Source organism: Anastrepha obliqua, chromosome 6 (genome assembly GCF_027943255.1).
Source record: "Anastrepha obliqua isolate idAnaObli1 chromosome 6, idAnaObli1_1.0, whole genome shotgun sequence".
Classification (NCBI taxonomy): domain Eukaryota; kingdom Metazoa; phylum Arthropoda; class Insecta; order Diptera; family Tephritidae; genus Anastrepha; species Anastrepha obliqua.
This window is the reverse complement of record NC_072897.1, coordinates 14,959,729-15,031,817: the sequence shown is the minus strand read 5'-3', so window position 1 is coordinate 15,031,817 and position 72,089 is coordinate 14,959,729.

Below are 72,089 nucleotides of genomic sequence, written 5' to 3'. Positions count from 1 at the left end.
TCCTTTTCTTTGTAAAAAACGAAACAAAGAACTGAGTCTAAAGCGGAAACTCGGCCTTTCCGCCTAGACAAGCAGAGCGGAAACTAGGCCTTTCCGCCTAAACAAGCAGAGCGGAAACTAGGCCTTTCCGCCTAAACAAGCAGAGCGGAAACTAGGCCTTTCCGCCTGAACAAGCAGAGCGGAAACAAGGTCTCTCCGCCTCAATGAAGATAGGGGATTGGAGACGAGGCCTCTTCAACCCCAGCTGTAGCATGAACAGTGGCGTGCGCGTGGATCGGAAACCAGGCCTTTTCGACCACGTGCGCAACCATCGATAATGCGCTAAAATAAAAGGACGGGCGACAATACACTGGCGACTAGGCCTCGCCAGGTATCACGGCCCTAAATGATTTGAACATAACGAATCAATAAATTTTAATATAATAAATTTTACTTTTTGTGTGCAATAATCCACGTACAGAAAATTACATATCTTTGCAGCATTTCAGACGGCACCAGCAGCCTCCGATGTCTCACCAATACCGAACGTTGGCTGACACCTCCGTCCTAAAATAATCATTGCTTATCGCAAGGGGGCCGGCATGTTTAGGCCGCACCCTAATATTAAATATAAATTTTTAGCCACCCTAATGGTAACTGCGCCTACCGTTCCGACTGTTGCTAACCACCGTTTCCAGTCGCTGCAACGTGAAGGCCGTTAACCCTGGCATTTCCCCGCCGAACAGTTAAAACGTTTACCGTGTTAAACGTTGTTCGGCGAGGTTACTTTTACTTTAACTTTACCTATAACTTTCACTTGGATTGTACAATCAGGAGCCACCAGACGTGTCAGCCAACAAAGTAAGTAATATGTTGCAAATTATAAATTACACTAATAATCATATCTAACACGACAATACATATATGTACAATAATACGTATCGCATATATGTATATTTCTATGCGCATCTATGCATATATCTATGTATATATATATTACTGAAATAAACTAAAAGAATATACACTGACACGCTGTGTTTTCTATTTTTTATATAAAATATTTCATCGGAGCGACCGTGGAGGCCCACATCTAAAACCGCCCATTGCGTCGCATCCGAGCGAATATACAGATATCGTAATACTTCTTTCCGTGTTCTAAAGTGCAACAGAATGGATTGAAATATTAGTTGGTTGTCAAATCTAATGTCAAATATTATGGTGAAACATTTGATGTCTTAAAGATTGTCACTTGTTTGACAAATATTTTTGGGTGCGTTGAAAAATGTGTCCGTTTCATAGCTGTAATATGAGGTCCGATGAACACAGTGATTATAATTCAAATTGACTCCAAATTTTATTTTGAAAAAGTTTATGTGGGATGAAGAAAAGTGCTGTTTTTAAGGTTTTCCCGGCAATTATTCGAATTTTTCTCACCTTTTAAACCTTCCCTAGATCTCTACGGACATTTCAAGACCAAGATAAGATAAATCCGTTCAGCCGTTCTCGAGTTTTAGCGAGACTAACAAACAGCAATTGATTTTTATATATATAGATAGATAGATATATAAGTTCACCCAGGGGCACTGGGCACGGTGCGAAGTAAGTGGAAGTAGCGCTTCATCTTTCCTTCTTAAGCGCATTTATTTTCATATTCCTCAAAAAGTCCTATAGAGTAATGACATTTTCTTTCTAAAACGAGATATACTGCTTTGGTTCGAATGCTCCAATATTGAGGGTTTTAAAATAAGCTGCAGTGGCTCACAGCTATTTCATGCAGTTTCAGTTTATGAATTTAAATGATTGCAGAATGAAAACTTGTCGCAATTAAAAAAAAATGTTAATGTAAATATTTAGTTAAATGATTTGCTAACATAATGAGTAGGGCAGAATTCGTGAAAATATAGTCCCACTCACACTACGGGATGAAATGCAACCACAATGCGATATCTTTGCTCACAGCTTATGTATTTCATGCAAGCACTTGTCTATGTCGTGGCGGCGGCTAGTCACTTGGTTAACGGTATTTTGAATTTCTAGTTCATGTAACTAGCGCATAGTTATTCTTCTATCCAATTTTTAGTATGTTTGTGGTCGCCAAGTGGGCAATATAAAAATATATAAAAAAAATGGGCCGACGTACTACGATTGAACAGCGAGAACTTGTCATCAAGCATTTTCTGACCAAAATACAGCATTCGAAGTTTCAGTAGTTCGCCTGCATGAAATAAGCTGTGAGCCACTGTATGTAAGACATGCTGTGTATTTCTATATTATTATTAGGAAAATATAAACCTTCCATACATGTTTGAGTAAAATAACAAATAAAAATTATGAAATTTAGTCGCTGTATTAGGTCCGCGATTTTGAGTTTCAAAAATCTGGCGTCAGATTCGATTTGATATCATCGACCCCCAAACTTCAAGTTTCAAACTATTTTGATTACTTCTCGACTTTTGACTAGCATACACTAGTCGCCAGTCTGTAGTCCATCATGCGCCTATCCTGAAAACCGCAATATATCTTCACCGAAACATCTAATTCTGCATACACATAGTCTTAGGTTTAAGTGCGTTCCTTTATGTATCATACAAAACACATGGGTTGAAAAGTTCCGAGGCTAATAAAGAAAACAATTTTTTTTTGTTCAAAACTAGCTTTATTCATCAACCTAATTTCAATCAAGAATAATGCAACAATTCTAGCGCCGCTTTAACATTTCAATACCAAAATAGCTCTCAGTTTCTGCGATGACCTCTTCATTCGAGTGAAATTTTTACCGACGACCATTTGTTTAGGTCAACGAACAGCTAATAGACGCATCATCGGTGTCTCTACGACCACGTTTGATGTTGTTTCTTGCTTCGCTTGAACTGTATTTTTCCCCATGAAGAAGCAGTGTAAAATTAAAACACCAAATTATTTTTGAAAATAACAAAAGTAGCGTTACTCCTAGCTCAATAACTGTCGAACTAATGAATAGAATATCATAAAATTTTAACAACTGCCTCTTTAAGGTTAGTACTAACTGAAAAAGTGATGTATGTAATAAAACTAGTGCCATATATGTATTAGGCCTGGTACTTTTCAGCTCATGTGTTATATACGTATTAAACTCAGGTGGTTTGTGTTTACGTTTTGCTGAAACCTGATGGGAAAAGAAACCTGTGTTAGTGATTGAGGAATATTTTTATAACAATTATTTCATTAAAACTGGTTTTAATGGCAAGAAAACGTCAACCCAATCGGATACAGATTACTTCTGGGCTGATCGATAACGGGAGACTGCGTTATTTCTCCAATTTTCTTGTTTAAAGCTGAATTTTTTATTTCAACAGTGGGATGCCGAATCACTATATTTTTGGACTTCTAAATAACGACGCATCGCACCCCTAATAACTATAATAAGAAGTGATAGGAATACCAAAGGAATTTATGTTCCAAGTTAGGTTGCTTGTTAGGTTTTTAGGTACAAGTATATATGTATATATTTCTCTCCCTGTGTTTTAAAGTTTATCTCTTCGCCGGTTATTTCTTATGACTTCTGTATGTAGGTTCCACAGGTTTTGAGTATTCACTTTCTGCTTCACACAGAATTACAGTCTGTATATTACAGCAGCTTTTTCTAAAATTATAAGCCTCATTTCTCATCCGATGGTGACACACAATGTTACATGGTGCATATACCAAAGTTTTTGTTAATATATAATAATAATCGTCGCATAGTGCTAATACTGTTGATTGACCGTAATATTAATTTGTATAGTAATCAATAGTACTGTTGCGTCCGTTTCTAAACCGACGAAGTGGCATTTCGTGCGCTGTTGATAGTTAGACTTGAAGCACGTAAACTAAGCGATGCCAATGATAGATTGCTGTGATATATTGATTTTGGCGAAGAACTCGCTGTAAGTAGTAATGCGGTACTGTCAACACTTGGAACAACACTGCGCAACCCATTACAGATGATTGTTTTTTCTTTGGAATTTCCGATATTACTGTTAGCTGAACATATTGATGGCAGAATATCAACCGTATCGAGAGACAATAAACGATCAGCGTTAATTACATCGGCATTATAAGTAATGGTTGCATTGCAGCCAGGACCTCTGCCACCAGTTGGACTAGCCCTTTCTCTCCCATACAGATGAAGACGTGAGCTTATTAGTTTATTGCACGCTGGACAGGTTCTAGAGACGCCTTTTTCTCGTCGTCGCAACAGTTCATGAGCACAGCTACAAAAAAATTAAGAAATTTGTGAAAGGTTGAAAAAAAAATGGTTGATGAATACATTCATAATATTAAATCATTGAATACATATTTTTAAATTTAAAATTTTTTAGCAAGGATATCATACAATGAGCATTATAATAGATTTTATCCTATTCTACCTGATCGCTCCACGCAATTGTTACACCCCCCGACATTAACGTAGAACAATATGGCCAAGGAAAAAAAGAGTGTAATATTTAGTTAATAAACATTCCCTTCGAATTTCAATATATTTTTAATTATAAGATCTGATAAAGTTCTTTTGAGAACCCTTTTTTTTAAATTAAAGTATCGGATAACCTTGGGTCCAAACTAAAATAGTTCTATTGCCCGTAAACTACGTTGTACACATTTTCTGAGTTCAAAGTTTACATTTTGTAATTATTTTTCATATTTTTTGTATTTTTACAGATAAAAAGAGTAACATTTTTTACTTATTTCTAAGTACTTAGAGAAAAACAACATTTTTGGTTTTGTCATTAAAAGGCAATAATAACATTTGATGTTTGGCACTTCTAGTTTTTGATAGACCAACACATACAGTCGGCCGCCGTAGCCGAATGGGTTGGTGCGTGGTTACCATTCGGAATTCACAGAGAGGTCGTTGGTTCGAATCTCGGTGAAAGCAAAATTAATAAAAACATTTTTCTAATAGCGGTCGCCCTTCGGCAGGCAATGGCAAACCTCCGAGTGTATTTCTGCCATGAAAAAGCTCCTCATAAAAATATCTGCCGTTCGGAGTCGGCTTGAAACTGTAGGTCCCTCCATTTGTGGAACAACATCAAGACGCACACCACAAATAGGAGGAGGAGCGCGGCCAAACACCTAACAGAAGTGTACACGCCAATTATTTATTTATTTTAACACATACAGTGAGTGCCACTCAAAATGGCCCACATGTAAAAAGTTTACAAAACGTGGTATAATTCCAAAAACTTACATTTTCTTTTTCAACTTTTTTATTTTTCTTAAATTATAGATAATAGCCAACAAAAAAACGTAATCATATTTCATTAATAAAATAAAGTTTTCAAAATTTACGAGAAATGAACAAAACACATGAAAAATGACGCGTCACTCAAAATGACCCACTCATTTAGATTAACTCATATAACGGTATTTCACGAAAATATCGATAGGATCGACTTATTAGTTGCGCGTGCGAAATTAAGAGGGTGAGATATTGCGAATTTTCCTAAAATGACTCCTCAAACCACTATAGAAATACGATGATACAGCATTATAAAAGTGGTAAAAGCCATAAGGTTACGCAGTACTATAAAAAATATAATAAAACGTTATAATGAAGAAAAACGAATCGCAAACAAGCCAAAACCTCCTGGTAAAAAAGTGCTGACTGAACGTGAAGAGCATTGGATTCTACAAAAAGTCAAAGTAATCCACGATTAAGTGCTCCAATTCTTCGAGATATGTTAGGAGGAGCATTTAATGTAAAATGCAGTGCAACAACCGTCAGAAGGGTTCTTCATAGAGCTGGTTTACATGGAAGAATTGCCCGGAAAAAACCATTTGTGAAAAAATAGGAAAAATCGCTTGGAATACGCTCACACCTATTACATGAAATATTTCGAGTTCTGGAAGAACGTAATTTTTGTTGATGAATCTAAATTCAACTTATTCGGATCAGACAGGAGAGTAAACGTATGGCGAAAACCGAATGAAGAGCTGGATCCAAAACATCTTCGACCTACAGTAAAGCATGGTGGTGGGCACGTGATGGTGTGGGCTGCTTGTTCGGTTTCAGGTGTTGGAAATTTGTGCTTCGTGCAGAGGAATATGGAGAAATTTCAATATTTGCAAATTTTGCGAGAAAATCTAAAACAAAGTGCACAAAAGCTGGGAATGGAGAATATATTTCACTTGCATCAAGATAACGACCCAAAGCATTCTGCCCACATCGTCAAAGAATGGTTATTGTATAATTGCCCTAAAGTCTTGAAAGCACTTCCACCAGAGAATGTTAATGCAATGAGAAGGAGCAAATGTTAAATGAGCTTTTTTCGAGTTCTAATTTATAGATTCATAATAAGGTCATTTCAAATTCAACTTTCCTGAAGAGGTCGGAATTGTAGATATTTACCACGCGAGTGGAGGGTTTCTATATTTACTTACCACGCTTGGACAGTAATTCAGATATTTTCTGCGTTTACCATACTACTGAGGACGTTCATAAGATTTTTCGGCACACTACTAAGGAAATCGAAGCGAATAAATTTGCGATTAAGAAGGCCGCGCGGCAGTTAGTTTGTGGTGCAGAAGCTAAAGTCGGCGGAATTATTCGTTTTGTTTTTTGGCACGTATTTAATTCAGGTTCAAGTCCTGAAGTCATATTTTTTTCTTGCACATTTTTTTTTTTACAATTCAAACCAGGAAAGTTTGGTAAAATTTTTGAGTTTATTTTAATTAAAATTTCTTTAAAATACTGTTTTTTTTTGTATTTTATAAATGGAAATTTCTTTTCGGTATAAAATAGTTCATACTGGATATGACCTGACTTTTATATAAATCAATCAAAACAGAAAATATGTACATATATCTATAATCTATTTCATCAAATCCAAATTATATTGATGAGAAAATATCATTCTAATATCCGTCCAGAAAGCCAAACGCGCATACACACATGCATATTCATATAATTACGCATACAAACTTTCAACTAACGCAGAATATGTGCATATAAAACTGCGAATCGAATAAATGAGTGATTTAGAAAAGAGTATTAATAATTGTAGATTAGCGCAATCGTGAAAGACGTGTTGTATATGCAGTACATCGTCTCATATATGACTCAGGTTCAAATCCTGTGCACAGTTTTTTGTTCGATATTTTTATTTCATTTTTTATATTTGGTTTAATTGAAATTGATTTAAAATAGTGTATAAAGGTTTTTCTAATACCTGTTATTTAGAAATTTATTTTCTATATAACATTATTCATACTTCTTTTGAATTAATTTATATGTAAAACAGCCATAAACGCAATCATATGAATATGCATTCCTATATTTAATCTCTTCAGTCAAATCTGAACTACTTACATACACATATTGATGAGAAAATATTCTAATATCCATGGATGCATCCAGAAAGCCAAACGCGCATACACGCATATGTATATAAATATATGCAAACCTTCAACGAACGCAAAATGTATGCATACAAAAAACAACAACTGCGACCGTCTTCTTGTCCGTCAGTGAAAAGATGGGATATATATACCCTATGAGCAAAAAGAACCGGGAAGGTGATGTTTAGTGTTTTCTTCGATTGCCAAGGCATAGTCCATGAGTACCTTCCATCGGGCCAGACAGTCAATAGAGAATATTATTTATCCGTTTTGAAACCTTAGAGAGATGCTGTGTGTTGCAAACCGCCGGAAATGTGAGCAAACAATTCTCAGATTTTGCATGGTGATAACGCGCCATCGCACTGATCAAAGAGAATACAAATCGGCCTGCCGGGAGTGTTTGGAGGACTGGGTTAAGCGTTGGCACGAGTGTGTTCCTTCAGACGGGTCATATTTTGAAGGAGATAATATAAATTTTCCTTAAATTTAACTCTGTTTTGTTTTATTTAAACATTCCCGGTACTTTCTGATCATAAGGTACATATATGCGGCTTTGCGGACAGCAATGTGTGATTCGCTGGAAGTCGCATTAACTCGCGACTGTCGCACAGTTAGAAGACATATTTACATACATATAAGGGTGCATACATACATACGGAGCCGCGGCCACTCGACATGACAAAAATTTAAGATTTATCAAATATTGGCAAATAATTCCACGCGAAATATTCCAATATTGACTATTTTCGAATGGTCGCGAAAATTGGCATATGGGCGGCTCGTTTTATGAATGAAATTGAAATATGAGCTCTAACTTATGAATGAAGTTTTTGTTTTGTTCTAAATTGTTCAGCGCCGTCGCTGATAGAATCATGGCCGCTGCGACTGCGTCTACGAATGTATTTTGTTTTTGTAGTCGCTAGGCTTAGATTTTAGCTTTGGGCGACATGCGCATGTGAGGTATGTGTTTTTGTTGTGTTCTAGAACATTTTAGAATGTGCGGTGGCAAAGCGGCCATGGCGTTGCGCTTGCTGTTGCTTTTGCGTCTATCAAAGTACATATCGTGTTTTTGTAAGAACAATATTAGGAATATCGACTGGTGAAAGACAAAAGTACACGGAAGCAAGAAGGGAGCGCTGTGCTCGCGCATATACATATGCATGAATGTATGAACGTGCATGGATGTAGAACATATGAATACAATTATTTTGTAGGAAGTTTAGAAGGCAAGTAGGTATATATGTATGTATGTATATATGCTAGGACATAAAGTCGGTATATATACATACATAGAGCAGAATTGTTTTTGCACTTGTTAGGAAGAAACTCGCTAGTGCGTATGTGTATTTGTCTTGTAAGAATGTGATGTGCTGTGACTTGTGTACATACATAAGTCAAGGTTATTTGGGCATATGTACATATGTATGAAAGGAAGATGATGTTCTTGCGCTTGTGCATTATTGTTTTTCATATACAAATGTGCATACCTACATATGTATGTATGTAAATGCTGTCGAATACATAAACTATAAATTGGCATACAATATAAAATAAGTGTTGATTTATCTTAAACCGTTTTTTTTTCTTAATGCAAATACCTCCTATTGACATGTACATACATATTATGTATGTACATATGTATATTGTCATATACCATCATTTATGTACATATAGAGCAGGGATGGCCAACTTGATTAGACCCAAGATCTACTGTTCACTGACGACACCCTGTGGGATCTACCAATTACATACTTCTTTTAAACCTTAATAAAACACCATAGTTCAGTACACAATTATGTAGTCTTTTTATTTTATTAAGAAGAAAAACATAAAAATTACTCTAAAAAACTACTTATTTAGTTGAGCATTCGTGTGAGCATTGGGTCTGAGCATCTTCTACTAGATTAGCAAAATCAGGTTTGTAGTTGGAAATTGCCAACCTTAAAGAGTCTAATGTATGAGCGTCTGTCAAGCGAGAACGATGTTTATTTTTTGTTTGTTTTAAGTACGAAAATGTTGACTCACATAAATATGTTGAACCAAAACACGAATGCAGTTGTTCAACACATTTCTTCAAATTTGGATATTTTTCGTTGGAAACCACTGCCCAGAAATCTAGACCTGAGCATGATCTTGCTTTTAGAAATATGTCGCAGCGCAGAGTTATAATTTCGTTTTGAAGTATCATGTGGTCCACTTGAAATGTATCTGCAAATTTTGTAGCTATTTTATAGATATCACTATGATCAATGGAATTATTAAACGGATAACTGATGAATTCGACCAACTTCTCAATTTTTTTGAAATCACTAAAGCGAATTTCGAAGTCTGATACCACTGCCTTAATTTTTGCCGTGTACTTGTCAGGAATGAAATTGTAAGTAGTATGTTTCTCAACATAATCCTTGATGTTTACAAATTGTTGAAATTTTTGAAGTGAAAACTTCTTTAGAATCGTTGGCAGTGATTTGAGAAAAAGTAAAACGAAAAAAGCGACACTCTTGGCTACGAATATTACATATAAACGTAGCGACGAACTAAATAACTTTTAGGCCAGCGCCGACAGCATGGCGCGATAGCCGAGCGGCTAGCAATGTGAGCTTCCGATCCAAAATTCTTGGTTCGAATCACAAAAAAAAAAGTGTTTTATACAGTTATTTTATTTTATTTTATAATATGTTTATGAGGAGCTTTTTTTCATGGCAGAAATACACTCGGTGTTTTGCCATTGCCTGCTGAGGGGTGAGCGCTATTAGAAAAATAGTTTTCCTTAATTTTGGTGTTTTCACCGAGATTCGAACTGACGTTCTCTCTGTGAATTCTGAATAGTAGTCACGCACCAACCCATTCGGCTACGGCGTTTGTTTAATTTTACTGATGCAAAAATGAGGAAAAATATATGAATAAGTTTGCTTACTGTTTACACATTTTCCAAAGGTGACGGAGAACCAAAGAAAAAGTCGATTTTCAAACAAATACGAGTGCATATGTGTAATTGTGTTAGAGTTTCGGTCACGCCCCAGCAAAACCTGCGTGCATATGTGTTTGTAACATTCAAAAAAATGTAATTGTGTTAGAGTTTCGGTCACGCAGGTTTTGCTGGGGGGGACCGCGTGTGTATTTTTATATTCGTAAATATTTTCATTTTTAAATATTTACCGCAATTATGCCGAAAAATAATACAGAAAAGTGTCGTGAGTATCGACAGAAAAAAAATCAATAAATAGCATCACGGAATTCATTCACGAAAATTTAATAAAGTATACACCAGAAGTATCGCGGATACTTAGAAAAGATTACAATAAAGTTCCAATGATTTTAAGTGGCGATTTTAACGTAAATTTTGCATTGGACACAGCGGTTCATTTAATTGACGTTCTCAATACAACATTCAATTTAAAAATGTGTAACAATCGCACTGAATCGACAACACGATCAAAAACAACCATTGACGCGGTATTTCAAAGATATGTTGACAACATCGAAACCAAAGCATTTGTATCATATTTTATCTATCATAAGCCACTCGTATCATTTGTTGAAATTGAAAACATTGAGGATGAATAATAATAAAATGAAGAAAATAAAATATGAACTTTATAGCAATATTATAATGAACCTATAATTATCCCGCTCCTAATGCTGCTTTCGTCTTATTCTCTCTCAGTTTGTTTTACGGAAGGTTTCATTTCTATCGCGTCTAACCGTTAGACTGGTATTTTTTTTCTTTTGGCACTAGCGAACACTATCAGTAGTGCAGAACTATCAATAGTAGGTCGACTCGATAGTGCTCAACCATCGATAGTGTCGATAGTTTACCACCTTTAATGCGTGCAGCAGTGTTGCGCAGTCTGTTCCACGTATGTATATTGTATTTATATTTTTTTGACTTGCCACGATCGACTGGTCTAATAGTCGCGATCGACCGGTCGATCGCGATCGACCGTTTGGCCACCTCTGATATAGAGTATACGTTCATTTATGAATGTATGTAATGAAAAACTTCATGAATTACTTTCAGAACTTTATTAAAATTAATTCGCGTCGCGCGCATGCACAAAACCTTGGTTCACAACGCAGGCGCAGAAATAAACGCACTGCGTATTTATCCTCCCCATGTGACTCGGCATCAATTCTCGGCGCCAATTTTTTTTTTTTTTTTAAATGTGTTTTTTTTTAATGTAATCGTAAAAAAATGTTTAATAAATTTTATGTATCCGCTTATCATTTCAAAAGTAACAAAATGGTCAAAAAATAAGCAGTCGAAGAAATAAACGCACCGCCTATTTTTCCTCGCCACATGTTAGACTCGAGTTCAATTCCCGGTGCAAACTTTTTTTTATAAATTTTATTTTTTAAAATCGTTTTTTTTTTTAATGTAATTGAAAAAAAAAAAATTATGTAATAAATTTTACGTATTCGCTTATTATTTCAAAAATACGAAAATAGTACAAATTTAATTGGTTTAATGTCGAGGTGAGAAATGTGTTGTGTGTTGAGGTGAAAGATGTGTGGTGTTTCTAATTTTTGTGTGGGCAAAAGTCAGTGAGGTGTCTATAAACTCGGTGTGCTAAATGACCTTATTACAAATCTTTCAGATCTCAATTGTACTAAAAAAAGCTTACAGTAACATTTGCACCTTCTCATTGCATTAACATTCTCTGCTTCCACAGTCTCCCAATTTAAATATAATAGAGAATTTATGGCAAAAATTGGAAATTGAAATTCGGAAGTGAGCAATATCAAATATAAACGACCTCACGACTGCCCCAATGGAGGAGTGGGAGAAAATATCTCCAGACTTTACAAAAACATTGGTGGAATCCATCCCTAATAGGTTGAAATCGGTAATATGGTAAATCAAAGAGGTTATCCGACCAAATACTAGTTTTAAATAACTGGGTCATTTAGAGTGGCGCGCCATTTTTCATGTGTTTTGTTCATTTCTCGTAAATTTTGAAAACTTTATTTTATTAATAAAATATGTTTACGTTTTTTTGTTGGCTATTATCTATAATTTAAGGAAAATAAAAAAGGTGAAAAAGAAGATATAAGTTCTTGGATTATACCACGTTTTGTAAACTTTTTTCATGTGGGCCATTTTGAGTGGCACTCACTGTATGTAACTATCCATGGGAAAAGCATTCTGAACGCAAGTAATAGTAATACCAAATGAAACTTTCCCTGGAAACTAAAGATGTTTGCATTAATATGTGTCATCCGTTAGAATCATAGGTATGCATGGAGTATACGATGTTTCTCTAACCTGTGACATCGCAAAGTGCACGTGTTCGAAGATTGGTGGGTTAGTTGAAGTGGTGATTCATCCAGAGTCTAACTAGCGTTTCCGCAACATTCTGTTGCCACATTTTCGCAGAGGATATGCGAAATCTTTTCTAATGGACATGTAAGTCGTCTTAATTGGAAGATCCTCCTCTGACCTGTCAGCTGTTATGATCAAACTAATAAGAATCCCATGCAAATGAAAAATTACTTCCCGTCCGTATCATGGTATCGTAGAGTATATCGTAGGATTTTAGAAAATTCCGTAGAACCGTGTCAACTGATTTCTCTCTCATCACACAGTGTTGCCAAACAGTACATTTCGAAATCATTTACAAAATAAACTTGGAAAAATTATAATTTTTATTAACCGCGTATCTAGAAATTACGATAGCTGTATGTATATAAACCGAGGTAAGGCGCGTAAGGTTGAACTTGTAAGCGAATAAACGAAAAGTAGTAGAGTAATTCAGTCGAAAGGTGAACGCAGAGAACGTTAATGTATAAGAAGCCACAATGACAGGAAAATATGGAATTTTGACGGTTACTCGTCCCACGAAGACTAATCACCACAGACATATTTTTCACCAAAAGTTACCAGCAATAGACTGGATTAGGAAAATTTAGCAGCGATCGATTAGAATTTGTTGGTGATTAGAAACAAAGAATGTTATCGCTGTAGGCTAGCTATGACATACGTATTAAATTTTCTTCTAAAACAAGTATGCTAAATTCAAAGCGCAAATCATCCAAAATTATATTACATACCTATATCTAAGGTCTATCTAAGATGCTCTGTAAAACTTTGTTGAATTCGCCTTAACCGAATCAAAATCCTCTATAAAAAACGCTTTATTACCAGGCACACATGAAGAAGGCATATGCAAATATAAATATGTGAATTTATATACATATGCGCATATATGTATGCTGTGTGTATGTATGTGCACTTGCCACAGCAAAAAAATAATAATATAAAACTTCTCAAGAAATCCAGCGCACATTCATAGGCGCTGCACAGCTCACAGATGCTTCAATATTCAATATATTTGGCACCTTGGGACTCAACCGAAGGTTGAATATACATATGTATAGTAACCTCCAAATAAGCCGCATTCCAATTTCAGATTAAGTTTCTAACTTTGCATATATATGCATATGTTTTTGTGTACTTTTTATCAATTGGAGAACTACATAACATACGTAAGGTATTATACTAATTAACTATTAATCTACTATCTACTAAAATAATTGTTTCGAAATTTTCTCCTAGTATCGAAATGTCCGGGGCAGAACTTTTTTATAAGCTGTTTGTTACTGTCTTCAGCATCTTACTGTACGCTCATGCGCGCATTTGACGCACAGCAGCTGCAGCTGTCGAGCATTTAGAAGACATATTTACATACATACATATATGGGTGCAAACATATATGTATATGGAGCCGCGACCATTCGACATGACAAAAAATCACGATTTACCAAATATTGGCAAATATTTCTGTAAGACATATTCCAATATGGGCGACTCGTTTTATGAATGAAAGTACTTTGTTCATAGATATATGACCTCGAACTTATCAATGAATCTGTTTTTGTTGTGCTGCTGATGAGAATCATGGCCGCTACAGCTGCGCATATTAATGCATTTTGTTCGTATAGTCGCTAGGTATGGAATTTTATTTTTGGATGACATACGCATTAAGAGGAATAAAGTGAGTGGCCTGTTCTTTTTACGAGAAGGAAGCATCGAAAGCCTAGCCCCGTCAGTGTGGGACTTTAATCCGAACTAAACTTCCTACCGTCAAAGAACCGATCCCTCCGGTACAACCGTTAAGTATTCGTCGGGAGGTGGCTTCAGCACTAAACTCAGCGTCCGTTATTGTCCTGATGGAATACGTCGAAAGTAGCATCTGCTTGTTACACTATTTAGGTCGTTTGATGAGAGAGCCACCCCTGTCATAACAGTACTCACCCACCCACCATGTCTCTGTCCATACCATAGAAAAACAAGTTTCTATGTCAAGTATCGTCAGTTTACCTGCATCCAAATAAATTTATCTATTATAGAAAATGGTCCTACGGCACAACCATTAAGCTACTACATCTACTACTGCAGGAAAACTATGGACGATTATTAATTTCATCTATTCAGTGCTATGGTTTCGCTTTTTCGCCTCTCCATTTGTCTCAAATCACTGAGTAGGAACGCTGCCAATTTTTTACTACAATCCCGTACTTCTTTAGATTGTAGCATGTGTGGAACAACATTCTCCGGTGTTATTAATTCTGCAAAAACTCTCGTTCTTTACTATATCGCTGGCAGTGAAAGATCTCAACGTGAGTGCCCTGTATGTGCGGTTTTATGTACATGCATATGTGTAAGTTAACACAAGTAAACACCCATCCACTTAAATTACAAATTAACGCTGGCCAAAATACCTTTCCCACCGATTTCGCTGACAACGCGTCTATAGCTTTGCGCGAGGAGACAGGTAAAAACTTCAATCATGCCAATAATGCTGACTAAATATTTTCAGTCTTGCTCGTGACAACAACAAAACGAGCACAGCATAATAAGCGGAATATTGCAGCAGAAGTCACGCGGCTAACAACGTGCAGTAGCTAGTGTTAGTGGTAGAAGTGTAGGCATTTAGACGCTAACGTCGCCTTTTGTAAATTCAGTTGTAATAACTCTTCCGCTGAGACCGGCTGCCCTTGCATTAGCAAGGGAAATAAATAAAAAGTAATCAGAACCAATTGATTGCAAACTGGCGCCCAACGTGGGGCCAAACAAATAATATCCTTGTATAAAAGGACGCGAGTTTGGCCGTGGGTTCGGACCCACCTCCTATTAAAAAAAAAAAAGGCAAAAATTAAAGAACGCTAACAGGTGCCACCATAAGCAGTGCCAATAAAGTGCCACAATAATAAAAAAAAAGCAAAAATTAAAGAACGCTAACAAGTGCCACCATAAGCAGTGCCAATAAAGTGCCACAATAATTAAAAAAAAAGCAACCATTAAAGAACGCTAACAGTGCCACCATAAGCAGTGCCACAATCAAGTGAAACATTTAAGGCTTTGCACGCCACGCAGAGGCGTTGCCAGCGAGGGACAATCCAACAACCAGCGAGAGGCAATCCAACGACCAGCGAGGGACAATCCAGCAAGCATCCACCTAAAGCATCTTAATATGGACCTATTTTTATATTTGTAAGTGGAAACTTAGTAGCCGCATTTTAATACATAACAATATAATTCTAAATTGTAAACTATAAATAAATACCCAAAGGCTCAGATCTAATAGAGATATAGAGATTTCCAATTAGAAATTTTAGTCAGTATAGGAACCCTGAAATCAGGGTAGATTTACTTTAAAAACAATGGACGCGCAAACTCTCCAAACTCTTCTGAACACGACGAACGGACAAGTGGAAATTATGAGACGCTTAAAATCCGACAACAATAATCTGACTTTCGAGGAACTACTTTTTAAATCTGTTAAAGAATCCAACTCGACAATTCATTCAACCACAATAAAAACAAGAAAAAAACGAAAGATTACTCCGTAGCTGAAGAGATATTTGTCAAAATAAAGAAATAGTTGCAGAAAATAATAGGACTACAGTCAAAACTCAATCTATTCACAAAGTAATATCAGAAGATAACCTTACCACCCAAAGCGTACTTGGTTCACCAGGCCTCATAACAAGAAGAAAAAATCACCAAAAAGAAAAAAAGGAAAAAGAAAAAATATATTTTAATTATAGAAAATTAAAGCTTGAACTGAATTTTTTCATATTAATTTAAATTCGCATCCATCGAACTAAATTAATTTCAAGAAATTAAACCAAACTTAGTTCTATTGAATTAAATTAATTTTGATACTATCAAAATCAAAAGAATTTTAATATGATTAAATTTAATTTGAAAATAATTAATGTAATCTTTAGCGAATAAGAAAAATCGAGTAAAATGCCATAGGCGTTCGATCCTTAGATAATAGGAAAAATCGTTAAAAAAGCCATACGCTTTCGATCTTTAGATAATAGGAAAAATCGTTAAAAATGCCATAGGCTTTCGATCTTTAGATAATAGAAAAAATCGTTAAAAATGCCATAGGCTTTCGATCTTTAGATAATAGAAAAAATCGTTAAAAATGCCATAGGCTTTCGATCCTTAGATAATAGGAAAAATCGTTAAAAATGCCATAGGCTTTCGATCTTTAGATAATAGAAAAAATCGTTAAAAATGCCATAGGCTTTCGATCTTTAGATAATAGAAAAAATCGTTAAAAATGCCATAGGCTTTCGATCTTTAGATAATAGAAAAAATCGTTAAAAATGCCATAGGCTTTCGATCCTTAGATAATAGGAAAAATCGTTAAAAATGCCATAGGCTTTCGATCTTTAGATAATAGAAAAAATCGTTAAAAATGGCATAGGCGTTCAATCTTTAGATAGTAAGAAAAATCGTTAAAATTGCCATGGGCGTTCGATCTTTAGATAATAGAAAAAAGCGTAATAAATGCCATAGGCCAACGATATAGATTTAAAAATTAGATGAATAACTATAGGTCTATAATTACAACCTTTTTACAGTACCCTTGCCGCCATGGCTTACACAGCTTTTCCAACGGTAAAATTCCGTCACATCACAAAGCAGGCTATCGACGTTTTTAATAAGGAAGATCAGCGGGAAATCCTCCAAACCGAACACAACCGCGCACATAGATCCCTACGCGAAAACGAACAACAAGTTCTCGAAAATTACTACTTTCCTGACTTACGGAAAATCTTAAAAGAAATAGTCTCAAATTGCAAAGTATGCCATGAAGCAAAATATCAGCGACATCCCCCCAAGCCCGAAATTGGATCAACTCCCATACCTTCTTACCCAGGAGAAATGCTTCACGTTGATATTTATTCAACGGACAAGACACATTTTCTCACAACAATAGATAAATTCTCCAAATTCGCAATAGTTTTTCCAATCAAATCTAGGGCCATAGTAGATATTAAAGAACAAATTTACGAACTTCTAAATTTTTACAAAAATACTAAAGTGCTTGTCTGCGACAACGAAAGGTCACTAAATTCAGAAACTATCAGATCAATTCTAAAACACCACTTCGGAGTCACAATCTACACCACACCACCCGCACACAGTGCAACTAACGGCCAGGTAGAGAGGTTCCACAGTACGCTTACTGAAATTGCACGCTGTCAAAAGCTTGAGACTTGCATCTCTGACACGTCGGAACTAATTCTGCTAGCAACGGCTAAGTACAACCGCACCATCCATTCTGTAACAAACAGGAAGCCTATAGATATCATTCATGCAACACCGAACGAACTCGTAAATGAAATAAAAAACAGACTCATACGCACCCAAAAAACAGACTTACAGAGAAACAATATAAAAAGACAAACAATGCAATACAAACCAGGGGAAAAAGTTTTTGTAAAGACTAATAAGAGAATAGGTAACAAATTCACTAAGCTTTACACCGAAAAAATAATCCAAAGAGATATGGGTACCTTTGTATTGATCGACGGACGCAAAGTTCACAAAACCAACTTGAAGAACTGAAAATTCTTCTTTCTTTCTTAGGGTGACTTTACTCTTGACAAAGGACCATTGGACTAACGCAAAAATATTAAACTACACCAGCTCCCACTACATTCCGATAACGACAGGAAAGGTAATCATCCATGAACAGTATGAGTTTCTACTCCACAACACAAACTTGTCGGAATTCGAAACGATAGCCAAAGAAACGGACACGATATTAGAACAATTTCCACATTCGCACGCCAGGCAACTCCTCCGAAATGACGCTAATGAGATATTAAAACTACTAGACGCAGTCAAAATATATCACCGACATGCGCGAAGTATTAATATCTTAGGGACGGCATTAAAATACATAACCGGTACCCCGGACTTTGACGACTTTCAATCAATCGAGACCAGAGCCGAAGCTCTAATAGAAGCGAACGAACAACAGACAGCAGTTAATTTGGTTACACAGAGACAAATTAATGAACTGACAACGACGGTTAACAAGATCCTAACTCAGGCAAAACAGACACAAATTGACACTGGAAATCTCTTTTCTTTACTGAGTACTAGAAATAGAGCGGTGATAATGGAATTAGAAACCATTATAATATCAGTAGCTCTAGGAAGGGTAAATGTAATCAATCCAGCTCTACTTAATGGCATCGAAATAAATGATATGCTGGCTGCTGAGCACTCTACAAACACTAGTATAAGCGATTTACTTTCTGTTTCTAAAGTTAAGATATATCAAAATACACAGTTTATTTATTTCATTATAAAATTCCCAAAAATAGCTAGAATTTGTAATAGTGTAAAGTTACTGCCTGTTGTTCATGGGGGAAGGATTATCTCTTTGGAGACACACCTTGTGGCCGAATGCCAGAAAGAATATATTCCACTCTGGAAATGCAAAGAGGCTGTAATAGCAAACTTCTGCCAACCTTTGAAAGAAAGTCCTTGTGTGAAACAACTACTTAACGAACACCACACAAAATGCAAGTCCAAATCCGCTGATCATGTGTCCGCTATTGAAGAAATCGATGATGGCATAATCTTAATCAACGACCACCCGGCGATAATACAGAGTGATAACGTGACAATATTGACCAAAGGAACCTTTTTAATAACCTTCAAGGGTGATATTATGATAAATACCACCACTTACAGTAACTGGAACGAAGTAATACATTCACATCCCGAAGCTGTACCTGCGCAACATGTTAACTTCACCGAGCACATCGATTTATTATCACTCCTATACCTACAGAGAATAAACATAAAGACCTACGTGACCTTATTGATACCCGCTCCATACAGTCAGGAAGCGCCCTACTCTTAATCCTACTGGCTACACTTACGAGCATAGCAATTTTTTTGGGGAAACGACGAAAAAATAAGGTAACACTGAATACGGTCATAAAGGAAGCCGAGGACGCCTTCGCTTCAAGAGGGGGAGTAGTTAACACAAGTAAACACCCATCCACTTAAATTACAAATTAACGCTGGCCAAAATACCTTTCCCACCGATTTCGCTAACAACGCGTCTATAGCTTTGCGCGTGGAGACAGGTAAAAACTTCAATCATGCCAATAATGCTGACTAAATATTTTCAGTCTTGCTCGTGACAACAACAAAACGAGCACAGCATAATAAGCGGAATATTGCAGCAGAAGTCACGCGGCTAACAACGTGCAGTAGCTAGTGTTAGTGGTAGAAGTGTAGGCATTTAGACGCTAACGTCGCCTTTTGTAAATTCAGTTGTAATAACTCTTCCGCTGAGACCGGCTGCCCTTGCATTAGCAAGGGAAATAAATAAAAAGTAATCAGAACCAATTGATTGCAAACTTGTATACTAATAAGCATTATTTTGCTGGAAGTTCAGAATACAAATATGTACGTACATATTAGGGCATCAAGTGTGCATACGCACATACAAATATATATATGCATATGCAACAGAGAATTGTTTTGGCCTTTGTCAAGCATGAATTCGATCATTCGTGTATTTACTCCCTAATTATTGCATGAAATATGGTATCGCGATGCTCGTGAGGTAGATCATAATTTCTTCAGTGCACACATATGCGTGCAACACTATATTTATTAAAGATGCAATTGAACTTAGTTGCTCCATATATGCAAATACGTTTCTTTGAATTCTTCTTTTATTTATTTTAAACTTCAAAGTTTTATACTATCTAGAAAATGCATACATATATTATTCCCTGTAATAAAATATAAATTGAACAAAATTTCGTTTGCCAAAGGAACAAATAAATGCATATTCAAATTACGTCGGCAATTTGATTTCATACAGAAGCCAAAAACTGAACAGAGCCAATGTACTTATACAGAATTCACTGCAATCAGTTCTGTTAAGAACTACCCCGCTGTCGAGTTGAACGAGGTGAAAAAGTCTTCGCGGTTTCACTTCATTTTTAACAATTCACACTATTCGTAGCCCGAGAGACTTCTCTATTCATTAACGTTCTCTGGTGAATGTGTATGTGTAATGGGAAGCAGTTAATAGTGCTGACCGACGTATCGTAGTGCCTTACCGCAGCCCCTAGAGAACACAAATTGAGCAAAACTTATCCCGTAGAGAACCACGGCGTTCTTTTACTTACATATTTGCACAATACATCGGTTTCTGTGTGCTTGTGTTTGGTTGTGTCTACACAATGTTGCCATTGATATTTTTGCATACACACTTTCTCACACATCAGTTACAATTTTTCATTGTTTAATAAACCAAAGCTAAAAACCAACAAATGCAAACAGTCCATTATTCAACATTGTTTTTAAGTTATATTAATTAAAATTATAATTTTTCTATGTGCAGCTTTTACTCCTTCGCTGAACAACGGTTACTTATGCCCTTGGAGGTGCGCTTTGGCGACCTCTCCTCCTGTGTGCTCAACCGATCTTTGTCTGGACACCACCCCCTTTGTCCATTCAGCAGACCTGGCCTGTTTCTTTGTTAATTGATCCGCTGGCAGAGATTTTCTTCATAACAGGTCTGTTTGGAGAGGCGGACGTGCTTAGCAAGTCCCTCTTTGCTTATATTTGGAGCCTGTTTTAAGCTGCCTGGTCTCCCAACGGTCACCAGCCGGGTAAACCTTAAATCGCCCTCTCACTAATGTTTTATTTATTTACTTATTTATTTATTTATTTATTGTCTTTGAATGGATACATTCTTGCAGACTATATTAAGCTAATGTACAATAGTTTAGTAGTTACTAAGAAAAGAACGATCTAAGATGATTGACTATGATGCCATACGGCCATGTAAAATCAGCACCAGAAGAATTGAAAAACCTAGTTAAATCTGCACATGGCCTAGGAATAGGAGCATTCACCCCATATTAGACAAATTAGTAACAGTGGAGCGACTTGCAACGAAACCATGCTGGTTGGTAGATATTAGGCCTTTGACAGCAAAATACAGGGTGGCTGATGAAAGCCGCTACCAAAAAAAAATTAAATAACTTTTTTTCTTTTTAAGTTATCTGTTCCATTTTTGTTTAAATTTGCAGATTGATCTTTAAAATTTATTAAAATGGATAACTGGGACACGCAAACAAGAATTTGGATAGTCCGCCGCTATCACGCACTGGAGTCCGTAGTTTTGGTACAGAGAGAGTACAGGCGGATGTTTGGCTGCGATCCCCCGAGCAGATGGACCATAATGAGACTGGTGAATAATTTTGCTGAGCAAGGAACAGTCGCAAGAAGGCCTTATCATCGAAACCCACCAGTTCGGACGGAGGAAACGATAGCTGCTGTAGCTGCAGCTATACAAAGCAATACAAGGGTTTCAACAAGAAGCTTATCTGCTCAACTTGGTGTCAGCCGACAGTCTTTGCAAACAATAATGCACAAAGATTTAGACTTATTTCCCTACAAAATTCAAATGGTTAACAAACTGAATGCAACAGACTTGCCGATTCGCTTGGAATTTTGCCAGAAGATCCTGCAAATGGTGGAAGAAGACCAAAACATGTTAAACTGCCTTTTCATGTCTGATGAGGCCCATTTCGATTTAAACGGCAATGTGAACAAACAAAATTGTCGAATATGGAGTACTTCTAACCCACAGATACTCCACGAGACGGAATTGCATCCTCTTCGCGTGACAGTGTGGTGTGCGGTTTCTTCACGCTGTATTGTTGGGCCTTATTTTTTTGAAGCAAATGGTCACACCGTTACGGTTACTGGAGACCGTTATTTGAAAATGCTGAAAGAATTTTTCTATCCAGAACTACGCCGAAAGAGAATTCCTTTCAACTCTGTGTGGTTTCAACAAGATGGGGCAACGTCTCACATAGCCCAGACTGTTATGACAGAGTTGCGACGAAAATTTCCCAATAAACTGATTTCAAGAAACTCCGAATTTCGTTGGCCCCCCAGGTCGCCTGACCTTACTGCACCTGACTTTTTCTTGTGGGGTTTATGTAAACAAAAAGTTTATAAAACAAAGCCAACAAATTTGGATGAACTAAAACAATCCATTCGGGCAACAATTGCGGCTTTTCCTGTTGCAACTCTCAAAGCAGCAATGAACAACTTTTTACTAAGATGCCGCACTTGTGTCAACGAGCATGGGGGCATTTAAATTCAATTATTTTTAAAACTAGTTAAGCTACATTTAATAAAATTTAATGACCTTCAACTTGAAAAAAAATAAATGAATTCCATACACTAAAAAAAAAAATTATTTGAGTTTCTTAATGTAGCAAAATTCATCGGCCACCCTGTATAACTTATCATTCACTGTTTTCTCAAAAAGTTTTTTGAGACAGACGAAACTTTCCAAATCGGTCTGTAATTGCTAACATCGTTTTTATTTCCACTCTTAAATATAGGCGTAACGGAAGTAAATTTCCAGTCGTCAACAAAGATACCGGAGGGCAAGGATTTATTAAATATAATTGTAAGAGGCTCAGCGAGACACTGCAGTTCTTCGTTGTAGGCTTGAGCTTCATAATACCCTTGACGATATCAGTAACAGATAGGCACAATGTCCCAAAATTAAGAGGTGACAAACTATTAGAGGGCAAACTACAATCGAAGTCTTAGTCGGACTCAAAATTAGAGCAAAAAAAGTCGGCAAATAAATTGGCAGATTCTATGGCAGAATTTGCATATTTACCATTATAAAAAACATTGTTTGGCACCGTTGAGCAAGACTTTTTTGATTTGATGAATTGCCAAAAGGCCTTCGAATCCGAAATAATATTGTTTTCGAAATTCAAGATGTAATTTCTATATAAGAACTTGTTCAAAGAGTTAAATTCTTTTAAATGGCATTGAAATTTTGAGTAGTGCATTGGGTCTCCAGACCTTTTATACAGTTTAGAAAATTTGTTTTTTAGATTCTCTAGATGCCTAAGCCGTTTGGTATGCCAAGGTGCCTTATATACTTTCTTATGATAAATGGGAATGTGCTTCAAGCACTTTCTGACCTTAGTCTTAAAAAAATGAAAACAAGAGGTAACATCATTGTCGTGGAAGGCATTATCCAAGTCAATACTTAATAAAATTTCGTTAAAAATTGAGAAGTCGCATGAGATGTAGTTAAATTTGATGTTAGGCTCATCGGATACCTCAGAAAATTCATAAAATTCCAACTCAAGAGAAAGAGGAACATGATGTTTATCAGTTAAAGATATGGGAGCAATGCCTTCCGACAATGTGTAGTTGATGTTACTTGAAATAAACAGTAGATCTAGGATTCTATTAAGGCCATTATAAAAACCATTAATTTGTGATAAATCAATGCTTAAAAAGCTATCAATGACATGAATTTCGGCTGAAGAATTTACGTTAGAAGCCATAAAAGCAGCCGAGTTTCTAAGTGGGGACCAACTCAGGCGACATAAATTAAAATCACCGAGGACACAAAGATGACTGTCACCAGCTATGATTGATGCTAATGACACAACATTGTCAACATGTGCAAAGTATAAATAATCCGGACTATTCGGCGGAATGTAGGATGCACACACATAAACTGTTCCAGACGAGCCATAAACACGTACTTTCTGATGGATGAGTGTGTCAAAATTGGTAAGTGCTAGCAATGATGCCCGAAATTTTCTCTGAACAGCAATGAGAACATTACCTCCTCTGGAACATCCAGATTTGACAGGGTCACGGTCTTTACGGGAAACATCGTACAAATTGAGGTCAAAAATTTCATAATCGAAAAAATTTTCATTCAGCCAAGATTCAACGAATACAAAAATTTCAAAGTCTAAGAAAGAACATTTCATATACACCGTGGAACATTTAGTCCGAAGTCCAGATATATTTTGAAAGTACAATTTTAGTAATTTATTACTAGCGATGGAGTTAGCAGCACCAGTTACGGATACGCCTAGCTTAAAGTTGATTTTGCTGAAATCCTCTACGAGGGTATTCTTTTTGATAAGCATATAGCAGGAAAGAAATTTGCGGTCAATTTCTGCACGTTTCGCAACATAGTCCACAATATCGACAGCTGTCACAGAGTTTGAGAATGACGATATGTGCAGCCACTTCATGTTAGGAAGTACACTTAATTCATTATTTTGGTGTGAACCGATAACTACAGGTTGTTTAACGTTTTTTCTATTAGCTCTACTTACGGTCTTCCATTCACGTGTACGATTTGATGTAGGTGCAAGAGAAGTCGGCATTACCGACGCTTTTTTGCAAGTTGATGTTGATGGGAGAACGGACGTAGTAGCAGCAGCAACAGAAATTGGTCTTCACTTTAGCTGTATTAGCAGAGAATGTTAATGCAATGAGAAGGAGCAAATGTTAAATGAGCTTTTTTCGAGTTCTAATTTATAGATTCATAATAAGGCCATTTCAAATTCAACTATCTTCACGAGTGGGGAATTGCAGATATTTACCACGCGAGTGACGCGAGTGGAGGGTTTCTATATTTACTTACCACGCTAGGACAAGAATTCAGATATTTTCTGCGTTTACCAAACTACTGAGGAAGTTCATAAGATTTTTCGGCACACTACTAAGGAAATCGAAGCGAATAAATTTGCGATTAAGAAGACCGCGCGGCAGTTAGTTTGTGGTGCAGAAGTTAAAGTCGGCGGAATTATTCGTTTTGTTTTTTGGCACTATATAATTCAGGTTCAAATCCTGAAGTCATATTTTTTTTCTTGCACATTTTTTTTTTTTACAATTCAAACCAGGAAAGTTTGGTAAAATTTTTGAGTTTATTTTAATTAAAATTTCTTTAAAATACTGTTTTTTTTTGTATTTTATAAATGGAAATTTCTTTTCGGTATAAAATAGTTCATACTGGATATGACCTGACTTTTATATAAATCAATCAAAACAGAAAATATGTACATATATCTATAATCTATTTCATCAAATCCAAATTATATTGATGAGAAAATATCATTCTAATATCCGTCCAGAAAGCCAAACGCGCATACACACATGCATATTCATATAATTACGCATACAAACTTTCAACTAACGCAGAATATGTGCATATAAAACTGCGAATCGAATAAATGAGTGATTTAGAAAAGATCATTAATAATTGTAGATTAGCGCAATCGTGAAAGACGTGTTGTGTATGCAGTACATCGTCTCATATTTGACTCAGGTTCAAATCCTGTACACAGTTTTTTGTTCGATATTTTTATTTCATTTTTTATATTTGGTTTAATTGAAATTGATTTAAAATAGTGTATTCAGGTTTTTCGAATACCTGTTTTTTATAAATTTATTTTCTATATAACATTATTAATACTTCATTTGAATTAATTTATATGTAAAACAGCCATAATGGCAATCATATGAATATGCATTCCTATATTTAATCTCTTCAGTCAAATCTGAACTACTTACATACACATATTGATGAGAAAATATTCTGATATCCATGGATGCATCCAGAAAGCCAAACGCGCATACACGCATATGTATACAAATATATGCAAACCTTCAACGGACGCAAAATGTATGCATATAAAAAACAACAACTGCGACCGTCTTCTTGTCCGTCAGTGAAAAGATGGGATATGTATACCCTATGAGCAAAAAGAACCGGGAAGGTGATGTTGACTGTTTCCTTCGATTGCCAAGGCATAGTCCACCATGAGTACCTTCCATCGGGCCAGACAGACAATAGAGAATATTATTTATTCGTTTTGAAACCTTAGAGAGATGCTGTGTGTTGCAAACCGCCGGAAATGTGAGCAAACAATTCTCAGATTTTGCATGGTGATAACGCGCCATCGCACTGATCAAAGAGAATACAAATCGGCCTGCCGGGAGTGTTTGGAGGACTGGGTTAAACGTTGGCACATGTGTGTTCCTTCAGACGGGTCATATTTTGAAGGAGATAATATAAATTTTCCTTAAATTTAACTCTGTTTTGTTTAATTTAAACATTCCCGGTACTTTCTGATCATAAGGTACATATGTATATGCGGCTTTGCGGACAGCAATGTGTGATTCGCTGGAAGTCGCATTAACTCGCGACTGTCGCACAGTTAGAAGACATATTTACATACATATAAGGGTGCATACATACATACGGAGCCGCGGCCACTCGACATGACAAAAATTTAAGATTTATCAAATATTGGCAAATAATTCCACGCGAAATATTCCAATATTGACTATTTTCGAATGGTCGCGAAAATTGGCATATGGGCGGCTCGTTTTATGAATGAAATTGAAATATGAGCTCGAACTTATGAATGAACTTTTTGTTTTTGTTCTAAATTGTCAGCGCCGTCGCTGATAGAATCATGGCCGCTGCGACTGCGTCTACGAATGTATTTTATTTTTGTAGTCGCTAGGCTTAGATTTTAGCTTTGGGCGACATGCGCATGTGAGGTATGTGTTTTTGTTGTGTTCTAGAACATTTTAGAATGTGTGGTGGCAAAGCGGCCATGGCGTTGCGCTTGCTGTTGCTTTTGCGTCTATCAAAGTACATATCGAGTTTTTGTAAGTACAATATTAGGAATATCGACTGGTGAAAGACAAAAGTACACGGAAGCAAGAAGGGAGCGCTGTGCTCGCGCATATACATATGCATGAAAGTTAACACAGTCAATATTCGACAATCAATATTCGCTGCTCAAAAAAATGCAAGAACAGCAAATTCACATTTTGTGCGTACGGAAGTGATCGCAACAAAATGTGAAGAGCCCTACTTGCCTGTTCCATTTGCAATTAACCAATACTTACTTACTTCCAACAACAACAACAATAGTAATATTGAACTACACAAATAAGCAACTTTGTAAATTGTAGAATAAATAAATAAGCAACTTTATTGTAATTTGACTTACCTCCAACAACAACAACAATAGTAATATTGAACCACACAATAAGCAACTTTGTAAATCAATAAGCAACTTTGTAAATTGTAAATAAGCAATTTATTGACCTACTTCGAGTAGGAATTTAGTAAGTAAGCAAAATTGTATTAGCGAGTAAACAATATAGTAATATCGAATGACACAATTAAGAATTTAGTAAGTAAGCAAAATTGTATAGTAATATCGAATTACACAATAGTAAATAAACAATTTATTGTAAATTGTAGCAGAGTAAGAATTTAGCGAGTAAGCAATTTTTTACTATTTAAGACATCAGTGAATAAAGAAATCAGGTTCAGTTGAAATCAAAAGTTCATTTTCAATGGTCGTGGCCCGCAGTCGATAACTGGCGCCCAACGTAAAAAACACAAAAAATTCAGTGTGGCAATGAAAAAGTGTTTAAAAATAATATAGTTTTACCAAAATTTGCAACCAATTTGCATAATTTATTGCGAGAAAAATACGCAGAGAGGAAACATAAAGTGTGTACTTACTAATGATAACTTGCACATAGTATACGTACATGTGGACATGCAAACACATTGTGCGGATTAATAAAACCTCAATTAAGGCAGTAAAACTCGCTCAAAACTAAACAAAAATTCATCAGGATCAAAATATCCAAGAGACTGTTTTGAAGATTGTACAACCGCCTGCAGCCGCCTACTACAGTGACACAACCTGTACCTGAGTACGAAGATAATCCCTTCAAAAACGGAAGAACCAGGACGTCCAAATGACCAGGATGGAAATGACGCTGTTCCTCGTTTTGTTGTAAGTCTTTAAGAAATTATCTTTACTCTTTTCTTAAAAATTATAAATTTTGAAAATAGCTTCTAGAAAACATAAACAGTTTTAAAATTGATTTTAAACTTTGAAAAATAAAAACTGAAATCCGTGTATGTTAAAATTTTAAAATTTAAATTAAAAAAGTTTTAGAAATAGTTTTGAAAAAAATCTTTCAAAATTGGTCTTAAACTCTCCAAGATAAAAACTGGAAAACGTTTGTGTTATAATTTCTAAGTGTTGAAAAAAGTGAAAATTTTTGGAATTAGATATAAACGCTCACAATTATAACTCTTTAAGAAAAAATTTTTTAAACTTTCAAAAATTACAACTTTTTTATATACAAAAAACCACAACTAAATATTTGAGCCGTAAGCCCTAGCAGCTAGTGCTCCTTTTATTGTAAAATAATAATTTATTGTTATTTTCCATATATTAAATAAATAAATTATTATTGTATTAAATATATAATTATATATAAATTAATAATTAAAAAATGGAAAGTATTGAGAATGCGATAACGCAATTAACAGGCGCGCTCAATTTGCAAATCGAGCAGATGAGGGTAATGAGCAGTAGGATAGGTGAATTGGAGAATAGGATTAGCCCTCCTTCGGCAAATAACTCCGTACCTATTGCGCCAGCAACAGAGGCAGAACTCAATGAAATGAGGAGGTTGCCAGACTGCGTGAAAGATCTACAAATCTTTGACGGAAGTCCGATCCAATATATTTCATGGATCTCTAGCGTAGAATCTATCTTAAAAGATTACGAGGTAGTTAAAACCAGACCCATCTTTCGTGCTATAATGCAGCACATTAGGAATAAAATAAGAGGACCGGCGGATACAGCCCTAATCTCTTATAACATATTCAATGATGACTGGGAAAAAATTAAGGCCTGCCTTTCCTTACACTACGCAGACAAGCGAGATCTCAGAACTCTGGAATATGAACTTACAACATTAAGCCAGAGAAATTCTAGTGTAGACCACTTTTATGCCAGGATCAACTACCAACTCTCACTCATAATAAACAAGATCAAGGCTCAGGTACATTCAGAGGAAGCTATAAGCGCTCTGATAGATAGCTATAGGACTAGGGCACTCGATGTTTTCATTAGAGGAGTGCAAGGAGAGCTTTCGAGGATATTAATAATCCAAAAGCCGGAAACATTACCTGAAGCCTATGCTTCCTGCTTAGAAATCCAAAACATGAACTTAAGAAATCATGCGATTTACCCAAAAAGTTCCGGCAATGCGAACTATAAAAAAAACAATTATTCCGCAATACCAAATGCATCAAACGAATTGAACGTTCGGGAAAGGAATAAAATATATAATTTTAAAAATAACGCTAGGCAAACTCAACTACAAGGACCACCTCCACGGCCTACACAGCCAAAACCACCTGTCCCAATGGAGGTTGATCCATCATTACATTCTCAAAGGGTTAATTATATAAACAGACCAAACAATGCACACGCTATGAGGTCACAGAATACCTCAAATATACCAAGAAAACAACCAAAATTGTATAATATTGAGTCAGAAGACGTAGAAGTGGATGAACGAGAGAATGCCGAGGAAATAAATTTTATGATAGAGGCCGATCAAGCCTTCCCTATATAAATTACCACATAAAAAACAATGGAATTTTAAAATTCCTAATTGATACTGGAGCTAACAAAAATTTCATTTCTGATAAAATTTCTGTAGGTTCCAAAAAGTTAGATAAACCATTTACCGTGCAATCTGCAGCCGGACAGGTACTGATAACCCACAAAGTAAGTGGTCAATTTTTTAAAAATTTGGGCATTATGACTAAACTCGACTTTTACGTACTGCCGAATTTAAAATCCTTCGATGGCATAATAGGGGACGACACCTTAAAAAATTTAGGAGCTATAATCGATAGGAAAAATAATACGCTACGATTAAATGATACCGAAATTAAATTACAAGAAAAAACGGGTAGGCAAGTAAATACCTTAACCACTGCTACTAATGATATAGAAATTATTAAACGAAAGTACGCAGAAATTTTTGGTCCTGTTTCGGACAGCGGCACTATTGACACGAGTGTCCGCGCAGAAATTAAAACAGCAACGGAGGAACCCGTTTACACAAAATCATACCCCTACCCAGCGAATCTTAGAGAAGAGGTGGATAAACAGATAAAAGAGTTGCTAAAGGACGGCATAATTAGGCCTTCAAAAAGTCCTTATAACTCTCCCTTATGGGTAGTGCCGAAGAAGCCAGGCCCATCTGGGGAAAAAAGGTACAGGGTGGTTATAGATTTCAAACGCTTAAATGCAGTAACCATTCCTGACACATATCCCATACCGGATATAAATAACACATTAGCAAGTTTAGGCAAATCCAAGTACTTCACCACACTAGATTTAACATCTGGATTTCACCAGATCAAAATGAAGGAAAAGGATATAAAGAAAACAGCGTTTTCAACGGCCAATGGTAAATACGAGTTTACCAGGCTACCGTTTGGACTTAGAAACGCGCCATCAATTTTTCAAAGGATGATTAATGATGTTCTGAAACCCTTAATCGGCAAAAGCTGTTACGTCTACATTGATGATATTATCATCGTAGGGAAAGATATGGCAGAACATATAATAAATTTAGAACTTGTGTTTGAATTACTTCAAAAATCAGGACTAAAAGTCAACTACGAAAAATCGAAATTCCTCAGGACACACGTAGAATTTTTAGGGCATGTTGTCACACAGGATGGAATCCTACCCGACCCGGAAAAAATTTCCTCCATAAAAAGGATATTGCCACCCAAAAATTTGAAGGAACTAAAAAGCTTCCTAGGGTTAGCTTCTTACTACAGAAGATTTATAAGGGATTTCGCGAAAGTTGCTAAGCCCCTTACAAACCTAACAAGAGGCATTTACGCTCAAACAAAGGCAAATCAATCGAAAAGGGTTAGCATTTCACTAAACAAAGAGGCTATGAAATCTTTTAATGATTTAAAAGAGTTACTTGTGTCTTCGGAGATCCTTACATTTCCGGACTTCACCAAAGCCTTCATCCTGACAACAGATGCTTCCAATGTAGCTATTGGAGCTGTCCTCTCTCAGGGCGAAATTGGCAAAGATAAGCCAATTACATACGTCTCCAGATCCCTTAATAAAACCGAGGAGAATTACTCAACGATTGAGAAGGAGATGCTTGCTATTATATGGGCACTCGACAAGCTTAGGACCTACCTTTACGGTGCTAAGGAAATAAAAATATTAACTGACCATCAACCCCTTACCTTCGCCTTAAGCAATAGCAATAACAATGCTAAACTAAAACGATGGAAGGCAAGAATAGAGGAATACAACTATAAATTATTATACAAACCTGGAAAAACTAACATTGTGGCCGATGCTCTATCGCGATTACCAACTGAAGTTAACGTTTTAACGTCTTCAGATAATAATTCCCAACATAGCGCAGAAGAGGACAATACGGATTTGATTCCTCATTGCGAGGCTCCTATTAATGTATTTAAGTCTCAGATAATCATTTCTGAAGGACAAGAATTAGAACATCATGAAGAGCCACACCTAAATTTTCAAAGACACTACGTGTCAAAAAGAAGACTTAACAAGGAGGATATAAGAACAATATTAAAAAATAACCTCAACCCAAATTTAGTCAATGGGGTCAAAATCCCAGAAAAACACATTCCCTTGTTACAAGAAATCTTCAAGGAATACTTTTCGAAATTTAAAATTAGAATCACCCAGAGGATAGTGAGTGATGTTTCTAGCGATGAAGAAAAGTTCCGCATCATTAAAGAAGAACACAAAAGAGCTCATCGGAACGGGAGAGAAAATAAAGAACAAATATTGGAAAAATTTTATTTCCCTCAAATGGCCAAATTAATCAAAGATTACACAAAATCATGTGAAATTTGCCATTGTAACAAGTATGAACGCCGACCTCCCAAACCCGAAATCCAAGCCACACCCATTCCATCATATCCCACTGAGATTCTCCATATAGATATTATCGAAATTGCAGGGGAAAAATATATAACCTGCTTAGATAAATTCTCAAAGTTTGTGAAATTTTTTAGAATAAAAAATAAATCTGTTCTACATATCCGAGACAAGTTGATAAAACTTCTTCATTTCTACTCTGTCCCGAAAACGTTGGTAATGGATAATGAGGGTAGTTTTATTAGCCCAATCACATTGAACTACTTGGAGGCCTTAGGAATAGAAATCTATTTGACCCCTCCTCAGAAAAGCGAAGTAAATGGTGCGGTGGAACGCGTTCACTCTACCATAATCGAAATAGTTCGATGTCTTCAAGCCGAATACCCCGACTTTTCCGTTAATGAAATCATTAACATAGCTGTTGACAGATATAACAATACAATCCATTCGGCAACGAACAAGAAACCATCTGACGTCTTCCTTGGCAGGATTAACAGAATAAATTATCAAGAACTAAAGGACTTCAAGGATATTGTTAGTAACGATATCAAGCACGAACTCGCCAGAAACCAAAAAAATATGCTGAATTGGCACAACAAAAAAAGAACTAAAATTAAAACATATGAACCAGGCGAAATCGTTTTCAAGAAAGATAAACAAATAAAAAAGAAAAATAAACCTATTTATAAAAAAGAAACCGTAGGGAAAGACAATAATATAACAATCACCACTACTAACAACAGAAAGATTCATAAATCTCATCTGAAAAATTGACAATTTTCATTTACTAGGTTAAAACCATGGTTTACAAAAGCAATAGTGGACATATACGAATACAAAAGCCCATTGGTGACTATAAAACAGGGAACAGGAAAAATATCAAACGGTTACTACAAAATCATACACGCCATCGACTTGGACGATTATGAACGTATTCTCAATGACATTAAACCCATTATACGCTATCAGACTAGCAGAACAAGTCCTCTAACTCCGCAACTCGACTACCAAATTTCACAAATCGATAACCTTTTAGACCAGTTACGGACTAGAAACGTTAAAAAGAACAAACGAACACGACTAATAAAATACTGGATAATTACAATAGAATACTTGACGAAATCGACGCAAACGATACAGTTAGACATACATTTTTATAACGAAACTATTACTATAGGCGGTATAAATTATACAAATTGGCAAACCACGTCTCATCAAATCCTACCTCCTATACTCTCAAGCGACTTGACTGAAAAAGAGATAAAAATAGATTTACAATACCTTCACCAACTCCATCTGACGAATGTAAAAAAATTAAATTACATCTCATCCAAGTTTATTATGTCAATAAGTTACAGTTTTTTAGCAATACTTCTTGGACTTGTATTATTTATAATACTCTATTTCCACACCAGATCAGCTTACCACAGAAAATTTCAATTCACTCCTCCAATAATAGATTTCACACCAATCGCAATAAGTAAATGCTAGATTATATCATCTTTGTTTATTTTATCAGCGAGACGCTGATACTTAAAAAGGGGGGAGTTAACACAGTCAATATTCGACAATCAATATTCGCTGCTCAAAAAAATGCAAGAACAGCAAATTCACATTTTGTGCGTACGGAAGTGATCGCAACAAAATGTGAAGAGCCCTACTTGCCTGTTCCATTTGCAATTAACCAATACTTACTTACTTCCAACAACAACAACAATAGTAATATTGAACTACACAAATAAGCAACTTTGTAAATTGTAGAATAAATAAATAAGCAACTTTATTGTAATTTGACTTACCTCCAACAACAACAACAATAGTAATATTGAACCACACAATAAGCAACTTTGTAAATCAATAAGCAACTTTGTAAATTGTAAATAAGCAATTTATTGACCTACTTCGAGTAGGAATTTAGTAAGTAAGCAAAATTGTATTAGCGAGTAAACAATATAGTAATATCGAATGACACAATTAAGAATTTAGTAAGTAAGCAAAATTGTATAGTAATATCGAATTACACAATAGTAAATAAACAATTTATTGTAAATTGTAGCAGAGTAAGAATTTAGCGAGTAAGCAATTTTTTACTATTTAAGACATCAGTGAATAAAGAAATCAGGTTCAGTTGAAATCAAAAGTTCATTTTCAATGGTCGTGGCCCGCAGTCGATAACTTGAATGTATGGACGTGCATGGATGTAGTAACATATGAATACAATTATTTTGTAGGAAGTTTAGAAGGCAAGTAGGTATATATGTATGTATATATGCTAGGACATAATACATACATAGAGCAGAATTGTTTTTGCACTTGTTAGGAAGAAACTCGCTAGTGCGTATGTGTATTTGTCTTGTAAGAATGTGATGTGCTGTGACTTGTGTACATACATAAGTCAAGGTTATTTGGGCATACATGCATATGTATATATGTATGAAAAGAAGATGATGTTCTTGCGCTTGTGCATTATTGTTTTTCATATACAAATGTACATACCTACATATGTATGTAAATGCTGTCGAATACATAAACTATAAATTGACATACAATATAAAATAAGTGTTGATTTATCTTAAACCGTTTTTTTTTCTTAATGCAAATACCTCCTATTGACATGTACATACAGATTATGTATGTATATTGTCATATACCATCATTTATGTACATATAGAGTATACGTTCATTTATGAATGTATGTAATGAAAAACTTCATGAATTACTTTCAGAACTTTATTAAAATTAATTCGCGTCGCGCGCATGCACAAAACCTTGGTTCACAACGCAGGCGCAGAAATAAAGGCACTGCGTATTTATCCTCCCCATGTGACTCGGCATCAATTCTCGGCGCCAATTTTTTTTTTTTTTTAAATGTGTTTTTTTAATGTAATCGTAAAAAATTTTTAATAAATTTTATGTATCCGCTTATCATTTCAAAAGTAACAAAATGGTAAAAAAATAAGCAGTCGAAGAAATAAATGCACCGCCTATTTTTCCTCGCCACATGTTAGACTCGATTTCAATTCCCAGTGCAAACCTTTTTTTATTAATTTTTGTTTTTTTAAATTCGTGTTTTTTTATGTAATTAAAAAAAATTATGTAATAAATTTTACGTATTCGCTTATTATTTCAAAAAATACGAAAATAGTAAAAATTTAATTAGTTTAATGTATTTATCCTCCCCACGTGACTCGCCATCAATTCTCGGTGGAAATTTTTTTTTTCGTTTTCAAATTTTTTTTTTAATGTAATCGTAAAAAAATTTTTAATAAATTTTATGTATCCGCTAATCATTTCAAAAGTAACAAAATGGTAAAAAAGTAAACAGTCGAAGAAATAAACGCGCCTCCTATTTTTCCTCGCCACATGTTTGACTCGAGTTCAATTCCCGGCGCAAACTTTTTTTTATACATTTTTTTTTAAATCGTTTTTTTTTTAATGTAATTGAAAAAAAAATTATGTAATAAATTTTACGTATTCGCTTATTATTTCAAAAAAAAAAAAATAGTACAAATTTAATTGGTTTAATGTCGAGGTGCGAAATGTGTTGTGTGTTGAGGTGAAAGATGTGTGGTGTTTCTAATTTTTGTGTGGGCAAAAGTCAGTGAGGTGTCTATAAACTCGGTGTGCTAAATGACCTTATTACAAATCTTTCAAATCTCAATTGTACTAAAAAAAGCTCACAGTAACATTTGCTCCTTCTCATTGCATTAACATTCTCTGGTATTAGTAACAGCAGCACTATAAGAGAGCGGCGCATCGCCAACAGCAGCATGAGAGTGCGAAGCAGAGGAAAACGAATTAGTCTCACCATGCGGAGCAGCAACAATAGACACGTTTACAGGCGACGTAGCAGCAGTCACTGGTAGTAGTGGCAGAGAATGTTAATGCAATGAGAAGGTGCAAATGTTACTGTAAGCTTTTTTTAGTACAATTGAAATCTGAAAGATTTGTAATAAGGTCATTTAGCACACCGAGTTTATAGACACCTCACTGACTTTTGCCCACACAAAAATTAGAAACACCACACATCTTTCACCTCAACACACAACACATTTCTCACCTCGACATTAAACCAATTAAATTTGTACTATTTTCGTATTTTTGAAATAATAAGCGAATACGTAAAATTTATTACATAATTTTTTTTTCAATTACATTAAAAAAAAAAAAACGATTTTAAAAATAAAATTTATAAAAAAAAGTTTGCACCGGGAATTGAACTCGAGTCTAACATGTGGCGAGGAAAAATAGGCGGTGCGTTTATTTCTTCGCTTATTTTTTGATCATTTTGTTACTTTTGAAATGATAAGCGGATACATAAAATTTATTAAAAATTTTTTTACGATTACATTAAAAAAATAAAAATTAAAAACGAAAAAAAAAAAATTTCCACCGAGAATTGATGGCGAGTCACGTGGGGAGGATAAATACATTAAACTAATTAAATTTGTACTATTTTCGTATTTTTGAAATAATAAGCGAATACGTAAAATTTATTACATAATTTTTTTTAATTACATAAAAAAAAACGAATTTAAAAAAAAAAAAATTAATAAAAAAAGGTTTGCACTGGGAATTGAAATCGAGTCTAACATGTGGCGAGAAAAAATAGGCGGTGCATTTATTTCTTCGACTGCTTATTTTTTACCATTTTGTTACTTTTGAAATGATAAGCGGATACATAAAATTTATTAAAAATTACATTAAAAAAAACACATTTAAAAAAAAAAAAAAAATTGGCGCCGAGAATTGATGCCGAGTCATATGGGGAAGAAAAATACGCGGTGCGTTTATTTCTGCGCCTGCGTTGTGAACCAAGGTTTTGTGCATGCGCGCGACGCGAATTAATTTTAATAAAGTTCTGAAAGTAATTCATGAAGTTTTTCATTACATACATTCATAAATGAACGTATACTCTATATGTACATAAATGATGGTATATGACAATATACATACATAATATGTATGTACATGTCAATAGGAGGTATTTGCATTAAGAAAAAAAAAAAACGGGTTAAGATAAATCAACACTTATTTTATATTGTATGCCAATTTATAGTTTATGTATTCGACAGCATTTACATACATATGTAGGTATGTACATTTGTATATGAAAAACAATAATGCACAAGCGCAAGAACATCATCTTCCTTTCATACATATGTACATATGCATGTATGCCCAAATAACCTTGACTTATGTATGTACACAAGTCACAGCACATCACATTCTTACAAGAAATCAAATACACATACGCACTAGTGAACGAGTTTCTTCCTAACAAGTGCAAAAACAATTCTGCTCTATGTATGCATACATATATACCGACTTTATGTCCTAGCATATATACATACATACATAGATACCTACTTGCCTTCTAAACTTCCTACAAAATAATTGTATTCATATGTTACTACATCCATGCACGTTCATACATTCAAGCATACATATACATATGCGCGAGCACAGCGCTCCCTTCTTGCTTCCGTGTACTTTTGTCTTTCACCAGTCGATATTTCTAATATTGTACTTACAAAAACACAATACTTTGATAGACACAAAAGCAACAGCAAGCGCAACGCGATGGCCGCTTTGCCACCACACATTCTAAAATGTTCTAGAACACAACAAAAACACATACCTCACATGCGCATGTCGCCCAGAGCTAAAATCTAAGCCTGGCGACTACAAAAATAAAATACATTCGTAGACGCAGTCGCAGCGGCCATGATTCTATCAGCGACTGCGCTGAACAATTTAGAAGAAAAACAAAAAGTTCATTCATAAGTTAGAGCTCATATTTCAATTTCATTCATAAAACGAGCCGCCCATATGCCAATTTTCGCGACCGTTCGAAAATAGTCAATATTGGAATATTTCGCGTGGAATTATTTGCCAATATTTGATAAATCTTGAATTTTTGTCATGTCGAGTGGCCGCGGCTCCGTATGTATGTATGCACCCTTATATGTATGTAAATATGTCTTCTAACTGTGCGACAGTCGCGAGTTAATGCGACTTCCAGCGAATCACACATTGCTGTCGCAAAGCCGCATATATATACCTTATGATCAGAAAGTACCGGGAATGTTTAAATTAAACAAAACAGAGTTAAATTTAAGGAAAATTTATATTATCTCCTTCAAAATATGACCCGTCTGAAGGAACACACATGCCGATTTGTATTCTCTTTGATCAGTGCGATGGCGCGTTATCACCATGCAAAATCTGAGAATTGTTTGCTCACATTTCCGGCGGTTTGCAACACACAGCATCTCTCTAAGGTTTCAAAACGGATAAATAATATTCTCTATTGACTGTCTGGCCCGATGGAAGGTACTCATGGTGGACTATGCCTTGGCAATCGAAGGAAACAGTAAACATCACCTTCCCGGTTCTTTTTGCTCAAAGGGTATACATATCCCATGTGTCAAGTGTGCGCAGAAGCTTGTGTTCTGGGTTTGTTAGAATGGTGGTAGTTTGTACATATATTTAAACATATATGTGAGTATGCGCGTTAGGCTTCCTGGATGGATATTAGAATATTTTCTCATCAATATGTGTATGTAAGTAGTTCAGATTTGACTGAAGAAATTAAATATAGGAATGCATATTCATATGATTGACTTTATGGCTGTTTTACATATAAATCAATTCAAATGAATCATGTTATATAGAAAATAAATTTCTAAATAACTGGTATTAGAAAAACCTGAATACACTATTTTAAATCAATTTCAATTAAACCAAATATAAAAAATGAAATAAAATTATCGAATAAAAAACTGTGCACAGGATTTGAACCTGAGTCAAATATGAGACGATGTACTGCATATACGACACGTCTTTCACGATTGCGCTAATCTACAATTATTAATGATCTTTTCTAAATCACTCATTTATTCGATTCGCAGTTTTATATGCACATATTCTGCGTTAGTTGAAAGTTTGTATGCGTAATTATATGAATATGCATCTGTGTATGCGCGTTTGGCTTTCTGGACGGATATTAGAATGATATTTTCTCATCAATATAATTTGGATTTGATGAAATAGATTATAGACATATGTACATATTTTCTGTTTTGATTGATTTATATAAAAATCAGGTCATATCCAGTATGAACTATTTTATACCGAAAAGAAATTTCCATTTATAAAATACAAAAAACAGTATTTTAAAGAAATTTTAATTAAAATAAACTCAAAAATTTTACCAAACTTTCCTGGTTTGAATTGTAAAAAAAAAAAATGTGCAAGAAAAAAAATATGACTTCAGGATTTGAACCTGAATTATATAGTGCCAAAAAACAAAACGAATAATTCCGCCGACTTTAGCTTCTGCACCACAAAATAACTGTCGCGCGGCCTTCTTAATCGCAATTTTATTCGCTTCGATTTCCTTAGTAGTGTGCCGAAAAATCTTATGAACGTCCTCAGTAGTATGGTAAACGCAGAAAATATCTGAATTCTTGGCCTAGCGTGGTAAGTAAATATAGAAACCCTCCACTCGCGTCACTCGCGTGGTAAATATCTGCAATTCCGACCTCTTCAGGAAAGTTGAATTTGAAATGACCTTATTATGAATCTATAAATTAGAACTCGAAAAAAGCTCTTTTAACATTTGCTCCTTCTCATTGCATTAACATTCTCTGGTAGTGGCTCCTGTCTCTTAGATTAGCTTTTCGCATTTTTTGTGTTCCTTGTATGACACTCACATGCAAGAACACAAGCACTAAGGTCTTTCACCTCAGCGGTTAGCTGTACAAGAGCAGAGGAGACATTAACCGTTTGATGTTTTCGTAACTCCTTTACTTCTGCACACAATTCACTTATTTGCGAAATCAGCAACTGCTTATCCTCTTTGAGAGAGCTAATTGCAGCCATCGCACGAGCATTTTCTGATTTCAGAGCAGCAATTTCTCTGATAATTTTTTTCAGACTGATATCTAATTTGTTTACGTCATCAGCTGCTGTTGATTTCGGCAGTTGTTGATGTGGTGATAACTGTGCATTTAGGTTAGCTGGATTCACTGGTACATTACCAACAGTGGCAATTTCGTCATCCAGGTTGATGGGAGCTGATGGTGCTCGAAGGGATTGACGTCGAACAGCAGCACACTTACCACAGATAAATTGCTTACCCGTTTTAAGCAAAAATTCTAAGTCAACAGGGGGTAACAACTAAGAGAATTCATAGGGTTATTATCTCCACATCTTTGGTTATGTGTGATTAGCAAAATATAAATAAAACTTAACGGAGGATCGTTCCTTATGTAGAAGTCCACGCATGTGGGGAAAATTACTGATCGCCATTCACTTGGGAGTGGCCAGGAAGATTCTTCTGCATATGGTTCAAGCAGCTCACAACGTCCGGGATTAGCCCACGTATTCTCTGGGTAGCTTCCGAACACCCGTTCGGGAGTGAGCTAACGTGAGAAGCATTCTAGTATAGCTGGTTGAGCGCTGGGTTTGGGACCCGTGACTTAAAAATCCCCCCCAATGAAAATACTTATAAAGCCTCAGATGAGAACTTCCAACACTGAAGACGACCCCTGTAAACGATATAAGGACTATGAATTGAGGGTATGCACCTGGAATGTCCGGACCCTCAGTGGGAGTGAGGGTAAAGGCTGACATCATTGACATTCAAGAAATGCGATGGACGGGCAAGGCCAGAAAAACATAAGACCTTGTAACGTCTACTACAGCTGCCATGTAAAGGCGCGCAAATTTGGTGTGGGATTTGTTGTGGGAGAGAGACTTCGTCGCCAAGTACTGTCGTTTACTCCGGTGGACGAGCGTCACGCAATATTCCGCATCAAATCCCGTTTTTTTAACATCTCGCTAATTTGCGCCCACGTCCCGACGGAAGAGACGGACGATTCCACCAAAGATTCCTTCTATGAGCGCTGGGAACATTTCTATGAGCGCTGCACCCGCCACGACATAAAAATCGTGCTTGGCGACTTCAACACCAGGGTGGGAAAGGAGGGAATTTTTGGTCCCACAATCGGAAAATTCAGCCTGCACAACGAAACATCCAGCAACGGACAGAGGCTGATCGACTTCGCCGAAACTCGAAACATGGTAGTCTTTAGCACCGAATTCCAGCAGGAAAAGATACACCAAGTAACGTGGCTCTCTCCTGTTCGAAAAAAGAGAAACTTGATCGATCATGTTGTTTTAGATGGAAGACACGCTTGTAGTGTATTAGATGTACGTACGATCCGAGGACCCAACATCGACTCGGATCATTAATTTGTTGCAGCTAAACTGCGCACACGCCTCAGTGTAGCAAAAAACGTGCATCTACCTACGAAAAGAATGTTCAACTCAGCAAACCGGCATGCACGAGCAATGGAGCAACATTTCTTGTTGCCTGCGCATCGCCGTCGAAGAAGAAATCGGATTCCGGCGAACCCGAAAAAACAGTTGCTACGACGAGGAATGTCATGGTGCCGCAGAAAGAAAGGATGCCGCCTATAAAGCCACGCTGCGATCGGGCGCCATGTGAGCCATGTGCGACCGCTACAGAGAGCTGAAAAAGGAAGAGAGACGTATTATGCGAAACAAGAAATGAGAGACCGAAATACGTGAGTGCGAGGAGCTTGAGATACTGGTCAATAGGAACAACGCCCAAAAACTCTACCAGAAATTTCTGCGGCTTACAGAAGAGTTCAAGACCGGGGCGTTATCCTGTAAGAACAAAGACGGCGATCTGGTGACTTACATCCAGAGTATACTTAATTTATGGAGGGAACACTTCTCGAACCTGGTAAATAGTGATAGCTGCGCATGTCACAGATAATGTGAAGATCCCACCATCCCAATCGTCGGCGACGGAATTAACGTTCCGCTACCCGACCATGACGAAGTGAAAAAGCGATAACGCGGCTTAAGAACAACAAAGCCGCGGGCGCCCACGGCCTGCCGGCTGAGCTATTCAAACATGGCGGCGAGGAGCTGGTAAGATGCTTGCATCAGCTTCTATGCAAAATATGGTCGGATGAAAGCATGCCTGCCAATTGGAATTTATGTGTGCTCTGCCCAATCCACAAGAACAATGATCCGGCAATATGTGCCAATAACCGCGGAATTAGTCTTCTAAATATCGCCTATAAGGTTCTAGCGAGCGTATTGTGTGAAAGGCTGAAGCCCTCCGTCAACCAACTGATTGGGCCTTATCGGTGTAGCTTTAGACCTGGAAAGTCTATCATCGACCAAATATTTACAATACGCCAAATATTAGAAAAGACCCACGAAAGGAGAATTGACACATACCATATTTTCGTCGATTTCAAAGCTGCATTCGACAATACGGAAAGGAGTTACTTGTATGCCGCGATGTCTGAATTTCGTATCCCCACAAAACTAATACGGCTATGCAAGATGACGCTGCTGAACACCAGCAGCGCCGTCAGTATTGGGAAGGACCTCTCCGAGCCGTTTGATACCAAACGAGGTTTCAGACAGGGTGACTAGCTGTCGTGTGACTTCTTTAACCTGATATTGGAGAGGATCGTACGACCCGCAGAACTTAATCGCTCAGGCACAATCTGTTATAAGAGCGTACAATTGTTGGCGTATACCGATGATATCGATATCATCGGCCGTAACAACCGCGCTGTTAGTTCTGCCTTCTCCAAACTGCATAAACGACGACAAAGACATAGCGCAGCGAATAAAGATCCAGCGGCTACGTTGGCTGGGTCATGTTATCCGAATGCATACAAACTCTCCGGCTTCGAAAATATTCTATGCGGTACCAGCTGGTGGTAGCAGAGGAAGAGGAAGGCCTCCTCTGCGTTGGAAAGATCAAGTGGAGAAGGACTTGGCTTCACTTTGTGTGTCCAATTGGCGCCGCAAGAGAAAGACACGACTGGCGCGCTTTGTTAAACTCGGCCAAAATCGCGTAAGTGGTTATCGCGCCAATTAAGAAGAAGAGAAGAAGAAATAAAACTTAACAGAGGTGAGGTAAAAGTGGTGGCATAGGTTTATGATGTGGTGTTAATGGCATCTGGTCTGGGTTCTAATACGATCAGGCGTTAGCCGAATTTAACTCTTGGGCTACAGGCCGTAACCTAAGCTGAAATCCGCAAAAACAGAACTTAGGTATGCTTTTTACCACCGGATAAAAGGTATCTTATATTAGTGGACAAACTCTCTCACTTTCACCCAGTGCAAAGTAAGAGGGGTAATTCTGGACCCCAAATTTAGCTGAAAATTAAAACTTGAAGAACGGGTAGGGCAAGCAGAAATCGATTTATATACCTGCGAAAGAATGCTTGGAAGAAAATGGGGTATTCAGCCTAAGTATACATTGTAGTTATATAAGGCGGTTATACAGAGAGATTACAATATCAAATTACTTGGCAGATCAGCCTGTGCAATCAGATCATGCCTTGCGGAAGCTCTTAATGCACTGACACATGTTATTCCGATAGAGCTGCATATCAAGGAAATGACAACCTGGAAAGAAAATAACGTATTGTTACGAATTTTCTCTCGGTTTCTGTGTGCTTGTGTTTGGTTGTGTCTACAGAAGGTTGCCATTGATATTTTTGCATACACACTTTCTCACACACCAGTTACAATTTTTCATTGTTTAATAAACCAAAGCTAAAAACCAACAAATGAAAACAGTTCATTATTCAACATTGTTTTTAAGTTATATTAATAAAAATTATAATTTTTCTAAGTTTATATTGCAAATGATTTCGAAATGTACTGTTTGGCAACACTGTGTGGTGAGAGAGCAATCAGTTAACACGGTTCTACGGAATTTTCTAAAATCCTACGATATACTCTACGATACTATGATACGGACGGGAAGAAATTTTTCACTTGCATGGGGTTCTCATTAGTTTGATCATAACAGCTGACAAGGAACTGCGTTTGCGTCGGTGAGTGTGCGCAAGATAAGTGTTGGACATAAAGTAAAGCAAGTGGTGTTGCCATTAATTTGTAATTAATTTTGGATCTCAACGTGAGAAAATTCGTAATAATACGTTATTTTCTTTCCAGGTTGTCATTTTCTTGATATGCAGCTCTATCGGAATAACATGTGTCAGTGCATTAAGAGCTTCCGCAAGGCATGATCTGATTGCACAGGCTGATCTGCCAAGTAATTTGATATTGTAATCTCTCTGTATAACCGCCTTATATAACTACAATGTATACTTAGGCTGAATACCCCATTTTCTTCCAAGCATTCTTTCGCAGGTATATAAATCGATTTCTGCTTGCCCTACCCGTTCTTCAAGTTTTAATTTTCAGCTAAATTTGGGGTCCAGAATTACCCCTCTTACTTTGCACTGGGTGAAAGTGAGAGAGTTTGTCCACTAATATAAGATACCTTTTATCCGGTGGTAAAAAGCATACCTAAGTTCTGTTTTTGCGGATTTCAGCTTAGGTTACGGCCTGTAGCCCAAGAGTTAAATTCGGCTAACGCCTGATCGTATTAGAACCCAGACCAGATGCCATTAACACCACATCATAAACCTATGCCTCCACTTTTACCTCACCTCTGTTAAGTTTTATTTCTTCTTCTCTTCTTCTTAATTGGCGCGATAACCACTTACGCGATTTTGGCCGAGTTAAACAAAGCGCGCCAGTCGTGTCTTTCTTTTGCGGCGCCAATTGGACACGCAAAGTGAAGCCAAGTCCTTCTCCACTTGATCTTTCCAACGCAGAGGAGGCCTTCCTCTTCCTCTGCTACCATCAGCTGGTACCGCATAGAATATTTTCGAAGCCGGAGAGTTTGTATGCATTCGGATAACATGACCCAGCCAACGTAGCCGCTGGATCTTTATTCGCTGCGCTATGTCTTTGTCGTCGTTTATGCAGTTTGGAGAAGGCAGAACTAACAGCGCGGTTGTTACGGCCGATGATATCGATATCATCGGTATACGCCAACAATTGTACGCTCTTATAACAGATTGTGCCTGAGCGATTAAGTTCTGCGGGTCGTACGATCCTCTCCAATATCAGGTTAAAGAAGTCACACGACAGCTAGTCACCCTGTCTGTAACCTCATTTGGTATCAAACGGCTCGGAGAGGTCCTTCCCAATTCTGACGGCGCTGCTGGTGTACAGCAACGTCATCTTGCATAGCCGTATTAGTTTTGTGGGGATACGAAATTCAGACATCGCGGCATACAAGTAACTCCTTTCCGTATTGTCGAATGTAGCTTTGAAATCGACGAAAATATGGTATGTGTCAATTCTCGTTTCGTGGGTCTTTTCCAATATTTGGCGTATTGTAACGGCACCACCAATTCGCCGGAATCCGATTTCTTCTTCGACGGCGGTACGCAGGCAACGAGAAATGTTGCTCCATTGCTCGTGTATGCCGGTTTGCTGGGCAGTGCTCTCTGAGAGCAGGAGTGAGAGTTGAACATTCTTTGCGTAGGTAGATGGCGTATTGCTACGACGAGGAATGTCATGGTGCCGCAGAAAGAAAGGATGCCGCCTATAGAGCCACGCTGCGATCGGGCACCACGTGAGCCATGTATGACCGCTACAGAGAGCTAAAAAAGGAAGAGAGACGTATTATGCGAAACAGGAAATGAGAGACCGAAATACGTGAGTGCGAGGAGCTTGAGATACTGGTCAATAGGAACAACGCCCAAAAACTCTACCAGAAATTTCTGCGGCTTACAGAAGAATTCAAGACCGGGGCGTTATCCTGTAAAAACAAAGACGGCAATCTGGTGACTTACGTCCAGAGCGTACTTAATTTATGGAGGAAACACTTCTCGAACCTGGTAAATAGTGATAGCTGCGCATGTCACAGATAATGTGAAGATCCCGCCATCCCAATCGTCGGCGACGGAATTAACGTTCCGCTACCCGACCATGACGAAGTGAAAAAGCGATAACGCGGCTTAAGAACAACAACAGTGCATTTGCACACAAGCAAAATATCGGTCGGAATCAAATGGGGATTAACAGCTCGTATCACACACTTCGCACAAAAAGTTCTAGAAATTCTGCCGTCGTAGAAGTCCAAGCGCCATCTGGTTTCATGACCCAATAGGCCGTTGAATGATCTTTGGACAAAATATGTCTAAGCCTAGCAGAATCTCTGATAAATTTTAAAGAAGAACAGAAATCTCTCCGGCTCTGTTTCTTGTACTGTCTTCGACTTTCTCTGTTTAATTCCTAATTACCTGTTGAATAGCTGAGACTAAAATTTGATCTGGCTTCTTCTATTAATTTTGGGATCTCATTGCTCCATCAAGGAGGATCAGATTTTTCGCTATATTTAATTGGGCACGGCATTATGTAGGCCCTGCTGAATGTCTTCTGCAATGTTTTAATCGTGCTCTCAATGTTTTATGTGAGATCGCTTTCTACTACATTTTTGAACCGTTTATAATTGGTTATAAATGGATTACGACATGGTAAGGGTAGATCTACTTCAAGATCCAGTTGATAGAAGATACAGCTATGGTCCAAAAAATACTTTTTGTGAAGACGCTCCAATTTTATACCCTCACTCAATTGATTCTTTGCTACAATATATGACCTGGGATTACTCTGGGCCCGCTTATAGTACAATTTGTAGTTTTTAAGAAAAAATTTTACCTCATTGCTCCGCACTCGGCGTTCCTGTATCAATGCGATGTCGACGTCCTTTTTCGATAGGAGGACATTTAGGTTGTCCGTTGCAGTCCTTGAGGGCGGCAGATTGATCTGGACAACCTTAAGACCCGTACTTATGAGTCGTTTTTAGGGGTATTGGCGTATTCAAGTTGGATGGATGTACGCTGCTCGTTAGCGCCATAGCTTTTGGCAGAAGCGGCATCGACCAGTTGCATACCCGTGAGCAACTCATGGGCGTTGGCAACCTCGCCTGCATATCCTCCGTATTTGCAGAACGGACTATTTTTTGTTGCACTTTACTCACGCCGAACCGAAGTTTGTCGTCCGTTTTTTTCCAGAACACGCTGTTTTTTGCGGAGACTCCGCTTTAATGATGCATCGTCGCAAAATACCTGTCTTATTTATGCCTCTCACAAGCATAATAAACATCCTGTATTGCTAAAACTGTTAGCACATCTTCTAGACGAGTGTACCAACATAAAAAATATAATAATAATCCAAAGTCGAATGTACGTAGCACGCAAAATTTGGAACCTTAACCTTACTTTTTGGACACACCTCGTTGGCAAAAATCCTCATAGCTAGTTCCTCCGCATGTGCGCTGCCTTGGCAATGGGGTGATGTGTGCATTGCATGAGGTTACGTCTAACCAGGTGTACCTGATTGCAATGTGAACAGGAGATGTCTAGTTAATGTGGATGTATGACCTCCTATTTTCCTCCGCCGCGACTAACTTTATAGCTATTTAAACGGGGGTGGGCTAATACAACGATCATTGCTAATGAGGTTCCTGGCGGCTAGGGTAGAGATCCCTGAAATAGAAACTCAAATGGAGGTAGATAAGGGTAATATACGAGTTAGGATATTATCCCAAACGTCCATGGGAGAACGGGCTGCAACCACCGGCGGATATAGTGAAAACAGAAGCTGTGCGCCAGCGGCCACACCGCTAGTATATCGGGAGCAGGTTATAGTAACGAAAATCGCTATGCAGCGTGCGTGTAGACTCGGACTCGGACCTGGAAAGCACTGCTAGGGTACGTACCGCCGAAGAAGACGCTTTACTTCGCTCTCCAGTAAAACTTGATGGTGCCGTTTCGGACTGTACGAAAGGACCTAAAGCAAAGCCAAGTGAAGGGGGTTAAAAGCTAAATCGCAGCGATCAAGATCTGCGACCGACTTGGTGGCATGGCCAATCTGGCGGAAACAGAAGTGAGAAGGCTGGCATGGGCAAGAAAGGAGTAGAAAAGGGCCGCACATATTTTCATTGTTCATTGCTTTTTGAACAGCATACTCCTCCGCTTGAAACAGAGATGCATGCATTCCTAGAGCAAAGTGAACTTTTGTTCCGCTGGACTCCACGTAAACCCCAGCGCCGGAACTGGGCCCGGTCTTGGAGCCATCCATGAAAATGCGAAGTGTTTGCCGGGCTCATTTTCTGAGCCTGACTACAATTGGACTTCTGGCGGCACCACACGATATCTCTTTTCAATGCCAGACAGGTGCAGTACCAATTCCCATTGTGTTTCAGCCGGCAGATGGCCTTCAAGGCCTCTCCTGAATGAAAGCACCGAGTGGTAGTAGACCAACCAGAGCATCTAATGCCGTGCCTTAAGTAGTCGGAAAAGGTCTGGTCCAACAGATGGCCACAGTGCGTTCTAGTCTCGATAATGTCTTCCTGACTCTACGAGAGAAAGGTAACTCATCCAGACCACTGATGCATAGGCGATAATAGGTCTTTTCATAGCTATGTAGATCCATAGGATCTCGCTAGGAGAAACACCCCACGTTTTCCCAAAGACACCTTTGCACTGCCAGAAATCTGTCAGCGCCCCAACGAGTCCTTTAAGCTTCCTGCTTCTAGTAATGAGGGCAATACCAGTTTTGGCGTTGTTTGCCAATAGCCCATTGGCATGGCACCAAGTGTCAATCATACCAAGAGTTTTCTACACTTTTCTACAGATGTTCATAAGCGAAGGGCCCGTTAACAGACAGGCAATATCGTTCGCATATGATTGTGTGTAGACTCCAACATCATTTAATGGAGACAGCACACAGCCTTGGGGGCAGCCAAATTAATAAAACCGCGGAGGACATCTTATATGCAAGGTTTGGGAAAATGACATGGGGTTGCGTGTACCTTTGCGTCAAAAAACGCAGCCCAACGATAATAAACAAATCACGCTAGACCGTGGGGAGGTGATCTGAAGCAGGTATCCAACCCCGTGAAGAACCACCGAACCACCGAAGCTTGCTGAAAGTCCTTCACGTAAACCTTAATAAATGTAAGGAGCCTCAGTTGATCCCCTTCAGGATCTACTATGGGGGCCAACAACGATGTGGCTCTGGTCCAAGAACCATGGATTGGTTCGAGAAACCTGTTGTCTGAACTGGGTCACCAAACTACAATACATACTTCCCGAGCGCTACAAACAGGGCAAAGGGCAGTGATACTCGTTAAGAAAAGCCTATGTTAATACTTTAACACTAATATCTGCACAGATGATATGACAGGAGGGATCTGTCAGATCTGACATTATTTCTTAGGTCCTGCTACATGTCACAAGAGAAGGAGGCTCCACCGGACGAGCTCCAAGGCTGGTCAGGGAAGCCAAGTGATGGAAGCTAGCTCTTGTTGTAGGGCCCGATACAAACACATATCTGAAGAGCTCCGACATTAACAAAGAGGTGAATCCATATTCAAATTTATTTAAAAAAGCAGCCTAAAAGTAGAAAACCGTGATGAAGAACCAACATATTATATATTGGACCCACCTCGAAAAATGTTCTAGACTTAACCTTTACGAATAACCTTACGATGGTGGAAGATTGGAGAGTGTTCGTAACACCATCTTTCACCGACAACAAACACATACATTTTAGAATAACATTCACGCCCATTTGGACCTGATATGTTCAGCTCATGTGAGGAACTGGAAGAAAATGTTAAAGCATTAACCGGGGTACTTAATAAAGCACACCCCTACGCGTGAAGCGCAGATCAAGGCCCCCTTGATGGTACATACAAGGAGCTGAGATCAAAAAAGCGCAGCGTATTAGAATTCTATAAGTTGGCACGGGTAGCTGACAATGAATCCTGCTGTGAAGAATGTACCGATCTACGAAGAACATACCAGAAAGAGGTACGTAGGGGCAAAAGAGAAAGACTTCTTTCGCAGCATAGAAAGTGCAAATCAAGCGGCTAGGCTCAGAAAACATCGCACCACGCCCAATTTAATTCGCAAAACTAACGGAAACTGGACTGATAGTTGTGAAGAATCACTAAAAGATCTAGTTATTAGACATTTTTCTGGATGCTTATACTACATAGATCACGAGTCCTTGAGAGGTAACGTAGCAAACATCCCAGAAGAGATCATTAGAATGCAAAAACCACTTTTGACTCAGCCTTGCTCCAAAGGATAAGTGATCTTTTGGTACCATGGCTAAAAGCGATATACACAGGATGTCAGGTTTAACTATGCAATATTTATGCCGAAAGCAGGTAAGAACAACCCGAAACTCTCAGAGATGTATAGGCCCATTAGTTTGACCTAAAATCTTCTGAAAACGCTTGAAAAAATACTTGACGCCTACATCAGAAGAAGTAGGATGTCAAACTTTATGTCTGCATATACTTAATGCAGATCCACAGAGACTGCGTTACACTCTCTAGTGTTAGCTATGGAGAAAGCTCTAGAGTACAAAAAATATGCTTGAGGAGTATTTCTAGACATTAGTGGATCATTCAACAATGTGTCGGGAGAAGCCAACTTAAGAGGCTTACATATAGCAAGTACAGATGTTTATTCATGGTCAAAGAACTTGCTGGGTTCTATAATAAGAAGAGCGAAATGGAACGAAGATAAACACACTAAATTAGCATGCGAGGGTACGCCACGAGGTGGTGTTCTATCCCTCCTTCTCTGGCTACGCGCAGTTAATGAGTTACTAAAGAAATATGAAGGTACGGCATCGAAACTAGTAACATATGCAGATGACATAGCCATAGTACTGACAGGCAAATATGTACCTAGACACCGTGAGTGATATAACGAAGAATACACTCAATAGTGCAGGAATAGGCAGCACAGGTGGACCTCGGGATGAACGGTATTAAACCGAATATGATACTTTTTACTTGAAGGTGCAAGGTCCCCTATTGGCACCCTCCCGAAGCTTAACGACGTGGAACTGACTCTTAAAGATTACACAAAGTACCTTGGAGTAATTTTGGATAGTAAACTATCATGGAAGTACAATATATTGGAGAGAAAGAAAAAGGCCAGTAATGCACTATATACATGTAAAAAGATACTTGGAGTTACATGCTATAATGCATTGGTGCTACTCAGCTATAGTAAAACCAATATTACTATACAGTGCTCTGGTGTGGTGGACCGCGCTGAGAAAACCTAGATATAAAACCATGTGCAAAGGGTTCAAGGTCTGGGTTCACTTTGCACCACAGGTGCATTGAGAACTATTACAACGGCACGGCTTGCAAAAATACTCAACTTGTAACCGATTTACATTGCAGCGGAATGTCTAGCAGCTAAATCTGCCATAAGACTCATAGCAATGGGTGAACTTATCAATAAGACATTCGGCCATAGCTCAATAGGAATGAGTTACAGGGTCAAGACGAACTATATGGCTGCAAAATGCAATTGGGTGAAGAAATTGCGAACAACAACGGTACTCTTTTTTATGAGGAACTTTTTCATGTAGCCATTCGGCTACAATCACTCAATTTTTGGCAAACTTGCATATTGATGCAGTCAGTCGGGTGAAAAGAACACGAAGGCCGAACCATTATAACAACTTCGGGACGCGAGAAACGATATCTTTGCTTGTATACATAAAGAGAAAACGACATGAAGCATCTACATGCGAATGCGTCGATTTGTAATTGCCAAAGCACTGAGCATATATTTGTATGTATGCACTAATGTATCATATTTGATGCTATGGCAAAAATTGATTTGCCTATTTTTAATTTTTGTAGGATTTGTATATAAAATATTTTATTTAAACTACCAAATTTAATTCACTTTGTAATTCTATGTAAAACAAGCATATAATCAAATACCCTTACATCAGTTATAAATACATGCATTATTACATCTTTCCGTAAATTTTTTTTTTTAATTTTATTACTTTAGTATGCTAATTTTTTTATTTAACGGACACCTCCCATAAACGGAAATTGTTTTTATATTAGTACTAAAACTTCTAAAGGGCTTTTGAAAATGTTTCCCTCTTGAGTGGACAGCCTTTTCATAACAATACTCAGACACTTGTTTTCCACCTCAAAGGACATTTTAATTCCCCATAACCGAACAGCCTACAACATTGCTTTTACGTTTACTCTCTACTATGTTCGTACAGCTGTTGCTTATTTAATAACACCTATACCTATGTATAGAGGGAAATCCCCTAAATACGAAGAACTTGTTTTTAATGCACTAAAACCATAAATATAGTAGTAGTTTCTTATTGCATGCATACGTGAAACGCAATGCCAAAGCAGTGTTGACTTTAAAACCCAAAGTTAATTAATATCATTGAAATTCGAAAAAATTAAAGACTTACTGAACGCGAGTTGGCAAAGAAATGTAAGATCAGCAAAATTTAACCTGCTTGCATTATCAAAAAGAAAGTCCAAATTTTATGTTTGGGGATACTGATTTCAATCCGGAGAGAGAAAGTAGTCTGCTAAAGCCCAAAGGTCTTAACCCTGCATATCCAATCATATTTTTAATACATTTTTGGTAATGTTAGTCACATCGACTAACATGATCTAAAAACTGCTTCCAAAAAGCCAGGAGCACACCAGATACTCTAAAACCTATTAAAAAAGAATATTATGAATATTTTAGATTGTATAAGTAAAAAAAAATAAAGCTTTTCAAGTTTGGTTTTTATTTTTAGAAAAATTCATTAGTGCTCTTATTCAACGAGTCCCAAGTAATATTACATTTAGTTACAATTATAAAAAAAAATAAATAAAATTGTCAACATAAAAAGCTTTCTACTATTAAAAAGTTAACAATACTCTTATATTAAAGAAACAAAGAACAAAATAAAATAGTGTTTTGAACAGAAGGTGCACAAATAAATTTTGTGCTCACCGCATATACTTTTTTTACACAATGAGCACGCTGTCTTCGGCATGCGTTGTTTCTGATAGGGGCAGAAGGCACACATTTTTCTTTTATTGGTTTGTTTTTGAGTTGAGTTCCCAGGTGTTATATTCTCAATTGATTCTGCTAAAATATCTTGGATGTTTTCACGTACGGTTGATTGCAGATTGGGTTGCTTCAAGTGCTCTTTCATATGCGATGTCACCAGCGAATTGTGAAGATTCTTCATAAAATTACGGCGGGAGAGGGGTTTTTTGTTCTCATTTATCATATTATGAGCATAGATCACATAACTGTTCACAAAAGCGATATTTAGTATGCCAAAGAACAAACACATAGACCATCTCTTTGCTGTTTGTGAGCAAGACATAACTCTGCACATCTGGTCGAGTGTGTCGACGCCACCTTTTAATTTGTTACAAAACTCCACTAAACTTGGTTTGCCACGGGAGGAATTCATTGTACCCTCTTCATCACAAGATGACAGCACATACACTATCTTTTTAGGTTTCGCCGTATACGATAGCAGTGTCAGTTAGTTATCATAACAAAATATTGCTGTGCCTGTTTTTCTTCCAATTTTTGCTTTCATTTCCTAAGGAATTTCAGCCTTGTTCGAACGCAATGTACCGACTATGGTTAGTTTGTACGGTTCTTTAAGCAGCGATTTTGCCAGTAGGATAGATGTGAACCAGTTGTCCATAGCTATGTTTCGATTAGAGCCGTAAACAGACTTCGTGAGTTCTTTCACACAAAATTCGCTAAGAGGCATATTGTCACGGTTACAACCTTTGCTAGATATGGCATTGCATCTACCACATAGTTTGTTGCACAATCGCACAGCATGATTACCTTTAGCCCATACTTGGCGGGCTTGTTTGGGATATACATTCGGAAAATGCACCTTCCGCGAAAGGCTAACAGCTACTCATCAATTGTCAGGTAGAGCCCAGGCTTATAATATCCTCGACACTTTTCTGTAAATATTTTCCAAACATCCCTTATTGGAGAGAATCTATCATTAATCCGCAAAATTCTTTGGGACCTATCATCGAAGCGCAAACATGCCATCAAGAATGAGAATCGAGATCGGCTCATAGTTGACGCGTATCTAGTTCCAGAATATTCAGAGTTGAAAAGCTCATGAGCTGTCAGACGATTATCTTTCATCACCGCACTCAGAACCAAAATACCAATGATTGCGTCAAGCTCAATTTTATTTATTTGCTTTTCAGTGGCGGATTCTACACTACCGCTTTGTTTTCTTTTCTGAATTTCGATATTAGTGTATTGTACTAATATTATATCGCAAATTTCCTCCGTGATAAAAAGCTTGAATATGCATAAAGGATCAGTAATACCTTTGGCAAGCCTTGTTGGACCTCTAGTTTGATGCACTATACGACCAGCTGCTCTATGATGTTTTCCTTTATTTGTTATCCAAATGTATCTATTTTTGCCATACAAATTCCTTTTACTTAGCTTTATTATATTATCTCGGCTTCTTTCTTCTAAATTATCACTGATTTCTTCTAAATTATCTGATTCATCATTATCTGAGGAGCTTTGCTGTGCCATTTCATCCGATAAACTTGGCGCGTACTCGCTTTCGGCAGCACTAAAATCTTCACCGTCACTAACATATTCACCATCATCAGACAAATTCAATATTCTTTCGATTTCTATATCGGCAAGCAATCTGGATGTAGTCATTTCTTCCAGTAATGAAAAAAAATTACAATAAACCTAATGTTCGTCGGTTCTACTACGCTACTTTTACAAAGATAATACAACTGTTGACTTAAAGCACACAACACATGTAACGTCAGCTTTACAACTAAACCAGCTACTTTAACTCTTTCCGTCTCGGTGGTTAACGTTGCTAACCACCTATTTGTTATTTTTTTTACGACGGTTGGGGACATTTATGTTTTTAATTTTGCACGAATATTGATTATTGCTTCCTTTTAAGTGAAGAGGACGCTAATAGCTAGAAATACACCCACCACGTGTTGAGAAAATTTAAAGTAAAAATCCGTGGCCGCGCGTTTTTGTGAAAGCTAGAAGTAAAAATTCATAATAAATTCAATAACGCAATTTATGGTTTGATTTTTGTGCAAATTTAGTTCTTGTGGTGTGTTTGATAAACAGTGGTTGCTTTCTCGCTTAAATTTCAATTATTTTACGAATATTTTTTATAATCAGTGGTGGTTAGCAACAATAACCACCGTGACGTAAGTATTCCTAGAATTTGCTTTTTTATACGGTCACTATGAGTGGGACTTTCTTTGGTATTTACAATATTTTAGGCAATTATTTCAATAATGCAACGATCATTGACGCAAAGGGAAATTGAAGAATGTTTGTATGAAGATTTACCTTCAGGACCTGAAAGTGAAGCCAGTTCCGATGAGGATGAAAATCTAGACACGCCTGAGTGGCCAGTGTCAAAATCGATATTGGATATGTGTGGGCGAGGATGACATAGCATTATCAAACTTTGAAAGTCAGAATAATATTGTTAGCTCTACGACCTTGCAGCCTCCTAAATGGAAAAGGACCTTCTCTATGGATATACCTGGCGAGTTTGATGAGAGTGTGGGCTTATCAATAGCTATATAGCTTACAAAGAGCTTCTGATTAACAGACCTCATTTGGATGAGTTGACATTGAAGGACTTTCGCCGCTCAATTTATCAGGGGCTGTTAGCCCCTTGCTACGTAAACAAGCGAACTCCAGGAAGTTCCGCGATCAGCAATGGATGAAGCCCAAGATCTCCTGTACCAGTTGCTATAAAACGGTATAAGCCTAGCGTGCCTGGTGAAATCCGCCATGAAAGTAATCGACACCAACCGCTTAGAGGCACAACTAGAAGATGCACCTTTTGCAGTACCAAAAGCGTCCCTGTCCGCACAGTATGGCAATACAGAACATGCCACGTCCCACTTTGCCTCCGAAAAGGAAAGACATGTTTTTCAGATTTTTACAAGAAATAATTATTTGTAAATTTATAACCAATTTTGTATTGTCTTTTTTCTAAAAATAAATAAAAAAGTGAAGTAATTGAGTACATTAGTTTTAATAAATTTTTGTACCCTTCAGTCGTGGTGGTTACTGGTGGTGACCACCTTGTTTCTCAAAAACCTAACGGTAAATATTTTTTTGCCATTCCTTTATCAGGCACAATTATAAGGAACAAAGCTAAAGAAATTTCAGTGAGACTCAATTACGACGAATTTAGCGCTTCATCCATCAAGATGTTGAAAGTTTTACCGAAAAGGTACTACAGGGTGGGCCATATAGCGTTTGCTTTTTGAACCACCTATTTTTTTGAGAATGGTAACACAATGACATGTCAAATGTGTTCATAATTTACTTAAAGGTTTGACATTTACGAAATGGAACGCTATACGCTTGAACAAAATTGGGAAATATTGAAAACCTACTTCCAAAGTGGTGAGTCTTATTCTTCTTTTCTGATTTTCACATCCGTGGCTACGTCAATAAACACAATTGTTGGATTTGGGGCTCAGAAAATCCACACGTTACTGTAGAGAAGCAAATGCATCCACAACAAGTCACTGTTTGGTGCGGTTTTTGGTCTGGCGGCATCATCGGGCCATTTTTTTTTCGAAAATGAGCGAGGTGCCGCGGTTACAGTAAATGGCGAGCGTTACCGTAACATGCTCAACGAGTTGTTTCCAAAAATTAAAGAGGATGACGTGGATGAAATTTGGTTTCAACTGGACGATGCAACTTGTCACACTGCCAAAGTTACACTCGAACTTTTGGCTACCGTTTTTGAAAACCGAACAATCAGCCGAAATTCCGATATCAATTGGCCGCCTCGGAGCTATGATTTAAGCCCGTTGGACTATTTTTTGTGGGGAGCCGTTAGGGACAAATGCTATGCGAACCATCCAGAGACGATTGATGGTTTAAAACACGAAATCGAAGTTGCCATTTATGAAATTGGAGGCCAAACAATCGAAAATGTGCTTAAAAATTGGGTTGATCGAATGGCCTACTGTAAAGCCAGTGGTGGCAGTCATTTGAACGATATTATTTTTTATTCATAAATGACAATGTTCAATGTTCAAAATGAAAAAAAAAGTTTCAAAAAATATTGATTAGTTTTTTTTTTATAACCGATTCAAAAAGCAAAAATTTAACAAACATCAACAGACAATCTTTCTCACTTTCAACCAGTGAAAAGAACTTAGGGGTAATTCTGGACTCCAAACTGAGCTGGAAATTAAACATTGAAGAAAGGGTAAAGAAGGCAGAAATCGCTTAATATGCCTGTACTTATGCTGGGAAGAAGATGGGGTCTTCAACCCATGTATACACTATGGTTGTATAAGGCGGTTATACGACCAATTTAATCGTATGGCACGGTGAGTTGATGGAAAGCTCTAGAGAGTGAAAACAGCATCTAATTACTTAGCAGAATACAAAGGTCAACCTGTGCAATAACATTCAGTGCACTCAGATCACGTCCTAGGGAGGCTCTTAAAGCACTAACCATTGAGGAGATTTGTAGGTTTATAATCGCAAATTTCTCTTTAAGGACAATATCGCTATTCTTTCGGATAGCCAAGCTGCACTCCAGACACTGGATTCCGCTACAACAACCTCAAAACTGGTGGAACAAAGTAGGAATAACGTTACTACCTTGAGTGAAAACCATAATGGTACCTTAATTTGAGTCCAAGAATATCGGATCATTGAAGGTAACGAAAAAGCAGATGAACTGGAAAGAAGGAGATCTGCCATGAATAACGATGAAGAATACAGCTTCTCGAAAATACCCCCGAATCGCGGTTTGTAGATGGAGGGACCAGACTATGGTAAAATTAGCATATACGTTATGGGCGTGTAGGGCAGATCGCCTCCGCGTGGTGCACCCTGGGTAGCGTTAAATGATCTGCTGAACGATGATGCTCCATAAGGACATGCGTCAACCCTCGCATGGCCTCCCACTACGGCACAGACAACCATGGGACCCTTTAAGGACGACTACACACCACGAGTTTGGATAGCGGCTTCAAGTAGGGACCCACTCAATACAACAAGGAACAACAAAAACACAACAACAGCAAACAACACAACTAACAAAACAATAACCCTTCAGAAGCTTCAGGGGGTAGCGGGAACTCGGCACCGAGTCCCAAAACCCCCTCTCTGAAGACAGGGGAGCGAAATCGCCTCCTCAAAAATTTTTGCCCCGGAGAGTAGTCTCTAGTAATGCGTCGGAATCGATGCGTAAGGCAGGAGCCAAGGGAGACACCGAGGGAAAGTCGGAACCGACTTTCCGTATTAATCCGGGGGTAAAAGGTGGGAATCCACCTTTGATAAGTAGCGAGCACAGACGAAACCATCTGCGATTCCTAGAGTAGTGGCGCTGGATGGGAAAGCCAGCACCAGCAAGGGACTTTTCCCTCGAGGACCCTCCCCTAGGCTTTAAGGCAGGTAGGGCAGAGTAAACGGTCCTTCTCTGATCTTCATATGGCTACCAAGATCCTGAAGCGCTACGGTGGGCAGAATGACTCGCAGTTATCTGAGAAGCACACCCATTGCTCGAGTGGGTCAGGAAGATCATCAGAGGAGCAGAGGAGGGCAGCGGAAAGGGAGTGGAAGCGAATGCACCACAATTGTACTCGGGAGCTATAAGGCAACGCTCCCAGGAAGGAGATATTCCCCAAGAAAAGGCGCCCAGGATTGGTGGTGGCCCGCCAAAATCATTTAGCGAAGTCGCTAAACAGGCGGGCTCCATCATTCTTGGAGTGATGGACAGCGGTAAGGAAGACGGCGCTATCTCTAGGGAGGAATGAAAGAAGGTAGCGTCCGCCATCTCCGCAGTTTTTGTGAGCGTAGTGGGGGAAAACTCTGCCTCCCCCTCCAAGCTGTGAAAGTGCCGGAGGGCACTATGGTTCCTATAAGAGAATCGTCTGCGTCGAACGGTCAGGCTCAAAATACACGGCGGCAGTAGCTTTGGTGAGGGAGATATGGGAGGGAGCTAAGCTGAAGCTAGTGGACAGAAAGGATCTACCTGTGCGTCCGCGAGCATATGTCTGGCTCCCCTCCGAACCCTCTGCTTCAAAGGAGATGGAGGAAATCTTCCGCTACTGCAATCCTAAACTTCCCACGCACAACTGGAAGGTGGTTAAGGGGGAGAAGACTGAGGGATCCTATCGGCTGACAATGCTGATGACTTTCGCTCTTTACCGGGGTCCGTCCTAAGCATCGGGTCGTTCTTCTTCAGGACGGAGGAAGAGAGGCTTCTGGTCTCGGAGAGCGAGAACACCGTCCTTGGGGTGATGGAGAGGATTTTGGATGATGATTGTTATTCAGATAAATCTTCAGCACTCTAAGGCGGTGTCCGCTAACCTGCTAATCGACCTTGAGCAAGGTGGAACTGATATAGTCCTGATCCAGGAGCTGTGGCTGAGCAGCAGCGGCATTTCTGGGATCAGGCTGAAAAGCTACAAACTGGTGGCGTCTAGCACGACAGGTAAACCAAGGCCCTGTATACTCACCAGAAAGGAACTTAACACATTTATTTTGCCTAATTTCAGCAATGAAGACATTGTAACGGTGAGCCTGGGGGGGTCCCTCTGGAAAACTATGGCCGATGTCCATCTTCATGGCACATGACGACGAGTTGGAACCCTCTCCGGTGCTGCTAAGGGAAACTCTGCCTGAAGCAAAACACAGGGAAATCGGCGTTATTGTAGGAACTGACGCAAACTCCCATCACAGCTGCTGGGGAAGTTTAAACACAATGCAAGAGGTGAGTCTTCTTCTTCTTCTTAAGTGGTGACCGACTTTTTATTATATTCTAAACGAAGACTTATTTATCTGTACCAGGGGTAAGGACCCCAACCAATTCATCTGTCATTCGGGACCGGGGCTGATTGCTGGATAAGCGCCGCCTGGCTGGGGTCATTGACTTCTTTAGACCCTTTTCTCGCCTTTCCTCTTTGTTGTTGTCGTAAATGAGTTGCTGGAGGAGCTGGTGAAAGGGGGCTGAAGGGTAATTGCTTACGAGGATGACGTGGCACTAATCGCTAGAAGAAAATTTGTGAATACTCTGTACAACTTCATGCAGGGATATCTGAACGTAGTTGCTAGATGGGCAATGGATTGCGGCCTGTCGGTGAATCCTTTTAAGACGGAGATCGTCTTATTTACGAGGAAATATTAAATACCCAGAGCTCAACTTACATCACTAGGGGGCGCTCCTCTGATGCTTTCTGACTATGTGAAGTACTTAGGTATTATCCTTGACAGCAAGCTTACATGGAAGCTCAATATAGAGGAAAGAGTGGGGAAGGCAACAATCACCTTGTATGGGTGCAAAGGCGCAAATGGTAAAAGATGGGGCCTTTCGCCTAGAGTAATTTTTTGGCTATATAATACTATTGTAAAGCCTATCGTTTTATATGGAATCATAGTCTGGTGGAACTCACTAGAGAACGACATTGTTAAAGAAGCTGGAGAGAGTTCAGAGGTCTGCACACATTGAAATCAGTGGGGCGTTGCGAACGAAACCTACTCTGGCGCTTAACGCAATGTTGTTGGTGGTACCCGTAGATATTGCAGCAGAATTGCTCGACCTCGCTTATGAGCCCTCAAGCATCCTTAGAAACTTCGAGTTCATCCCTCTTTCAACGGATCAGTGTATACTCTCTTTTAGTCCAACCAGAATCTTCTCCACTCATATTCTGTCAAGGGAAGAGACACTGCACTTGAGGCAGGGCCTGGTGAACTTGTTCACGGATGGATCGAAGCTGGAAGCAAAGGTTGGCGGAGGAGTCTTTTGCGAAGAGCTCCCCATCGGACTCAAACTCAGGTTACCGGACCACTGCAGGGTGTTCCAGGCAGAGATAGCCACAATCAAGGAGGTAGCTGATTGGCTGCTCACATGCGTACTAACAGTCAATAAAGTAAATATTTACTCCGACAGCCAAGCGGTAGTAAGAGCCCTCGGGTCAGTGACGGTGCATTCGAAACTGGTCAGAGAATGCCTGGCCTCATTTTCGACTGCGTCCGAATTCTTTGACATAAGCCTCATCTGGGTTCCTGGTCACAGCGACATTGCGGGAAACTGTTAGGCGTATGAGCTGGCCAGACAAGCGACATGTGAGGTGATTTCCCTGCAAAGGGACAGAATTGGGATCCCCTGACTACCTGCGGTCTGCTCCTGGAAATATGGGCATCGCCCCAACTCAGCGAGCGTTGGGCAAGTACACAAACTTGTAAGGTCGCGAAATCCTTCTGGCCACGTGTGGACGGGGGGCGCTAGGGCGAGCTTCTGAGGTTGACAAAATATGAGCTCTCGAATCTCGTGGGTTTTCTCACAGGTCACTATGCGCAAGGAATGCATGCTGTGAGACTTGGAATCACCTCGAGTCCTTTTTGCGCTGGATGTATGGGGTATGAGGTGGAATCATCTCAGCACCTTCTCCTTAGCCGCCCTGCTCTGGCGGGGCTAAGATCCAGACATCTTGGCTCTTACTTTTTTGCTACGCCTGCTGATATAGCTGGCGCTGACATTAAAAATCTGATGAATTTCATCAGCAGCACAAAGCGGTTGACGCAAACGCAGCAAAGTCATCGTTCGTAATCCACACGCTCCTAACCATCCCAACACCACCTCTCCCCGCCCTCTCCCTGCATCCCATCGGTCTTTATTTTTTACCTCACCTCCTTCAGAATGGTATCACAAATGACGAATCCAATTTTCTTCGTCCAAGTGTGCTGGTCGAATCACCACTAAAACCAACCAAATTCTTTAACATCATGCAACTATCATAGTTTTACTATCGGTGAAAATAACTATCTTTTTCAGATTACTCTTGTCTGCAACCAATACTGCACATTTTATAGGCAAGAGCTCAGCCGATATTGATGAGATGTTATCTTTGATTTTGTATAAGTAGGATAAGTTTCTTAACTTGATCTATGCGGTGACGCGCTCTATGCACGTATTTTCCTTTATTGACGCATCAGTAGCGATAATATAATTCTCATTTTTGTAGAAGTGAACTATTTCTACACATAATTTATTTAGTAGTTCTTTGGATGCATATATATATATATATAATATATAACGTCCTTAATATATTATCATGAACTGTGTATTTAGTATTGTAATGAAGAAAACAGTTTGTTTTTACCAATCTTGTCGAACATGTGATTGAATTTGCAATAACAATAGCCGTAGCTAATGTTATTTATTTTTTCAGTGATTATGTCAGTATATAGAAGATTATTATGCATCATTATATTTGATAGCTCTTTAGTCGAAAATGTTTGTCTTATACAAATATTATAGATATGAAACTCTATATTTTTTTGGAGCCCTTATCAATAAACATACACTGTGTTTTGGTAAGCTTAACAAGTAGATTTCACTTTCATAAAATGTGTTGGTTTTGTTTGATAGATTTAGTACTGCTCCATCTAAGTCCCTCCATCTAAATGATTGCAAAGTCATCCGCGAACTGGAATATGGATGTATTTACGTATTGTAGTTGGTGAAGCGATGCAGTGCATATATTAAATGTTATTGGGCTGAGACACGATACTTGAAGGATACCACCCTTCACCTCCATGACTTCTGTACCAAAAATAAGGGTTCTTTTAGAGAAGAAATTTAGTATCCAATGTGAAATCTCAGATGGGATACCACGATTAGTAAAAATTTTATTAAGTTTATTCATATCAACACAATTGTAGGCTTTGGATATATCAAGAGCTACCATACCCACTTTATATCTTTTCTTCTTTTTGGAAGTAATAAGATGCATCGTTTTACTGATACACATTGTTCCGGAAAAGTTGAATTATTCATTTTAATAATTATTAAATTAAAAATAATTAATAAATAAAATTAATTATTAAATTAAAACTCTCCAGTAAGTTTAAATCAACCCCTCTTTTTTGAATGGGGAATTTCATGATTTTTCTACATTCATCAATGACCGGATTATTAATCCAACAATAGTTTAGTGCATCCAATAGTTTTCCCTGACTCGCCTGCGGTAGTGCCTTAATTATATTGTATCTTGCTACAGTATCTTTAGTTTTTCTAGCCAACACCTCGTCTAGGACTTCGAGTTCATATGGAGTCATCTCAAAATCATTAGTCGGTATTGTGAATACTTGGGTTGTATTTTGGGCGATTTGATTCTTCAGGTGCATAAGAAAGGCGAACTTTTTTGTTGCATGCCAAGATTCATGACATTTGTGACAGCGAACAGATTCCCAAAATTCCCGTCCGGATGATATTTCTCTCTAGCTTCATTCCTAACCTTATTCCATTCATCTGTAGCCTTTTGGAACGCGCAACACGCATTTTTCTAAATAAAGTATGCTATTCCAGCATGTTTTAGGTATATATCGAGATTCCTACAGGGACCTTGATACTTTAACTATCTATAGCCGATCTAAAAGACTCAGAGATATCATACGGCAATGAAGAAAACCTACGATTTGCGAGACCCTCATTTAACCTCTTTATGAAACATGCCGAAATTTATTATGGCATCGTATCATTATTAATTTCGAGTATAATGGGTGCATGCGGACTTTTACCCAGATACACATTCGATGTATTCCGGGCTTTACGGAACATCAAAATATGCAAACGTCAAATCTAGAACACTAATATGACTAATCACATGATCCGTCCGTTAACCCCCCAACTCCGAACCATGTCCTCCAGCATTAATCGCTTCTGCGAGTTAATGGAATCGCCAAATGCAACACAGCGAGTATTGAAATCGCCCCCGATAATTGAAAACGTACATACATTCGTGAAGTCACCGATTGAGATTTGTAGTGGAAAATAGACTGAAGATATGTTTATATTGGGGTTTAAATTAGTAATTCTAATAGCTACTGCATCTAAGTGAGTCTCCAAGTTAAATTTTTTGAGCGCTTGTGGCAATGCCACCATAACCATCATTTGTGAATTAAGTTGCAATTTAATAAAAAAGAGGTTGTCTGTAAAGTCGGTTTTTGTATGGATATAGAGTAGGAGGTAAATGGAATCGCAATCAATTGATCAAGTTACATTTACATAAACGTCAAAAATTACGAAACATTTATCAAATTCATCAAAGATATGTTCAATTTCGATTGTGCATCAGACGTTCATAAGTCAACAACACTAAGAGGCACCATCATCGATTTGACTTTTTCAAGACACATTACACTCGAAACCCTCCCTTTCATTTCCTACTTTTCCTATCATCGTCCAATCCCAAATATGTGTTAAGAAGTGTTACCAACTTCACACTGCTTATATCTGTAAAACAGCTCATGACATCAACATTGTTCTAATGACACTTCAATATATTGTTTATAAGCCATCAAAAGCATTTGCGTCTCAGTTTTGTTGAATTTTTTTTTCTGTGATGGAATTCAAACGTAATATTGTGATTGCGTTATATTTGGCTGGAAAATCACAACCAGCCATTGTTCGTGAGCTCAATCACCTCAAAGTGAATAAAATGTTTGTGTATCGCACTATAAAACGTTACAATGATACTGGTAGCATTGCAAAACGCTATGGAGGTGGATCAAAAAAAGCCGCAACAACGCCAGAAATGGTTCGGAAAGTGAAGGCTCGACTTGAACGAAATCCACGTCGAAGTGGAAGAAAAATGGCCAAAGAACTGAAAATATAGCAAGACAGCATCCGACGCATCTTGAAAAATGAGCTCAAGGTCAAGGCTTACAAGTTCCAAAAGGCACACGATCTTTCACTCCAGCAAAAAAAAGTTCGGTGCGAAAGAGTAAAGGAGTTGTTGCACTTGCACGAAAGTGGCGAATTTCCTAACATTGTGTTTTCTGGTGAAAAAAATTTCCCAATTGAGCAGTTCATAAACGCTCAAAACGATCGTGTTTACTTGACTAAACGCTCATACGAGAATTTGAGCCTACGTATGGCCACTCGAAGCAATTTCCCATCGCAAGAAATGGTTTAAGCCGCAGTGACCGCTGATGGACGCTCTCCAATCGTTTTTATCGAGCCTGGTGTCAAAGTGATTCCAACTTATTATCGGGAAAATGTTTTAGAAGCTGCTTTAGAGCCGTGGACACGCAAACATTTCGGTCGTAAACCATGGACGTTCGAACAGGACTCGGCACCGTCTCATAAAGCTCGTGTGAACCAAGAATGGTTAAAAAATCATGTTTCACACTTCATTTCGTCCACACAATGGCTTTCGAATTCGCCAGACGCAAATCCGATGTACTATTCCATCTGGTCCATTTTGGAGACCAAGGTAAGGACTAAAAAATATGTCAGTATGAATGCGCTGAGCGAATATACGAGAATGGGCCAAAATACCTCAAGATGACATTCGTGCAGTATGCAACTAGTTTTTTGACGGTTTAAAGCTTTTAGTCAAGGCAAGAGGTGGTCATATCGAGCTAAAGTGAATATACGAGTATGTTAAAATTGTAATCATCTTTGAACAATTTTATCTTTGAAATCAATAAAATTTATTTTAACACAAAAAAGTTATGGTGTTTTGAATAGGTAACACTTCATATTGTTCACCCTGTACATATGCGCATATACATACATATATATTATATGCTCCTCAAGTAGGAGAGAACCAGATGTGGAACGTTGCCGACCGCGGGGACCAATGGTGCCTCTTTGTTGTTCCTTCCGCGCTCTCACTTGCAGTTCAAGCAAGGTAACGCCGCATGAGCAAGATAACGCCGCACGAGCAAGGTAGCGCTGTATGATCAATGTCCCCCCGCATTTTTTAGTGCATGCAGCCGGCTACATCGAATTTTAGGATGTTATCACGTCAAAAATTTCAGATAGTTCTACAACATCGATATTGTTCTCAAAGAATTCATAAGTCATATCGTAGTGTTATATTGAAGATGTATTATTATATTCAAGCCATGTAGTGTTCGATTTTTGAGGATCATAAACGTATCACATAATTTCTTTTCATTTGCTACTTTGCAAGAGCATAAGCGGATTTGAATTAGCGTACTAACAATTTTTTTGAGTTCTGTAAATCTATTTCTACGTATTAATCATCACAGTCGGCTGAGACTTGAGCTGCACTATGTTCGTGGGGACATTTTTTACTAGTTTTCGGTATTGCATCTCTGGCCACCCTACTATATTTTGTTTTCGTTAGTGTCCTATTGATTTCCGATTGCTGATCTCTGATAGTGTCTGAGCTTTCACCTCCTATTTCGACTTTCGGGAAGTTAGTGTCGTAATCCTTGAGAATTGACAACCGGTTTTCATTACCATATTTGCTTTTAAATTCTTTAACTTTTATACAGATAAACCCGTATAACACGGCACTTCTATAGCACGGATTCACTCTAACACGGTTCAAAAATTGGGCAAACCCCTAATAAAACATGAAATGTAATAAAAGCTATTAAAAGCGAACTTTATCTGATTTGAAATTAGGGAAATCCCCGTACAACAGCTCAATAAACGTGGTAAAGTTCTTAAGTGCGAAAAATGCCTCATCTGACATTTTTCATTCGAGCGCGTACGTATATACATACTATCAGATTTTCCTGCAAAATTCTAGTAAACTATTAATACCTAAGTACACTAAATGACTTTAATTGTGTCTCTTTAAGATACATAGATTAAACATTTTCGGGTTAGTAGTACTCAACCTTTTTTAAAGAAATAATAATAATTTTGTTTTTATTTGTATGAATTAATGTTGTCCCTATAGGGCGCGTCCCCAGGTGGTGGATAGGTGAACGCCACCCAGATATGGAAGATAGAAAAGTAGGTCTCCCGCGAACCGCATAGGTGGAAGACGTAAACTGCGTTTAAAAAACTCCCTCAACCCAGGGCGTAACGCGACCCGTGCCTATTGCGTGGGTTTGGCAGCCGGGGGATAAAATTAGGCTGTCTCCTAACGGAGCCCTCCTGATATCAGGCCGCCTCAGGTTGTAACGGTGGCCTTACCATGGTATGGGGCGCTGCCAAGGCGGACCTTTTATTTCCCCTATATCCTCATTGGTCACCGCACATGGCGACAGTGCAGCCCTCTGACCGTAAGAAACAGATAAATGAACAAACAACAAAAAAAAACAAAAATTCGGGTAACCCTACCAAATGGACAGACAAGCCGACGGACAAACGGACGGACACAAAGACAAAACGAATGGACAGTCGGGCAGACAAGTGAACGAACACAAAACGGACAGACAAACAGACGGACACAATCAAGCTGAGGAAGTTCGGAACTCCTTCAGAGGACGAGCTCTTGGCTTCTAGTCAAGAGACAGTTGATGACAAAGCTGTGGGCCACATCACGCCATCAACTATAAATCAACCTACTGCATCCACTGATGCCAAGGGGCAAAAGCGTCAGTACCCTAAAAAAGGCCCTTCTAGGTACAAGATTTACCAGAGGCCTCTGGCTATTCTCGGCAGAATAAGCAAAAATGAGGCCGAAGGTAAAACTTATCCCAAAGATGCGGCCGATAAGGCAATGTACCAAAAGGTGGTCGCTGAGTACTTGGCGTTCCAGGCCACCCAGAAGGCAGAAGCCGTAAAACGAACGCAATCGTTCGTAGGACGAGGACGGTAAGACTGCGAAAAAACATAAGACGTCGCACACTACTTTGACGCCCAAACCAGCCAATCGCGCGTTTAACGAGGTGGCACGGGATCATCTGCAAACGGCGCTAGTGGACTAGTTTACGAACCGCGGTAATCTTACGTTGGAAAGGTGGTCCGAAATCGAGGCACGGCTGTCTCGTATTGTCGTTGATCACGTCATGGCAAGCCCGTAGGTTCAAGTGCCAGGATATGATTCAATGGCCCCTCCATTCGTGGATACAGGTCGATCAAATTCGAAGATCAGTTCTCTGTTGATTTCCTTCAAAACGCTATTAGCAAAATCCAGAGCGACTGGAAAGATTTGAGGCTGAAACTAATCCCAGCCCACGAGATCCCAGGACGACCAAGGGCTCGTATCTGCATACCGAACATGGAGTTCGAAGCTAAGCAGTTAATACCATATCTACAAGCACACAACCGCACTGTTCCAATGGATGACTGGAGCATCATAAAAACGGAGACTCTGCAAGAGTATTGAGCCACTGGTAAAAGTGGACAACAAACTTTGGTTTGGCGTGAGGAAAGCGCATCTGAAGTTATTCCGTTCTGGAAATCCGGAGGACGAGAAGGACGAGGTTGACGACGCTAATGAGTTGCTCATGTGCATGCAACTGGAAGAAGCTGGGTCTACCAAAAACGACGGCACTAATGAGCCGCATACGGGCATGCAGCTTGACGCCCCTAAAAAGATTAATAAGTATGGGTCTCAAGGCTGTCCAGATCAATCTGCAGCACTCCAGGATGTTGTTCATTGACATAACCGTTCTCCTATCGTAGGAGAACGCAGACATAGCACTGATACAGGAACCCAGATTGCGGAGCTGAGAAGTAAGCGGATTCTCTCTCAGAAACCAGAACTTGTACCATAAGCGGACCCAGGATAATCTCAGGTCATGTATTGTAGCAAAAAAAAATTTAAACATAGTTTTAATCCCATCCTACAGCTCATCAGATGTGACGGTCATCGAAATGGAGGCTGCTGACGGCATCAGGATCAAAATTTCCTCCATCTATATGGCACACGATCAACCAGCACCGCCCGACGAGCCTCGTAGGCTTGTGCTTGACAGCAAAAACAGTATCCTGCTACTAGGATGTGACGCCAATGCGAGGCACACCTTATGGGGGATTACCGAAACGATCGAGCGAGGTGAGTCCCTATACGAATTTATCATTAATACTAACCTAACAGCATGTAACCGGGGTAATACCCCGACTTTCACGTTTCCAAGCACAGAAAGCTTTAGAGGATGGGCGGAAGTAATAGATAAAACATTACTGCCTGAAAACACAACAGTGAGGGTAGAAAATTGGAGGGTCTCAAGCAAAAAGTCTTTTTCGGACCATAGCAGGATTCTCTATAACCTAGATCTTGAGGTAGATCCACCCTTACCATATCGAAACCCACTTAGAACAAATTGGAAACGATTCAAGAATGCCAATTAAATGTAGCCAAAAATCATATCCTCCTTGGTGGAGTAATGAGCTCTCAAAATTAAGGGAAAAGCCCGATCAAATTTCAACCTCAGCTACTGAACAGGTAATTGACAGTTGTATAGAGAAAGTCGGACACAATACAAGAAAGCAATCAGGGCCGCCAAGAAAGAGAGCTGGAGAGATTTCGGTTCTTCTATTGAATCAACCAGGGATTCAGCGAAACTTAGCCGTATTTGTGCAAAGATCATTCATGGGCTTCTTGTGTCAAGAGGCCAGATGGAACTTGGATTTCTACGGCAGTAGAGCCTCTATAACTTCTTTTAAATACTCTTTTTCCGGGATGTAGCGCCCATGACAGTGATGTTGGGAGAATCCAGCGTAGACGATATAACCGACAGCATCTTGTCGATGTAATAGTTACGAAAGAGAAGGTTGCATGGGCAATCAAATCATTCTCACCTTTCGAATCTCCGGGCCCTAGTGGAATCTTTCCAAAAATGTCACAAGAAACTTTTGATAGTATTCTACCATGGCTAATAGAAATTTTCAAAGCCTGTCTAAACCTAGGTTATACTCCAAGCAACTGGAAACTTGTTAAAATTGTCTTCATACCAAAGGCAGGTAGAAGACGCCATGAATCAGCGAAGGACTTTAGACCAATCGGTCTGTCGTCCTTCCTTATACAAAGTTTTGAACGGCTCTTAGATATGCATATTAGAAGTTCGCTGGAGAGTTCTAGTATATCAAGTGCTCAACATACTTACCTCAAAGGCAAATCACGGGGTAATCCGAACAATAGAGGGGTCTCTAGAGAATAAACATTATACCATGGCGGCATTCTTCGATATAGAAGAATGTTAGTAGAGATGCTATCCAAAGGGCGTTAATAGACTTAGGGGTGGAAAGAAAATTGTATCAATAAGAAAACCAGGATCATCAAAGCTAACATGGGTAATATCAACATAACCAAGAGAGTCCATAGGGCACTCCACAGAGGGAAGTATTACCTCCACTTCTTTGGTTATGTGTGATTAGCACAATCTTAATATAACTTAATAGAGGTGGGGTAAAAGCGGTGGCGTACGCTGATGACGTGGTGCTAATGGCGTCAAGACTGTGTCCTAATACGATCAGTGGGATCATTCAAAGGGCATAAGGCGAGGTTAATTCTTTGGCAACAGGCTGTGGTCAAAGTTTAAACCGGCGTAAAACAGAACTCATGCTCTTTACCACCACACATAAGGTACCAATCTTTACCCTACCAAATATTAACGGACAAACCCTCTCACTTTCACCCAGTGCAAAGTACTTAGGGGTAATTTTGGACTCTAAACTGAGCTAGAAATTAAACGTCCAAGAACGGGTAGGGAAAACTGAAATTGCTTTATATGCCTGTAATTTTCAACCTAAGCATACATTATGGTTGTATAAGGTGGTTATACGACCAATTTTATCGTATGGTTCGCTAGTTTGATGGAGATCTCTAGGGAGAGATTACAATGCCAAAGCACTCGCCGGAATACAAAGATCAGCTTGTGCAATAACGATCGGTGCAATCAGATCATGTCCTAGGGAGGCTCTCAACGCACTGACACTCGTTATTCCAATAGACCTACACATTAAGAAGACGGCAACCATGACTGCGTTTAGGTTAAACGAAGAGGGTCGCTAGAAAGATAAAACTTATGGTCATACCAGTCTACTATTATGAGAAACTCAGTTAACCTCGGTGAGGACTGACTACATCGTCCCGACGGTAACATTCAATAGGAATTTTGCCACTCTCTTTCCATCTAACCAGGAATGGAATGAGGGATTCTCACTAAACAACTTCGGCACTACAGTCTATACAGACGGCAGTAAAATGGATTGTGGTGTTGGAGCTGGTATATACTCTCAGATACTTAAAATTGAAAAACCTGTGCGTCTGCCTAATACCTGCAGTGTCTTCCAGGCGGAAGTACTGGCAATTGGAGAAGCTTGTAGGCTACTAATCGCAGATTTCTCTTTTAAGGGCTATATCGCTATTCTTTCGGATAGCCAAGCTTCAATCCAGGCACTGGATTTAGCTACTACAAACTCACCACCTTGAGTGTAAACGCTAAAGTTATATTAGTCTGGGTGCCGGGACATCGAAATATTGAAGGTGACGAAAAAGCAGATCAACTGGCAACAGGGGATCTGCCATGAATGACGCTCTTGCATTGTCAATATTGTTAAATATGAAACGATGGGCTGCCTGGATACTAACGGCAGTCATAACTGACTTTTGGTCTATCGGAGAACAAGCCGCCAAAATGGGCATCCCTCACAACACATACTGTCACAGTTGTAAACAACCGGAGAAAAAGGAAACAATTTTCCACTTCCTCTGTAAATGCCCTGCCCTATGGAAGGAGAGAATTTTAACCCTGGGCAGGCCGCTCTTCGAGAGTCTCGAACGACTGTCTGGCTTAGATGTCAACAACCGAATAAGGTTCTTAACTCCAACTGACTGGATGTAGTCATGCCGTAAATAACTGGTAAACAAGTTGGTAACGAGGAGGTGGCAAAAAAATGGTGCGGAAGCGCTAGTTGGATCCTGGATCCACAAAAACCAACCAACCAAGCTATGGCTGGCGAAAATAAAAAATATTCTGTTAAGAAACATTTCATCTCTTTAAAAAGTGAGAAAAGATATTATATGTCTCTAAATCATTGGATTTAAATAAGGCGACAATACGGACTATAAGAAGAAATACGGAATATTAGAGATTCCGTTTCTGCAGGCCGTTCTATCTCCTCAAACATGGCATTTTGTTCTGGAGCTGCAATAATTGAGCAGATGGAAAAAGTCTTTAGCATCTGGATTGAAGACTGCTAAAAAAAGCCTTGAAAATTTACGACTACTTAAAGGAAAATGTAGAAACGGCTACTAATCCAGATTTTGTAACCAACAAAGGATGGTTTGACCATATGAGAAAACGCTTATA